Raw genomic sequence first — 72,089 nt, forward strand, 5'->3', positions numbered from 1 at the left:
AAAGGGGGCTGGCTTAGCTTTTGAACTGATCCAGATAGCCAGCCCCCTTTATACATGTTGCCGCCATAAGGAGGGGAAGGAAACTCTCATCCCACAATGAGCTTTTGGTGAGTTTTTGATGTTGTAGATTTTCTGCACCCTTTAAGTAAAATAGGTTACTTCCATTTTTTTCAAAAATATGCAGCGTAAAAAACTCACCAAAAACTCATCGTGGAAACGTAGCCTTAAATTATGCATCATGCATCAATCCTTAAGCATAGTTTCATCTGGAGTGTTGGTTCAAAGAGTAACTAAACTTTAATTTTTTAAATAATTTAGTCCAATATGTAAAGTTCTGAAACTTTGCAAATCACTTTATGAGGGGGATTTATCTTCATTCCAATAAAAAATGCATGTAAATGGCTTCCAGACGCTCTGCCTTTTTGCATTTTTTCAGTTTATTTGATTGATATCAGAACGTACTTCTGTGGAGTACAGATGATTGCAGTGATGGGTCAACTCAGCACCTGCTTTTCCCCAGCCTATTTCTCTGCCTTCATCTGCATTGATATCAGAAAGACCTCATTTGGAGTACAGATGATGGCAGTGATGGGTCGCTCAGCACCTGCTTTTTCTCGCTTTCAGCTGCATTATTAATAGAACGTTCTACTTTGGAGTACAGATGATGGCAGTGATGGGTCAGCTCCTGTGTCTCACTAATTTTGGGGAGAAGCTGCTGCAGGAGATTAGTCTCATAAGCAGAACACTCAGGGGAGGAGACAGGAGCTGACCCATCACTGCCATCATCAGTACTCCAATTCAATAAAAATTGAAAGTTTAGTTACTCTAACTTCTCTAATGAAGCATTGTGGTTGGCACATGGCCATTGCTGACTATCTGAGCCTTTGCGTGCTACAGGCTGGACAACCATGGACTTCTGTACATGTCATCTCGATTCTTCGAATGGCCGATTGATTACTTGTCTCCATTGCAACATGGTAAACTGCAGCACTATGTACACTGCTCAAAAAAATAAAGGGAACACTCAAATAACACATCCTAAATCTGAATGAATGAAATATTCTCATTGAATACTTTGTTCTGTACAAAGCTGAATGTGCTGACAACAAAATCACAAAAAAATCATCAATGGAAATCAAATTTATTAACCAATGGAGGCCTGGATTTGGAGTCACCCCCAAAATTAAAGTGGAAAAACACTACAGGCTGATCCAACTTTGATGTAATGTCCTTAAAACAAGTCAAAATGAGGCTCAGTATTGTGTGTGGCCTCCACATGCCTGTATGACCTCCCTACAACGCCTGAGCATGCTCCTGATGAGGTTGTGGATGGTCTCCTGTGGGATCTCCTCCCAGACCTGGACTAAAGCATCCGCCAACTCCTGGACAGTCTGTGGTGCAACGTGACGTTGGTGGATGGAGCGAGACATGATGTCCCAGATGTGCTCAATCGGATTCAGGTCTGGGGAACGGGCGGGCCAGTCCATAGCTTCAATGCCTTCATCTTGCAGGAACTGCTGACACACTCCAGCCACATGAGGTCTGGCATTGTCCTGCATTAGGAGGAACCCAGGGCCAACCGCACCAGCATATGGTCTCACAAGGGGTCTGAGGATGTCATCTCGGTACCTAATGGCGGTCAGTCTACCTCTGGCAAGCACATGGAGGGCTGTGCGTCCCTCCAAAGAAATGCCACCCCACACCATTACTGACCCACTGCCAAACCGGTCATGCTGAAGGATGTTGCAGGCAGCAGATCGCTCTCCACGGCGTCTCCAGACTCTGTCAAGTCTGTCACATGTGCTCAGTGTGAACCTGCTTTCATCTGTGAAGAGCACAGGGCGCCAGTGGCGACTTTGCCAATCCTAGTGTTCTGTGGTAAATGTAAAGCGTCATGCATGGTGTTGGGCTGTGAGCACAACCCCCATCGGTGGACGTCGGGCCCTCATACCACCCTCATGGAGTCGGTTTCTAACCGTTTGTGCAGACACATGCACATTTGTGGCCTGCTGGAGGTCATTTTGCAGGGCTCTGGCAGTGCTCCTCCTGTTCCTCCTTGCAAAAAAGGTGGAGGTAGCAGTCCTGCTGCTGGGTTGTTGCCCTCCTACGGCCCCCTCTTCGTCTCCTGGTGTACTGGCTTGTCTCCTGGTAGCGCCTCCAGCCTCTGGACACTACGCTGACAGACACAGCAAACCTTCTTGCCACAGCTCACATTGATGTGCCATCCTGGATGAGCTGCACTACCTGAGCAACTTCTGTGGGCTGTAGAGTCCGTCTCATGCTACCACGAGTGTGAAAGCACAACCAACATTCAAAAGTGACCAAAACATCAGCCAGAAAGCATTGGTACTGAGATGTGGTCTGTGGTCCCCACCTGCAGAACCACTCCTTTATTGAGGGAGTCTTGATAATTGACAATAATTTCCATCTATTGTCTATTCCATTTGCACAACAGCATGTGAAATTGATTGTCAATCAGTGTTGCTTCCTAAGTGGACAGTTTGATTTCACAGAAGTTTGATTTACTCGGAGTTATATTCTGTTGTTTAAGTGTTCCCTTTATTTTTTTGAGCAGTGTATATATACAGTATATCTGAAGTGCACCGGGCACGGTAAGTAACGCCTAGTGATATATGATGACTGTGTCTTTTTTTTCCAGTAAGGGCGACGAGAACAATAACCGGTGCCTGTAAGAAGTGTGTTTACAGACATGATGACTGGGAGGATTGCACAGACGTATGATGATGAGGAGCGGATTAGACAGACCTCCTGGCTCCGGTAGAATTGATTTTCCATATTCTTTAGAATAATGGTTCACGCGCCAATATGGCTCACTTAAAAAGACTTTTCCCACCGCAATGTGTTATTATGACCTATCACTTAATATAGATGGATCGTATGATAATGAATGTGGGGGGTCTGACTGATGGGGCCTGTAAGTCCTGGGGCCCTGTGCGAGCTCAGTTTGATGGCCTCCTGACTACTACGTACCATAAGTGTTATTTTCTGGGCTGATAAAATTCAGTGTAATGTCTGTTTTCATCAGTGATGAGTGCCGAGGCCATTGGCATTGAATGGGTACACTATACGCATGGAGACAAAGCTTCTCTATGTACCCAACGGCTGCGTAAAAAAGACCAATCCATGGGCCAGGTTGTTGATGCACCTTGCACATACTTCACGTTCTTGCCTTTATTTCCGGTCTACGCCAGTTTAACCAATTTTTAGAATTCTGGATGGATATCCCATTATATTCACAGTTCCTTATTTCTTCATTTTTTTTTTAATGTCACGGGTTGTTCATTTTTCACATGTCTCTGTTACAAGGATTCTTCATCTTTTAGTGACTTATGAAATGTCCCTTCTGGCCATTAGGTTCCTTATCGTTAATCCCCGCAACCTCTTATTTCCTCTTCACTGCGGACGTAGACCTTGACCTTGACTGAGGCTCTTGGTGGACACCCCGGGGGGTTACAGCCTGGGTTGAAGCTGTTAAGCACTCACCTGGTGAGGTGGATTCTCCAAGCCGTGGGTCTGGGTGAGCAGCACGGACCAAAGTCGACAGTGCAGCAAAGCGGGTCATGATGAACGACACATGGCTCAGCGTGGACTAGGACAACAGAAAACTGCCACTCTCACTGCACAATGGATCACACAGCAGAGGGCTGCAGATATGGAGAGGAAAGGGAGATGAGAGCGCACACTGACACTGCAGGCGACTAGACCATACTGTGTCAGTGTGTGTGTGCATTCATCTCCCCTCCTGTCAGCACTGTGCCCTCTAATCTCCATGTCATGTCTGCGACCGCTCACTGCACACAGGATAGCACAGCTGCCACTATGGAGAGGAAAGGGAGATGAAGGCGCACACTGACACTGCAGGCGACTAGACCATACTGTGTCAGTGTGCACTCTCGTCTTCTCTCCTGTCAGTATTGTGCTCTCTAATCTCCATGTCCTGTCTTCAGTGGCCGCTCACTGCACACAGGATAGCACAGCTGCCACTATGGAGAGGAGAGGGAGATGAAGGTGCACACTGACACTGCAGGAGCCTAAATCATACTGTGTCAGTGTGTGTGTGCATTCATCTCCCATCCTGTCAGCACTGTGCCCTCTAATCCCCATGTCCTGTCTTCAGCGGCCGCTCACTGCACACAGGATAGCACAGCTGCCACTATGGAGAGAGGGAGATGAAGGCGCACACTGACACTGCAGGCGACTAGACCATACTGTGTCAGTGTGCGCTCTCGTCTTCTCTCCTGTCAGTATTGTGCTCTCTAATCCCCATGTCCTGTCTTCAGCGGCCGTTCACTGCACACAGGATTAAACAGCTGCCACTATGGAGAGGAGAGGGAAATGAAGGCGCACACTAACTCTGCAGGCGACTAGACCATACTGTGTCAGTGTGCCCTCTCGTCTTCTCTCCTGTCAGTATTGTGCTCTCTAATCCCCATGTCCTGTCTTCAGCGGCTGCTAACTGCACACAGGATAGCACAGCTGCCACTATGGAGAGGAGAGGGAGATGAAGGCGCACACTGACACTGCAGGCGACTAGACCATACTGTGTCAGTGTGCACTCTCGTCTTCTCTCCTGTCAGTATTGTGCTCTCTAATCCCCATGTCCTGTCTTCAGCGGCCGCTCACTGCACACAGGATTAAACAGCTGCCACTATGGAGAGGAGAGGGAAATGAAGGTGCACACTAACACTGCAGGCGACTAGAAGATACTGTGTCAGTGTGTGTGTGCACTCTCATCTCTTCTCCTGTCAGTATTGACTTCCCGCTGCTGTGCGATCCTGTGTGCAGTGAGCGGCCGCTGCAGACAGGATGGACGTGGGGATCAGCGGTCGCCCACATACACTAACATTATGTGAGCTCTTGGCTCCTGAAATGTCACTTTGTGCAGGGCTGAGGATTCAATATAGATAGTGCTCCTTGGGGTGCGGTCGATCGTAAGGGGTGGTGCGGAGGAAGGTAATTGAGGGAGTGAGATGGTGCAAAGACAAAGACCCCTCATTTACATATTTTGCAAAACCAGTTTTATTACAAAAGTAAAATCTGTACCACAAGTATGTCCCATGATTTGAGAATCATACACACATTATTGTATTATCATTGTGTTGTTGTATTGTGCTGTTTTGTTGCTATGCAAGAAGGTTTGCCCTCTTTAGAAGTTTGTCCTTCCACACTCCCTGTCTGATTTAGCTCTGATGTCAGTAACTCCTCCCATCTTCCTAGTTCACCATCAGCTATCTTAGAAGATCAGGTGTTTAAAGCCCAGTTTCTGAAAAGTCTTTTACCTGCAGTATGTGTGCATGTCTTCAAGATCTTCTGGAATTTTCATACGTGCCTCCTACAGTCGAGTTCAAGCTATCTGAGGACATCACTCCGTGTGAGTAACGGTTGAAGGAGGCAGCCTAGAAACGGTGTCTCAACGCCCTACACTTGCAGCTTAGTTATGGAGTCAGAATACTCCTTTCAATACACAATCACATAGGCTCTGCCAAAATCCATCTTAAAAGGCCAAGGGGAATCAAGTTACTTGAGAAAGCCATCATGGATTACTGCTAAGGAAGGCGGCCATAATAAAAGGTAGGCAAGCCCTGCTAAGCTTCGGTGAAGCAAAGTCACCAGCTCTTGACCTTTGCTGTAGCCCTCAGCTCCAGAGACTTTGGGAAAGGGGTGGTGGGATCTTCCATCCTTTTGCATCCTTGTGCACTTTTAGTACTTGGGTGTAGAAATCCATTATACTTAGTACAATGAATCCCAGAACCATATTTTTTTGTAAAACAGTCCATGCTTTCTAAAGGATCAGAAAAAGGAGTTATAGCTCAAAAGTTACCACCTATGACTCAGCTCAACTGGGCATTGCCATTATGCCAATGAGACTTCAAATAACAATGGCCGATATGTGCATAAATAAGAAAAACACCCAAAACACAATTTGTATTCTTCATACATGTCATCTAGTGAGAACAGCTTACAAGAGCAAAGTTCAGCAAACAAAATAAGTCAATAGACCTAGAACGAAGCCACGTCAGCAAGTAGGAATATATCCAAGGTTACCAAAGTTTGCAGCTTTGATTCTGCCTAATGTTCCAAGACTATTTTGTAAATATACATTAAAGACGTTATGTATAGATAATAGATGAACCTGTTTAGGCAAGGCTGTACCTCAAACCGGCCGTGTCTGGGTAAGTGTATGTTATAAAAGGTTTTTGACCAGCACAGCAGCTATAAGTACAATTAATCTGAACTGGCCTGGATAGTTACATGGGATCCAGAAAAAAAATAGAAGGAATTAAACGGCAGTCATGACCACCTTTATTTGTAGCAATCGGATTTGCCAGGGATGAGGAATTATTAGGCTCACTAAGTGGTGAGGCGGATCCTCAAGGAGCAAGGTCAGGATGGACATACGGACCATGGGCGACAGTGCAGCAGACAGTTGAGGCACACAGGAAACAGGTATTGGAAGCTTCAGGCAGACAGGAGACGTCCTGGAAGCTGCAGATGGACAAGTAGCACAGGTTCTGGAAACCGCAGGCGGATGCATAGAGGTCCGGTAAGACAGGGAACAGGTAGCAGAGGTATTGGAAGCTGCAGGCGGACGAGAGACGTCCTGGAAGTTACAGGCAGACAGACATGTAGCCGAGGTCGTAAAATACTGGGAACAGGCAGCTTAGGTAATGGAAGCCACAGCCTGACCGGAGAGATCCTGAAAAATTGGGAACAGATAGAGCTACGTGAAGCCGCAGGTGGACTTGAGATGTCTTGGAAACTACAGGCGGACACGTATCAGGGGTCCTGGAAGACCGGGAACAGGTAGCAGACAGAGCCCTGGAGTAACTAGAAAGTCTGAATACCAAGACAAAGGCGTGTCTTGGTGAGCCTTTTATAGGCCCAGGCAAATGATTACATGGGATCACACTGGGTCATCTACAAAGCCCGACATGGAGCACAACAGCATTCAGCGGATTGGGGTGAGTGGCATGAAGTCTGGATGTGAGAGTTTTGACGCTGCATGCAAATTAGACTGGAATGCACTGGGCGTATCAACACACCCACAATGCACTTTCAGGCTAATTTGCATGTGGCTTCAAAACTTGACATCTTAGTGCTGACTAGTAAATATATTTGCAGGACTACATTCAGCGAACACCTAGATCCCGCCCTGGGAACCGCCTCCTACTCACCGGCATCCATTTTGATTTGCAGGCCCCCCCTACAAATGTCATCATTGCTGAATCTTTTGGTAAAAATCAACTCTCCCGAAATGTATATTTGCAGTTCTTTGAAATGTAAAGCAAGCTACACTTTTATATTTTCTATCTGCTGCTGCTTTCGTGAGCAGTAAGCATTTTAATTCATAAACAAATGAGGCTCTGGGTGTGGCAGAGCACTTAAAGAAAATCGTGCTGGGTGGGGAAACAACCTTGGGAAGCAGAGGCTCCTTATCTTCATCGACAGCTCACGGTCTGTGTCACGTCAGGCAAGAAAATAACTCAGTGAGGCATCAATGAAGCTAATAAAGAAGACTGTTTCCCCAACCAGCACCAAACTCGGGAAGTGCTCTCTGTCTCACCTAGTGCACTTAACATTTTCATTCATATGCAAATGAGGCTTTTTTTTTTTTTTAAAGCCCACTGTCACATCAAATTTCTTGGCTGGTCCCTAACCTAGTAAGTGTAGCACAGTACTGTCACTACTGTGCCAGCAAGGGGAGCACCCCATACAGTGGTGGCCAAAAGTATTGGCACTCCTGCATTCTGTCAGATAATACTCAGTTTCTTCCTGAAAATGATTGCAATCACAAATTTTTTGGTATTATTCTCTTCATTTAATTTGCTTGCAAGGAAAAAACACAAAAGAGAATGAAGCAAAAATCAAATCATTGATCATTTCACACAAAACTCCAAAAATGGGCCAGACAAAAGTATTGGCACCCTCAGCCCAATACTTGGTTGCACAACCTTTAGCCAAAATAACTGCGAACAACCGCTTCCGGTAACCATCAATGAGTTTCTTACAATGCTCTGCTGGAATTGTAGACCATTCTACTTTGGCAAACTGCTCCAAGTCCCTGATATTTGAAGGGTGCCTTCTCCAAACTGCCATTTTGAGATCTCTCCACAGGTGTTCTATGGGATTCAGGTCTGGACTCATTGCTGGCCACCTTAGAAGTCTCCAGTGCTTATTCTCAAACCATTTTATAGTGCTTTTGGAAGTGTGTTTTGGGTCATTGTCCTGCTGGAAGACCCATGACCTCTGAGGGAGACCCAGCTTTCTCACTCTGGGCCCTACATTATGCTGCAAAATTTGTTGGTAGTCTTCAGACTTCATATTGCCATGCACACGGTCAAGCAGTCCAGTGCCCGAGGCAGCAAAGCAACCCCAAAACATCAGGGAACCTCCGCCATGTTTGACTCTAGGGACCGTGTTCTTTTCTTTGAATGCCTCTTTTTTTTCCTGCACACTCTATGTTGATGCTTTTTGCCAAAAAGCTCTACTTTTGTCTCATCTGACCAGAGAACATTCTTCCAAAACGTTTTAGGCTTTCTCAGGTAAGTTTTGGCAAACTCCAGCCTGGCTTTTTTATTTCTCGGGGTAAGAAGTGGGGTCTTCCTGGGTATCCTACCATACAGTCCCTTTTCATTCGGACGCCGACGGATATTACGGGTTGACACTGTTGTGCCCTCGGACTGCAGGGCAGCTTGAACTTGTTTGGATGTTAGTCGAGGTTCTTTATCCACCATCCGCACAATCTTGCGTTGAAATCTCTCGTCAATTTTTCTTTTCCGTCCACATCTAGGGAGGTTAGCCACAGTGCCATGGGCTTTAAACTTCTTGATGACACTGCACATGGAAGACACAGGAACATTCAGGTCTTTGGAGATGGACTTGTAGCCTTGAGATTGCTCATGCTTCCTCACAATTTGGTTTCTGAAGTCCTCAGACAGTTCTTTGGTCTTCTTTCTTTTCTCCATGCTCAATGTGGTACACACAAGGACACAGGACAGAGGTTGAGTCAACTTTAATCCATGTTAACTGGCTGCAAGTGTGATTTAGTTATTGCCAACACCTGTTAGGTGCCACAGGTAAGTTACAGGTGCTGTTAATTACACAAATTAGAGAAGCATCACATGATTTTTCAAACAGTGCCAATACTTTTGTCCACCCCCTTTTTTAGGTTTGGTGTGGAATTGTTTCCAATTTGGCTTTAGGACAATTCGTTTTGTGTTTTTTCATTGAAGTCAAATTAAATGAAGAGAATAATACCAAAGAATTTGTGATTGCAATCATTTTCAGGAAGAAACTGAGTATTATCGGACAGAATTGCAGGGGTGCCAATACTTTTGGCCACCACTGTATACCCATCTGAATTCTTTTGCACTTTGATGAGAATGTTAACCAAGAACCTCCGGTTCGGTTTTGAAACTTTGCTTAGCTGCAGTTGATCAATGTATAATATTTGTGGGATCCATGCCTTTATTCTACAGTTAATGGATATTATACATATTATTACCAACTGCTCCAGATTTCCCCACCTTCGCTGAAAGAGGTCAAGATTTGTGTAAAACTTTCCCAAAAGTGGTCAATATTCTAAAAACAAAGAAAAAGAAAATAATGAGGAGTTCTTTACTATTATAATCTGGAATGGTATTACTTAAAGGAATTTTTTTTTGAAGATTTGATTCTAATCTCATTAGAAACGAGGTGTATATTCCTTTTTGGACCTTAGGTTTTGAATCAATAGATTATGATTCCATTGTTATTCATTTATGTTTTCATTCAGTGCGAAGGATTATCTGTGTATAAAATACTTTGTATAATTATTTTTTTCTATGTTTAACTTCATTCTATATTAGGGATTGCTCAGACGTTATTTCTGTGATTGCCAGAATTTCTTCACTTGAATACATAAAATAAAGCTGCTTCAGTAAAATGCAGTCTTATCCTCGTATTTGACATCCGTGCAACATGGTCCTATCAAGGACCGCAATGCATGAAGTCAGGTTGGGGAGTCTCGCGGCCAGTCCATGCATTGCAGTCTGTGCTGCATGGATGTCTGCATGAGCCTTTAGACTCCATAGTCTTTTAAAGGGCTCACTCACTTGCGATTAAAATCAGACGAATGCAATCAGATAAAAAATATATATATCGGATTGCATTCGTAGCAATTTAATCCTATGATTGTGTACTCAGTGGCTTTTTTTTCCCCATCTTCGATCGGACTAAAAAAAACCCAAAAAAACAGCATGCTGGATTTGCATCACACGCACCCATATAAGTCTATGGGTGCATGTGAAACATCGCACTGCACTTGGATATCACCCAAGTGCAGTGCGATTCCCGCTGACGCCAGTGTGGCACCCCAGGGGTCCGGTTTTCCACAGTAATGTAATGTTATGTCTGAGAGCAGGTGGGAGGTCCTTTGGTCAGGGATCCTGTGCATGCCACACCTCCTGCCCAGTCTTGGGAGGGGAAGAACTTCCCCTGTATAAACCCGGGGCTGAGGCAGGGTGAGTCAGACAAGTGGAGTAGAGACAAGAAGCAGCATAGGAAACAGCAGAGTCACAAGGAGTCAGGGGCTGGCAGCTGCAGAGCTCGCCCTGACTAAGAAGACTTCTTTCCGGACCCGGAGTCCGAGGCTGTGGGGACTAACTCCTACCCAGCAGCAGAATCCGTCAGGCAGGGGATTTCAGGTCCTCTGGCCCAGAAGCCCGAAGGCACGGTCACACGCGTGGGACCAGCACCGCCATCGTGGAGCGGAAGCCATTAGAAGGCCCCGAGTCACCGGCCATACGGGTGAGCACCACACGGTACACTCAGGGACGTGGGCTACTTACATCAGCTTCTAGCAAGGTAGCCAGAAGAGTACAGTCAGTTTGGGAGGCCTACAACTGCGCCTGGCCAGGGGAGATCCCATCTGCTCAAGGACTGACCAGGCCCCGTTCGCTAGCAAGTACTCCGGGAGGGTCTATCGTTGTTACCAGTAAAGACCCTGAACTACACCGTACCGTCTCTGAGTGGTTCCTGCTACCCCCATCATCCACGTCGGCTGCCCTGAGGCCATACCCCTCCCGTTGGGGGTTATACTATCACGCTGCATAATCCTACCATCGGCCTCAGCGGTCTGCCCCGCAGCAGCAGCTCCCTGGCTGCACTCAACGGGTGGCGTAGTCATCAACTATTTACTACTAATAGACTGCCGTCCAGTTTGACTCCCTGGGCACGGACCGGGTCACCGCCACGAGACTACAACCCTCCACGGATCCGGCTCCGGGTAAGTTCCCGCGTGCGCACCGCAGTGCGACACAGGCCCAGGGGCGCGTCACCAGCATAAGAGGAGATGGCGGAATTACTTTCTCCGTCCCCTCCACAGCGATACCGCGATCCTCTCTGTACAATCATACCCTGCTATAGATCAATGATATGTAAAGAACAGATTTGGCAACTCTCTTGGAGCGCCAGAGACAGAGGCTCCCGGAGCGCCAGAGACAGAGGCTCCCGGAGCGCCAGAGACAGAGGCTCCCGGAGCGCCAGAGACAGAGGCTCCCGGAGCGCCAGAGACAGAGGCTCCCGGAGCGCCAGAGACAGAGGCTCCCGGGTGAAATAAAGGGAAGACCTCCTAGACTCACGAAAAAGAGGTCAGGTCAGAGCTCCCAGTGCTGCAAAAGGCTCCTAAAACTCAAATAAAGTAGCACTTGAAGAAAGTTTCTCCTGCATGCCGCTCGGAAGCTGGAAACCTAACAGGACATTCAGCAGGTGGGAATCTGGACAAGAAGGGTCCGCAGGGAGTTACGTCACATAAAAGGTGAAAGTTAAAAGTTCCACCAGCGTTGTACAAACATTCACTTCCCGGACGACAGTTTCTCAAAGTTGACAATTATGGTAAAGAAAACACATACACGGTTAGGTAGTTTTTGATTTTTTTTTTTTTATATAAAGTAAACACTTTTTTTTTTCTTTTACCTTTTTACTTAAATACAAAATTACAAAAAAAAGTTTAAGTGCGGATTTTTCTTAAGAAAAAGTAACATATCCCCTGAAGTAAAATATACTTGTAACCGTCAGCTCTATCCAGGTCCTTAAAATAGGAAATAAGCGTTTATAATTAAATTAAAATAGGTTTGTTATTTTATAAAAAAAAAAAACAAAGAAAAAAAAAAACAAGCAAAACAAAAAAGTTCCAATTCTGGAGATTCTGATCTTAATTTACATGTAAAGTCAGCAAATGTCATCCAGTGTTGGTTACAGAAAACACCATCGACCAGAGAAACCATTTTCTGCCCAGTAACATACAAAAGGTCTTTGCGAGCACCGTCCGTTCTTTGCTTGTCTTAGCAGATTCTTGTGAATCGATGCGTGCTCGTTGGTTTCTGTCTTAATGCACTTAGTGGGTCCCTCGGTGTACAGTTAGCTGGAAGCTGCTCTGTGCTATGCGGCACGCTGCCTTCATCCTCATCTCCCCGAATGCTCTGCAGCGCGGATATTATTGTCCTCGGTCACCTTTGCGTTTGGCAATCACAAGCTATGCTGAAGGTCTCACGCCAAAAAATTAGATTACACCGGAATATTATCGAATTAGCAAAAAGGTAACCAGTTCTGGTGGCAGTATATGTAGAAAAAAAATAGGGGGGGGGTCTATCTATAAAGTTAGTTCATGTGTTACGTGCGTGACTTCCTGAGGTTCGAGGAGGTGGGCTGGAATGTATCAAGGCTGTGCTTAAGTCTTCGCTTAAGGCCATTTCTTTGGAATCGAGGAGGTGAAATTCCGCACAGAAGAGAAGAAGGTGCAGGTACAGGGTGTTAAGATGAGGATGCAGTTCGAGATTCACCACCGTTCTGAAATGACAGGTGTAGATGTGGCCCAAGAGGTGGAAGAGGAGCCGGAAGGTCTTCTGGATCGCTGGTCTGAAGGTCTTCGGAAAATCTTTGCCTGAAGAAAAAATAAGAAATGGACCATTTAATTAAAATCAAGCAAATACAAATATATATCCAATCCAACGAGATCAGAGGTGTTATGGGTGCTGCATGTTCCCTCGCAAAAGGGGCATATTGACTTTGGCTTCCAGAAACTATTTTTGAACCTGATTGGGATCAGCTGATGACATACATAGTTGGCGCATATCGATTCGTGGGATCTGGTCCATTGACCATGTTAATCTGTGGCTGTTGGATGGAAACCCTGAGAACCACCTCTTTCTTGAAGGCATCCTCAACTCTTCTTTGATCAGCCAGACTGATGTGACGTCATATGTGCCTGATGCCGAAACGATGATGTTGCGCCAATCGAAGAGCCAGTTCTCAAGGTTCCCATCCAGCAATCACAGATTCCAGATGTGGCCGATGGTCCTGGTTACGTGAATTAATTGGCACCAACTCCATGGCCAGCAGCTTCAAAACTTGGCAGCCCAAACCTTGCATCAAACAGGGTGGGATTTATTCAAATGCCATCAAAACGTGACCATTTTGTCACCTTTCCAAAGACGGCATCAAAATGAGCCAATTTTTTTTTTTTTTTTAAGACGGTTACTAGACAATTGTAATGGGGAGAAAGAGTGAGTCGCCATGTTGGATATCTACATGGCCAATTCTTTGTTCTCTGGCAGCACTTATCACCCAGAAGAGTATACAGCTTGTATCCATATCCTTATTGGAATAAACCGCACATTCTCAACCAATCTGGGTACATGTTTATGGGAAGATGGTCATCAGCTGAAAGCTCATTTGGCCAATATGTTCAGATGGCCAAAAATGTGGCCACATTTTAACGCCAGTATCTCTGTTACAGATCACATAATATTCAAGCAAACTGGACTCGGATCACAAAAGCTCCGACACATGTAGTCAATCACTATCCAGAGTGGAGAAAGAATTGCGGAATGGTCAAATTTCGCAATTCCTGAAGGTGAAAATATCCCAAAAAAATGAAAAAAAATTGCCATACTGCGATTACCAAAAATCGTACTGAAGAAAGTTGTTTTTTTTCTAATCTTAACTGCCACTGTTCAAAGCTTCGGACTTACTACGTGGAAAAACCATAGAAGATATTTTACGGGTCCAGTTCATTATTGGATTTGCACCTTTTTTTGTCTAGTTTTCGCCTTATTCTTTTAATTTGCACCTTCTTTAAAAGTCCATTTTATATGTGGTTACTTTTTTTTTTTTTCTCCCATGTCCATCATTATGGGTGGTCTCCGAATGTTTTCGGTTGAATCGTCAATTACGACTTTTTAAAACAAATTTGTGAAATTTTTGCGCGAAAGAACTTCCAGCTCCCCCTCCCTCCCCCTCCCAGAATGACTTTATTCATGTCTGCATTTTTTGCGCAAATTTTAGCACAGCACCCAATTTTTTGTGCTAAAAGTTGAAAAATGGGTTAAAAAGACAAAAATAAGTTTTTTTTTTTGTTTGTTTGTTTTTGGCAAAAAGCCACTTGGCCCTTTTTGAAAAATTTGGAGCAAAACACTTCAAGTTAAAAAAAAAAAAAAAAGCAAAATGATGAACTGGGGTTTATATTTTCATTTTATAAATAAGGTAAAAAAGCATTTTTGGCTCTGGAGGTCTCGAAATATCCATGGAGTTGTGTAATGCTATGTTCCTCCTGTGGTGGCGCTGCTGGGAAACTCTTCAGCTGCTAGGTTCCCCATCGATTTTTGGAGGTCCAATTAGAGGGACACCTTATGATAAACTTAATTTTTTGGGAAACGGTCAAAAAATAGGATTGTCAGAAGTCAACAACCCCTTTAACGTAAAACCGGCTTATCTTCTATGACATTCTAGGCATATTATATTCAGGATGACTGCCAGTAAATGAATCAGGGGAACTCATTATAGTCACTAGAAAAAATATGCCCGAGGCTGCAGTTATGTAATATTACCCCTATAATCAGTTCTTCAAGGATGCACTCTTTATTTGACATGACATTAAGCAGAATCGTCTTGTGCTTGCAGCAGAGCTAAAGAAACCCTGAAGCGGAAGACGCATTACTCACTGTGCTTAGTAGGAACCAAGTCTTCATCTGTCAGGATTTTCTGAATGATGCTGGCAGCATAGTCTGCATATTGCGGGCCGGAGCATTTTCTCTTTCGCCCCTTCTCATCCGTCCACTGGATCTGCCTGGAGACACAAACATGGAAAAAACATAAAAACTCTTGGCCAAGACAGCAAAATGTAACATTGATCATTCCAGCTAAATATTTTGGCTGTTTAAAGGGATTTTACCCATCTTTGAAGAAGGATATGGTTGGATAGAGCTCGTAAAAACAAGCACTTTTGCAATTTACTGCTTATTAAAATTTTCAGCCGTTCTTGAGATATTAACACTTTTGTTTACTTGGAGACCGACCACCACTGCTAGACAGCCAGACATCTGCAGTGCTTACACGCCCTTTTCTACTGAGCTTGTAAGCGGCTTTTGAAGTGGATTTGGATCGCCAGACCGTGCTGTTTAACTCCTAAATTCGCTGCGCTGTGTTGATTCACTCCTTTAATGCAGGCAGATTTAATGCCGTGCTTACAAGATAGACAGCGGCGGTCGGTTTCCTAGGCAATGTGCTAAAAAGTGTTAATATCTCAAGAACGGCTGAAAATTTTAGTAAGCAGTAAATTGCAAATGTGCTTGTTTTTACATGCACTATCCGACCATATCCATCTTCAAATATGAGAAAAAACCCTTTAAATAAGGTCACTTGCTATAAATATGTATTTTTTTTTTTTTTTCACCTGATGCAAATCCCGCGTAGTCTCTTTTTTTTCATGTGCTTCTCCATTTCTGGAGATATGACCTCCACACTTCACTTTATGTAAAGCCAATCTTTTTAGCCCAGGGGGTGTGATTTTCTAGAAGACACCCACAAAAAAGTAGGTTCAGGACCCTGCCTACTTGGCTAAAGAGACTAGATTTATATACAGGGAAGAGAAGGCCATATCTCAGGAATGGAGAGGCCCAGGAATAAAAGAAAGATCGTGCCAGATTCAGGAGAACAGCAGCATTTACACCAGGGGTGGGGGGGGGGGGGGGGGGGGTGAAATTGAATAATAAGTGAAGATTTTTTTTTGGTTGTCATATTAGAACGTGTATTCTATAAAACAGGCATTTAAAGTGTAACTGCACTTTCTTAAAACTTTTCACAATTTAGAGACATAGAGGAGGAGGTCCAAGTGCTGAGACTACTGAACGATGAAAGAAAGGGGCAGAAGTGTTCACCGAAGGGCTGCTCAGCTCCAAGACCCAAAACTATGAAGCGAACAGCCCGAAAAATAAATAAATAAGAGTCCATTTAAATAAGAGATAAGGGACCACCGTTCTGAAGAGTGGTCACCAGACCATTCCAGTAGGCATCACCTATCCTGTGGATGGGGAATAACTTATTAAAACTGGAATAGCCCTTTAATTAAACAGTGGGATTTTGGTAGAGAGTTGTCCAAGAGAAAATTTACGCTCCTGTTGCACAAAGCATGCAAGAACTTAAAGGTCCAAATCGGAGGCTAGCAGTGCCAATGACCCCACATTCTGGCGCCACCAGAAGGAAAATTTAAGAATTACATTGCAGCATTTGAACTCAATGTGCTCTTTGTGTAGTCCTGGGTCCTCCAATGAGTGCGGTACTCTTTGTGAATGCTTTTTTTTTTCAACTAATTAATTGCTGGAAATCTCAAATAAGTGACTTTTGAGGATAAGATTTTGGAAGCCAGACAATCCCTTTAAATTCTCCCCTCCCCCCCAGTGCTATGTAGCTTTTTAAAGCTTTTCGGATCCACGTGAGTTTCGAACGTGGCTTGGAGATTTTTTGTTGGGGTGTAAATGTTTAGTGTTTTGTGAGTATACAGTCGTCCTAGCCAATGTATGAAAACCATAAACACAATCTGGAATTTCACGTTCTTTCATCACAACCGTGAAGATTCCTGCGAAAACAAATCCTCATACGGCCCAAGTAGCACGTTCGCCCTGGCAGGTGATCAATCGTCTATTTTTGTAACTTATTAATTTTTCTCTATGATGGATTTGAAGCAGATAGATCACACCCTCCAAATCTGATCAGAATTGCAAGTCTGCCATAAAGTGCAACTGAATTTCTTAAAAATTTAAGCACAATTCTTGCAATTATGCAAATGGATTATATAACCCCATAAGACAGGGGTGGACATACCATTGGTGCAACCTGAGAAGCCGCGCAGGGGCCAAAGAGGTAAGGGGGCCACTTCTACCTCCAGAGCAGGTGGAATTGTGCATTATTATAAATGATTGAGCTGCAGAGGGCCCATATTGTTCTTGCACAAGGCCCACTTCTGAGTGTCCACTAGAGCCAATCCCTTTCGAATTGAAGCCACCATGGCAATCAGCTGACCTTTCTGGGTCTGACAAAAAGCAGATTTTGCAAGGTAAAACGTAGGACTTCATGATGGCCATCCAGAGAAGCCCAAACCGCCACTTGGTACCCCTTCTATAATGTCCAACCATAGACCATATGGATGACTTCTTGTTGGCAGTGTGCGATAAGGACTCAACTGCGATCAGTGCCTCCAGCTTATATGCTTATCTAATGGGAGCCTAAAAATCTTTAAGATGATCCATCAGTTGTTCTTCCCTTTCCCATTGCTTTATACAGCAGCTGTAAGAACAACGAATCAGGCATGTTCAAAATCCAACGTGCCTAATGCCCTGTCACCACCGATGTTAAACTACTGCTGACCGGCTACAGGCACTGAAACGATCATTGTATGCATAAAGAAGGTCATCATTATTGCCAAGAACAATTTTTTAAGTCAGGTAAAAATATAATCTGAGCTTTTTTCCCATCCGTTTCGATGGCCTAATAGTTAGGAACGAGCTTTCCTAAGAACACTCGTTCCCCATTTATCGTCCCGTCTAAAAGTCCTTCCCCCAACATCTGACGAGAGGCAGGACACCTCCAACCACACTAGTCTAAGCTAGAAGAAATTGTAAGGTTCGGCCTACGTACATCTATGTAATCGTCGTTTGTAAAGAGTAGCCTAGAAATCTGATTTTAGGGTCTTCATCGCCTCTCCTCAGATTCTGCAGCACCTGCACGTCATAACTCCAATTAACAGTGGCTTCTGCTATTCTACCCTGAAGTCATGGAAAAAGACGCCACAAGGATAGCGTTTTCCGCTTCCTCAGCTGCAGAACGATTTTTTACAAGCCGCGTGACAGATTGAATTTCTTTGACTTTAAATGAGCATTTTTGCCTTCCACCCTTGTGGTCAACTACAGGCGTCAGCGCCTGACATTTTTAGAAACGATAATCTTACATCCAAACTGGTAAGTAGATGAATATTTATAGAAAATGGACGTACAAGCAGCAGTTTCCTGCTCTGACTTTCTTCAACTAAGACAGAGGTTAGCGTTTTCCGGGGTCAAAAAATTATCCTCTCTTCAAAGTGACCTAGGATAAGGCATGAAGAAAACGGTGCTGAACGGGATATGGAAAATCCTTCCAAAATGGGATTTTAATAGTGCGTATTTGTTTCAGATATATTCCATTTTTTTGTAAACTGGCACCCATGTTAGATTGTGGTCAATAAAATGGGTCTAAAAATTATCTTGCATCTCCTTGTTATTGGACATGTATAAGCATCATTTATTACATTGATGATGGGAAAGATTTATAAACTCCAGTGTTCATCCTAAAATAACACAAGGCCTAAAGCCAAGAGGCCCCATATGGAGATAAAAATGTGACCGGTTCTTTTTAAGGCTCGTTCAGACAAGCGTTTTCTCACACGGAAAAAAAACTGACCCATTATAGCCAGTGCATATGGCCGATTTTCCATATGGATAGGCTTCTGCGATATGGACCAACACAAAGAGCCAGTAACCTCCACAATATGTGGTTGTGACTGGCCTGATTTTCCACCTGGTTGTAAGAAGTAAACTCATTATATGATGTTGGGACTGGAAGCCAGACATTGTGTTCCCGTTCCGGTCAAGTTAATTGTCACTGGTAGACCACCTGTATTGAACAGAAAGTATAATTGTCGAATTAATTGTGCTCATTTAGCTGCGGTTGTCATATCAGGCACAGATAAAAGCTGAAGCGAGAAGCTGGTGCGTGCCGGAGACCACTTCAATTCCTGGCGGAGAGGGAAGCAGGTGCATGGGGAGTTAATTATATGTCCCTCAGGCCCATGTCAGCTGCTTTTGTGTATAAACGTTACATGGCAACTTCATATCAACAAGGCGGTGTTTGCATGCCTCGTACACAGACAAGTGTAACATTGGATCTCCCAAATGCAAACCCCTTGGGGAAACTAGTGTGAGATTTTCTGCTAAAATTGCTGCAATGGGCTACGAGTAGTGTTGAGCGATACCTTCCGATATCAGGAAATATCGTATCGGACTGGATCGGGCCGATACCCAAAAAGTATCGGATATCGCCGATTCCGATACCGGAAACCAATGCAAGTCAATGGAACACAAATATCGGAATGAAAATAAACCCTTTCTTTCCTTGTAGGTTAATTCTACATGAAGTAAAACAACTAAGAATAATGTAGAATGACATGAAAAGCCGGCAATTCATCAGCGGCATTCACCGGTACCCGACAATTTACAACAAAAAGAATAGAGCTTCACACATAGATTAGATAGATAGAAACATGTCAGTCACATATATATGAAGTACTGTGACAGTGTTGCTTACTGTACTTGTCATTTAGTGTAAAGGATTTATTTAAAAAAATAATAGTGTTTTCATGCACCGTCTCTTTAAGAAAGCCAGCCGGCAATTCAGCATCTGTACCCGACAATTTAGAATAGAAAGAATAGAGAATCACACATAGATTAGATAGATAGAAACATGTCAGTCACATATATATAAAGTACAGTGACAGTGTTGCTTACTGTACTTGTCATTTAGTGTTAAAATAAAGGATTTATTTAAAAAAAAATTGGCGTGGGGTTCCCCTTAATTTTAGGCTCTAGCGGAGGTTAAGCAGACAGCTGGGGCAAATGTTTGAAGCCTGGGAAGGGGGTAATACCCACGGAGCTTCCCAGGCTACTAATATCAGCCCCCAGCTGAATACCTAGCCTTTACTAGCTATTAAAATGGGGGAACCCCCCCAAAAAAATGACGTGGGGTCCCCCCTAATTTAATAGCTAGCAAAGGCTAGGCAGACAGCTGGGGGCTGATATTAATAGCCCAGGAAGGGAGCCATGAATATTGGCCCCCTCCCAGGCTAGAAACACCAGCCGTCAGCCGCCCCAGAAATGGCGCATCCGTCAGCCGCCCCAGAAATGGCGCATCCATAGGATGCGCCAATTCTGGCACTTAGCCTCGCTCTTCCACGCTGCCCTGGTGCGGTGGCAGGAGGTAATAGGGTTGGGGTTGATGTCAGCTTATAATGCCAGCTGACATCAAGCCCAGGTTAGTAATGGAGAGGCGTCTATAAGACACCCCCATTACTAACCCCATAGTCAAAGTTAAAAGAAAACACAAACACCCAGAATAAAGTCCTTTAATTGAAATAAAGACACAATTCTTTATTGTTCTAAATTAAACCATACTTACCATCACGCCCATTCCAGCTGAAGCCAATGATCTCCTGCAATAAAAGTAAAATAATAAAGCAACCTCATCCTTACCTTTCCATGGTTCCCACGACAGCTTCAGCTCTGCTACATCGAGATGACAGGCTGGACCGCAGCAGAACGCTGCCATCCAGCCTGTCATCCCGCAGACACTGAGAAGCGCAGGCATACTTCCGCTCCTCAGTGTCTGGCTGTGACGGCATCCAGATGAGCCGAGGTCATGTCCAATGAACTCAGCTCACCTCATGCACGTCACTGACAGCGTGGGAAAATTCTCCTGCACTCAGCGCTTCAGCGTGGGAGAATTCTCCCACGCTGTCAGTGACATACATGAGGTGAGGTCATGTCCAATGAACTCAGCTCACCTCATGCACGTCACTGACAGCGTGGGAAAATTCTCACGCTGAAGTGCTGAGTGCAGGAGAATTTTCCCACGCTGTCAGTGACGTGCATGAGGTGAGCTGAGTTCATTGGACATGACCTCGGCTCATCTGGATGCCGTCACAGCCAGACACTGAGGAGCGGAAGTATGCCTGCGCTTCTCAGTGTCTGCGGGATGACAGGATGGATGGCAGCGTTCTGCTGCGGTCCAGCCTGTCATCTCGATGTAGCAGAGCTGAAGCTGTCGTGGGAGCCATGGAAAGGTAAGGATGATGTTGCTTTATTATTTTACTTTTATTGCAGGAGATCGTTGGCTTCAGCTGGAATGGGCGTGATGGTAAGTATGGTTTAATTTAGAACAATAAAGAATTGTGTGTTTATTTCAATTAAAGGACTTTTTTTCTGGGTGTTGTGCTTTTTTAAATACTTTACTAGAAATTCATGGTGGTCATGTCTAATATTGGCGTGACCCCATGAATTTCGGGCTTAGGGCCAGCTGATAATGCCAAGCTGGCCTTAACCCCTTTATTACCCAGTGAGCCACCGCACCAGGGCCCTGGATGAGTTGGGTACAGCGCCAGAAGATGGCGCTTCTATGAACGCGCCATTTTCTGGGGCGGCTGCGGACTGCAATTTGCAGCGGGGGTGGCCCAGAAAGCTTGGGTCTCCCTGCGCTGCGGATTCCAGCCCCCAGTTGCCTAGTTGTATCTGGCTGGGCACAATAATAGGGCGAAGCCCCACGCATTTTTTTTTTTAATTATTTCATGAAATTCATGGAATAATTAAGAAAAAAAGGGCTTCCCTATATTGTTGTGTCCGGCCAGGTACAAATAGGCAGCTGGTGGTTGGGGGCAGCCTGTTCCTGCCTGCTGTACCTGGCTGGACACAAATATAGGGCGAAGCCCCACGTCAATTTTTTTTTAAATAAATCCTTTATTTTAACACTAAATGACATTTGAGGAGTTAATAAAGATGCAGTCCCTAAATTATTATTTATTTTTTAATTAATTTTTCCCAAAACTTTTGACGTGGGCTTCGCCATATTTTTGTATGCCAGCCAGGTACAGCATCCAGCTTCTATGAACGCGCCATTTTCCGGGGCGGCTGCGGACTGCAATTTTCAGCGGGGGGGGCAGAAAGCTTGGGCCTCCCTGCGCTGCAGATTCCATCCCCCAGCTGCCTAGTTGTACCTGGCTGGACACAAAAATAGGGAGAAGCTTCACGTATTTTTTTTTTTTTAATTATTTCATGAAATTCATGAAATAATTAAGAAAAAAAGGGCTTCCCTATATTGTTGTGTCCAACCAGGTACAAATAGGCAGCTGGTGGTTGGGGGCAGCCCGTTCCTGCCTGCTGTACCTGGCTGGACACAAATATAGTGCGAAGCCCCACATCAATTTTTTTTAAATCATTTCAGGAAATTCATGAAATAATTAAAAAAAATTGATGTGGGGCTTCGCACTATATTTGTGTCCAGTCAGGTACAGCAGGCAGGAACGGGCTGCCCCCAACCACCAGCTGCCTATTTGTACCTAGCCGGACACAACAATATAGGGAAGCCCTTTTTTTCTTAATTATTCCATGAATTTCATGAATTTAAAAAAAAAAAACGTGGAGCTTCGCCCTATTTTTGTGTCCAGCCAGGTACAACTAGGCAGCTTGGGGATGGAATCTGCAGCGCAGGGAGGCCCAAGCTTTCTGGGCCCCACCCGCTGCAAATTGCAGTCCGCAGCCGCCCCGGAAAATGGCGCGTTCATAGAAGCGCCATCTTCTGGCGCTGTACCCAACTCATCCAGGGCCCTGGTGCGGTGGCTCACTGGGTAATAAAGGGGTTAAGGCCAGCTTGGCATTATCAGCTGGCCCTAAGCCCGAAATTCATGGGGTCACGCCAATATTAGACATGACCACCATGAATTTCTAGTAAAGTATTTAAAAAAAACACAAACACCCAGAAAAAAGTCCTTTAATTGAAATAAACACACAATTCTTTATTGTTCTAAATTAAACCATACTTACCATCACGCCCATTCCAGCTGAAGCCAACGATCTCCTGCAATAAAAGAAAAATAATAAAGCAACCTCATCCTTACCTTTCCATGGCTCCCACGACGGCTCCAGCTCTGCTACATCGAGATGACAGGCTGGACCGCAGCAGAACGCTGCCATCCAGCCTGTCATCCCGCAGACACTGAGAAGCGCAGGCATACTTCCACTCCTCAGTGTCTGGCTGTGACGGCATCCAGATGAGCCGACAATGAACTCGGCTCACCTCATGTACGTCACTGACAGCGTGGGAGAATTCTCCTGCACTCAGCGCTTCAGCGTGAGAATTTTCCCACGCTGTCAGTGACGTGCATGAGGTGAGGTCATGTCCAATGAACTCGGCGCACCTCATGCACGTCACTGACAGCGTGGGAAAATTCTCACGCTGAAGCGCTGAGTGCAGGAGAATTTTCCCACGCTGTCAGTGACGTGCATGAGGTGAGCTGAGTTCATTGGACATGACCTCGGCTCATCTGGATGCCGTCACAGCGAGACACTGAGGAGCGCAAGCATGCCTGCGCTTCTCAGTGTCTGCGGGATGACAGGCTGGATGGCAGCGTTCTGCTGCGGTCCAGCCTGTCATCTCGATGTAGCAGAGCTGAAGCTGTCCTGGGAACCATGGAAAGGTAAGGATGAGGTTGGTTTATTATTTTTCTTTTATTGCAGGAGATCGTTGGCTTCAGCTGGAATGGGTGTGATGGTAAGTATGGTTTAATTTAGAACAATAAAGAATTGTGTCTTTATTTCAATTAAAGGACTTTTTTCTGGGTGTTTGTGTTTTTTTTAAATACTTTACTAGAAATTCATGGTGGTCATGTCTAATATTGGCGTGACCCCATGAATTTCGGGCTTAGGGCCAGCTGATAATGCCAAGCTGGCCTTAACCCCTTTATTACCCAGTGAGCCACCGCACCAGGGCCCTGGATGAGTTGGGTACAGCGCCAGAAGATGGCGCTTCTATGAACGCGCCATTTTCCGGGGCGGCTGCGGACTGCAATTTGCAGCGGGTGGGGCCCAGAAAGCTTGGGCCTCCCTGCGCTGCGGATTCCAGCCCCCAGCTGCCTTGTTGTACCTGGCTGGACACAAAAATAGGGCGAAGCCCCACGTATTTTTTTTTTTAATTATTTCATGAAATTCATGGAATAATTAAGAAAAAAAGGGCTTCCCTATATTGTTGTGTCCGGCTAGGTACAAATAGGCAGCTGGTGGTTGGGGGCAGCCCGTTCCTGCCTGCTGTACCTGACTGGACACAAATATAGGGCGAAGCCCCACATCAATTTTTTTTAATTATTTCATGAATTTCCTGAAATAATTAAAAAAAAAATTGACATGGGGCTTTGCACTATATTTGGGTCCAGCCAGGTACAGCAGGCAGGAACGGGCTGCCCCCAACCACCAGCTGCCTATTTGTACCTAGCCGGACACAACAATATAGGGAAGCCCTTTTTTTCTTAATTATTCCATGAATTTCATGAAATAATTTAAAAAAAAAAAACGTGGAGCTTCTCCCTATTTTTGTGTCCAGCCAGGTACAACTAGGCAGCTGGGGGATGGAATCTGCAGCGCAGGGAGGCCCAAGCTTTCTGCCCCCCGCTGAAAATTGCAGTCCGCAGCCGCCCCGGAAAATGGCGCGTTCATAGAAGCTGGATGCTGTACCTGGCTGGCATACAAAAATATGGCGAAGCCCACGTCAAAAGTTTTGGGAAAAATTAATTAAAAAATAAATAATAATTTAGGGACTGCATCTTTATTAACTCCTCAAATGTCATTTAGTGTTAAAATAATGGATTTATTTAAAAAAAAAAATAGCGTTGGATCCCCCATAATTTTAGTCTCTAGCGGAAGTTAAGCAGACGGCTGGGGCAAATGTTTGAAGCCTGGGAAGGGGGTAAAACCCACGGAGCTTCCCAGGCTACTAATATCAGCCCCCAGCTGAATACCTAGCCTTTACTAGCTATTAAAATGGGGGACCCCCCCAAAAAAAATGACGTGGGGTCCCCCCTATTTTAATAGCTAGCAAAGGCTAGGCAGACAGCTGGGGGCTGATATTAATAGCCCAGGAAGGGTGCCATGAATATTGGCCCCCTCCCAGGCTAGAAACACCAGTCGTCAGCCGCCCCAGAAATGGCGCATCCATAGGATGCGCCAATTCTGGCACTTAGCCTCGCTCTTCCACGCTGCCCTGGTGCGGTGGCAGGGGGTAATAGTGGTGGGGTTCATGTCAGCGCCAGCTGCCATGAAGCCCAGGTTAGTAATGATGGGCGTCTATAAGACACCCCCATTCCTAACCTACAAAGTGTTAAAAAGAAAAAACACACTACACCCAGAAAAAAATAATTTATTTGAAATAAAAACACACAATTTTATTTAATTCTTAGTTTACTAAAAATAATAGTTACCTGTCCACGTTCCTGCGCTGATCTCCCATGCACAGCTGTCACATCTGGAGATGTGAGAGCTGTGCATGGCTGCTGTAAGCTCACGCTGCCGGGAACACGTCCGCTCCCGGCAGCGGGAGCCCCTGACTGAGGTCACCGGAGTGCATTCAGTCAGCGCAGCTCCGGAGACCTCGTTTACGGCAGTGCTGTACCGTGGGAATTTCTCACGATACAGCAGGGCCGTAAAGCAGCTAACCGGAGCACCGCTGCCTGAACTCTGGTGAACCCTTACGGCCCCGTCATTCTAGCGGCGGCAGCGGTTCAGAGCGGTCACATTCTATGTGGCTGCTCTGAACTGGAGATCTTCGTGGGACACTCGTGGACTGCTACGGAGGGGTAAGGATAAGGTTGTGGTTTATTATTTTATATTTTATTACAGGAGATCGATGGCTTCGGGGAATTAGGTGTCTTGGTGAGTATAGGTGTAGTTTTTTATTTTTTACTTTATTTTAGGTGGCGATCGGCGGGGACAGGTAATGTATGAACTAATTTCTTTTAGGTAACCACTGGCCACCAATGACATGTATTTAACATTTATTGGGGACACAGTAGGGCAATTTAAATAGCAGGATCAGGCTGATGGGAACTACTGCTCCCATCGAGCTGATCCTGCTGGCAGGAGTGGACGGGGGACAGACATAGGCCGATGGGAGTAGTAGTGTCACATCGGCCTATGTCTGCCTGCACGCACACACCCGCACACACACCGCACAGACACCGCGCACACCCGCACAAACATCGCACACACACGCAGACATCGCACAGACACCGCGCACACCCGCACACATCGCACAGACACCGCGCACACCCGCACAAACATCGCGCACACACTAATCATGACGGGTCTGGGAGGTGAGGCTGACCTGTGCGGCCATGGGAAAGTTCATGTGAGTTCATGCAGTTAAGCATGAACTCACATGAACCCTCTGAGGGCACCGCGGCTAATTCAAATGAACAGCTGATCGGCATCACCTGATACCTCAGCTGTTCATTTGAAATAACCGGCGGGAAAGCGCAGCACAGAACGGGAAAGCCGGCGGTGAAGTCTTTTCATTGCCGGCTTCCCCGCCCGGGTCCTTCGCTCCCCGCTCCTTGGAGCTGCGCTCCCCGCCCGGTCCTAACTTACTATCGGGATGGGAGGTGGCGAGGGGAGCGGAGGATCGGGGTGGGAGGCTGCGGGGAAGCAGTATGGGGCTGTGTGATTGTTTAAAAGCCGGCGGCTTTATACCGCCCGCCGGCTTTTAAACAATCAGGAGAATTCTCCCCCGCTGGGATGGCATTCTGATGACAGGCTGGATCGCGCTGCCATCCAGCTTGTCATCCTTCACAGACACTGCAGAGCGCAGGCATTATGGGAACTTCCGATTCCGGTATCCGATATTGTAAAAGTATCGGAATTAAGTATCGGAATTCCGATACTGTAATATCGGGTATCGGCCGATATTCGCGGTATCGGAATGCTCAACACTAGCTACGAGGTCATCTAAGCTGGTCCTACGCAAGATCGTGCGGAGGCCAAGTCCCAACCACTTCCGATCATCCTAGTTTGACACTTTTGTTTCCTTTTCTTTTTTAGTATCCACATTAAAATCCTGGAAAACTTTTCCTATTCATTTCTATGGAAAACCCACATTACTTTTGATACAAGGATTATTTTAGCTTTTTTTTTGTCCCCTAGAGCGGTATTGTAAGCCACCTGAACTTCAATTGATTTCTTCTTGACAGCGTCTCAAATTTTTTACATACACGTTCACATGGATTTTTTTTTTTTTTTTTTTTTTTTAGAAAAAGGTGGTGTTCAGAAATTACATTTTTCAGGTAGAAATAAAAAATAAATAAAAATAATAATATTGACTGACCACCAACTTTTTTTTTTTTTTTTTACGGACACACTGGGAAACCATGATGAAATAATGATTGTAAGGGATCTGTGTCTAGTGGGTGTAATTCTGATTATGAAGCCATCAGCTGCATTCACTGAACTGTAAAAGGATGAGAATTGCAGTCGAGCAAATATATATATTTTTTTTAAATGGACAGAGGGGGGAAAAAAAAAATAAAGTGACTGTCCAAAAATATCTGGACGGTTGGCATGGTTGGTGCTCAAGTGCTGTCCTTCCAGATCAGAAGTGCACAAAACCACTGGCGCCATACTATAACATTGTAATAGGGAAAAATGGAGTGAAAAAACAATGCAAATTCCAAAAATCTGCGTAGGCAGCGACCTATGCACGTAGCCTTCTCTTGGAGAATGGAAAGTTAGATCTAGCCCTTTTCTTGTAAATGCCCGCGTCATTCCACCTTTACCTTTCATTTCGCAGCTTCTGAGCTATGTTTTGCTTCTGAATTCCATTAGCGGGCCTGTCCTCGTTACAAAACTTCCTGTTACGAACACTGACAACTCGCCAAGCCCAATGTTTGATCAGTCAAAAAAAAAAAAAAATCTGGGTCATTAAACCTACCGCCATCTGATCACCTTGTGGACGATTGCGAGCTCTTCTGGCAGGACCCTATTCCTTATGTGTTTTTGCACCTACATTATGCGCTGGTGCACTTTAAACATGCAAAAAGTTTTGACAGACAAGAGTTTATCGTCATCACGAGGGCGAGGAGGCCAACTTACCGACGTGTATAAGAATGCAGCATAGCAGGACACTCAACCCTCCTGAGAACCAGGAGCTCACAGACTTTGTATATTGGTTCATTTATAGGTGGGGATCTTACTCGCTTTACTGTTTCCATCCAGTGTCTTCCAGACATTCAGAAGTGGAATAAATGTAGCAGAAAAAAAAAAAGAAGAGTTTCTCAACTGCATCAGTCTGTGAAAATCGTACTGCACTCTGATGTCATCTGAGTGCAGTCCAATGTTTTTCACAGAGCCATAGACTTGCAATGTTGATTTTGATCTAACACTCGGATCAAAATCAGACAAGTCTCTGCGTTTTCCTTGGACCACTCACTCCGAGGAAAATAAAAATAAATGGACACGAGCACAGCCGCATACAATATCATGGCTACAAGTGCTATCCGTGAAAATCAGGCATACATTTCTCCTATATAAATCGGTCGTATGCACGAGCCCTTAAAGGGAATCTATCAGCAGGTTTTTGTTTTGTTCCGAGAGCAGCATAATGTAGGGGCGGAGACTCTGATTTCAGTGATGTGTCACTGGACTTGTTTGCACTCGAGTCCTAGTCTTCGTTGTGATAAAATCAGTTCTCTGCTGCAGATCCAGCAGTGCTCAGAATGCTGAGCTCTGTATAACCACGCCCCCTCCACTGATTGGTAGCTTTCTGTGTACATTGATAGAAATCTGCCAACCAGTGGAGGGGGCGTGGTTGGACTAGGAGGCATTAAACAACTAGTCCTGTAGTGATAATCTCCTGCTGATAAAACACTGATAGTTTCAATACAATGGCACACAGCCTAATGAGTGACACATCCCTGGAATCAGGGTCTCTGCCGATACATGATTCTGCTCTCAAATTAAATGGAAAAAAACTTGCTGACAGATTCCCTTTAAGCAGAATTTAAGTACCAGTGTTAACAGAGGGACAAGGTTTCCATTAGCATTACTTATGCCTTGATGGCAGCAAATGATCAAAGATCAGGGCTACACTGTCAAAAACAAAGGGCATAATGGGCAAAGAGGCAGAGAGCTCCCTAAGAGGCTGGCGAACTCACACGCCTGACAGAGGAACAGTCAGCACCGAAGGGCTAGATTGGACTCCAATCAAGTGCATCGTCTGCTTGGAGTTTGTAGGTTCGCTCTGTACTTTTGCATAATAAATAAACCGATGGTGCTAGATACACCCACTTCCGTTCTGAAAAAGTCCATCAGCGACAAGTTTGGAAAGCAGTTTTTGTGGCTGTGAGCGCTTTGCTACATGGACATTTCAGCGCTCGCTTATAGTTCGTCAGGTCTTATTATTTGCAAATGTGATTTACTGGGGTTCAAGGAGATATAAATTCACCGTAAATGCGAATGCGTCGACGGTTTCATGACTTGCCATTTCGCTATAATGTTTATATTGGTCCAATAAACAGTAGAACTGTCCAGAGAAAATCCAGTTAAATTTAGCACAGACATTTTATGATGTTTTCACTCCCCCCATCAAACCGGGCTCCATGCCAAGCAGAGAAGGAATTTTCATCCTTGAAAAGGTGCAGCCGGATTCCTCGTGTGCAGAAGAGGCTGTGCAGGCCTATACTTGTACATGTTTGGGATCAGAATGCTTTATGCCTTCTGCAGAATTTTGCTCTTTTAGGTGGAGGAGGGAGTTCTTATGAAACAATAGGGGACATTACTAGAGAATTTTACTAGGTTTCCTGCGTCTCTTTCATGGCATTTATGTAGAAGAACATTGGTATGGCTCTCAACACTTCAGGACAAAAACGGTCATGATTGAAGACCCAAAAAGTCAAATTGTGGCAAGACCGTGTGGCTAAAAATATAGAGGGATAGCAAAACTAGACCATTCAAGTGCCCAAAAACTCAAGACAAGCCTGGATTGAGCTGGAAGATCTGTAGAACCTAGAGATCTTCTTGAGGAATCCTCGGATCAGGTCTACAATTTACCATGCGCCTTAGACAGTAGTCGGTACACATTTCACACAAATTAGATGGTCAGCCAAAGTCTACTCTATTATGTATGGCCAACTTAAAGGGAATCTGTTGGCACAAAATGACTCAAACTATCTGCAAGCGCTTGGTGCACCATAGCGTGGCCAAACTGTTCAGTTCACCTTGCCACCTACTGTTTTTTCCATCCATCTCCATCCTCAAATGGCTACTGAAAAGCCAAGGCTGTCCATCAAAGAAAAGGAGGGCAGAGATAGATGGAAAACAAGTAGGTGGGAAGGTGCACTCAACTGTTTGGAGACGACAATGGTGCACCGAGCACCTGTACTCTGATTGAACCGTCGTTGTGCCAAGAGACTACCCCTAAGCTTTATCTTGTTAAGGTGGCAAGTAATAAAAGACTTGCAGTTAATTTAAAAAGGAACACACTGGGCCAAAGAATAGACTTATGACTAGTGCGTGGTATATGGAGGCGGAGTATGACAAGAATTTTTTATTTTTTTGGAGCCTCTCAGACTCTTCACTATATATCAGCACAGAGAAAAGCGAGGGTAGTTTCCGGCACAACCGGCTGGATAAAAAATGTAAGTTTATTGAAACAAGTTAACTTTTAACTTGTTTCAATAAACTTACATTTTTTATCCAGTCGGTTGTGCCGGAAACTACCCTCGCTTTTCTCTCTGTCAGCAGCAATCACCAGCAGGTACGGCACCCACTGGTTTCTAACGACAGCAACGGATTCATCTACGTTACCAGTGTGAACAGCTCTAACCCTGTCCCCTACCTCCTATATATTAGCACACTGTATACCCTGGACAGTTCCTTTAAGGCTAGAATGCAAAAAGTATCTTTTCCAACCCAACTGAATAGAAGTTTGATAATATCATCCAAAAATAGAAAATAAAAACATGGTTGCTTTCTTGCAATAGCCATGCCAGCCTATCCTCTGGAAGAAATTGGCCATGTCTTTTTTAAATCTTGTACAACTCCAAGTTGGCTATAGATGTGAAAATAAAAATGCCCAATGTCACACTGGTAATTGTTATAAGCTAGAACAGAGTGTATAGACCCCATTTCCCCATCAATACTCCCCTTGTAATCACAACGGCTTTTATTTTGGAGCAACACATGAAGTGTTTATGCAACCTTGGCCACAAGTTAATAATTTACCGATCAGGAGGCCAATAGTGTGCCAGCGAGCAAGGAAAAGGCTACTGGAAAAATACTCACATACTGGGGGGGGGGGGGAGTGGGGGATATTGTGTGATTGCAATGGACCGCATGTCAGCCATCATTGTTTTAGACCGTTAATTTATCTACTGCCGGTCAAGGATGTTTCCATGGGCTCTCAATACTGCATGAAGATTTCCCAACTCTTGCACCGGGGAGGTCTATCGTAAATCTAACATGTCTGACTCTTCACTGCACTAATCTATTGCCAAGTCTTGTAATAAACTGGCGATGCAACAGTCACCGGGTCTGAGTACGTTGCCATGTGCATAGACCCTATATATCAGCGCCAAATTTTGTATCCTTATAATGCACCCATAAGTCTCATAAGATTACATATTGTATTTTTATAAAAGTTTGTCAAGTCGTTTGTCTTATTATACATTCAAAAAAGGGATTCTCTTTATAGAAAGCTAATAAACATGGAGTACTCACGTTGACCAAGCCTTCATTGTTGGACAAGACGATACGGTGCAGAATTCTGATATAGACCCATACATGAGGCTGACATGATTGTAGAAGGCAGAGGCTGAGGAATAAGCAAACGTCAGAATAAATAAACCAGCACGATATAAATTATGAGTTCCTATCATCATGTTTTACCTTTGTAATTTTTGGCTAATAGGTCTCATTTTTGTCACACCTGTCGTTATAATTTAGAGACCTAACATGGATCAGATTTCCCAAACTGGATAGCTCATCCTACGGGGGAGAGGTCACCATTTGGGACCCCATAGTCATTCCTTTTTTTGGCAGACTTAGAGCTCTGTCTTTACACAGACTTCCATTTATTTAAATAATTCTTACAGTACCTAGAGTCTAATTCAGATTTCTGGGATATATGGTCCGAGTACGGACTGTGATTTATAGATTGACTGCAGGTGTCCAAACTCAAACTCAACAGCCTCATTGGCATAATATGAGGAGACTTGCACTCCGTCCCAAAGTCAGGGTCTGTACTCTGACCGTGATAGATGGACTCTTGAATTTGGCCTTGGGGTTTTAGCAATCAGAAATTGTGGTTTTAGTTGGGGACAAACGTCCATTACCAATGAGATACCAAAGATTCTAGATCATGTGCAGCTTTCAGCAACAAAAAAAAAAGTTGCATTTAGTCTCCCAATTTCTGGTAGAAAAGGCACCCCCAAGTACATCCAAGGAGTTAATGTTGTGCTCCATGCAGGCGCCATCTATATATAACAGGAAAGTCTCATATGTACCATAACTCTTTATTATGTCTAACCTCTGAGACATACAAGTAGCAATGAAAACAGAGCCAATGCTCCCAGCAGAGAAAGAAAAAACTCCAAGGAGCTGGGAGAAGAGAGTTTGTGGTCAAGGATCTGGATGAGAAATTGGAAATCAAACTCCATAATCCTACTTCAAACTTCAGCATCAAATGAGAAACAGATGGGAATTAGCAGCCCTCATCCATGAAACAACTTTGATGCGGAGAAGTCCTGACAAGAGTGGCTGAATTCTTCATGGGGTGAAGTTCAATGCAGTTTCTTTTTTTTTTTAAAAAAAAAGTTGCCAATTTGGTCAATGTCATCTCAGATTGTGCTCCCTTCTCCCTGGCAGAAGGCTTAGGCATCCATCTGTGAATATTTAGCCCATGTTCACAACCTGCACCTTAATAAATCTAACCAGACCCATACAGAGTTCTTGCCTGATCTTTCTGGTGGGTCTACTTTACTTGCCTTCTCGTGATCCTCCTATACTGAAGCCCATATCTACGCAAAAAATTATAACATTAGAAGCAGAATTAATGATTTATTCCGAAGTGGGGACATCCATGTAATCTTAGACTAGGAAAAGATTTCCACTAATGCAGAAGGGCGATGAATGCCATAAACCAAGTGTTGACTCATTGAGGTCTCAGAAGAGTAAATTAAACTGTTCCAGCCTCAAATTCAATTCATATGGTAAAAACGGTGCTGCTTTGAGAAGCCACATATCCTATTCATTTGGAAATGTGAGCTGATCCAACCACAATGTTCATCTAGTCTTTATTGTTGGCTGCTCAGATCTGTGGTCTTCATGATGTATGAAGCACAGTCCTGAACCAGAAGACGCTAGAAAGTGGGACACGAATTATAGATGTTTTGCAGATGCCAAAGGGTTGTGTCTACTGGAAAACAAACTTTGGGAGCCAACTAACCACTGTAGACTGCAACTAGGCTATTGGGGCATTGTTTTTTTTGTTCCATTAACGTCTGCCATTGTCTACCAAGTAAATAAAGTCAACAGTATTGTGTCCATCTTGATTTATAGGGGTGTTCTGACAACAGATAGTCCTGGGATCCCTCATCTTGAAAGAGAAGAGCGGTCTTTTGACCACCATTAAGTGATCCAAAGTGGCCAGTCTCAGCTTAAGGAAGGAGAAGAGACAGTAGACCAAGCAGTTTATGGGCATTATGGAAAATGAATGCACATAAGGCTGGATTCAAACATCTGTGTGTAGACGTTTGATCACGGACCGGCCTAGGTCTCCTGACCCAAACTAGATATGAGACTTTTAAGTTTGGTTTAGAAGACCCATGGCTTGTCTGATGTATGAATCCAACCTAAAGCCCCCCATACACATTAGAATAATGGTGGTCAAACTAACCAATATTGACAGGTTCAGCCAATAGTCTAATCTGTATGGGGTCGCCGGACAATTGATTGCTGAGGGAGTTAAGGATATGGCAAGTCTGATTTAGAACTGCTGATCCGCTTGTTCTCCTGGAGATAAGCTGCCACCAGACATGTCTGGCAGCCGCGCTCTAGTAGGGAACATAAGACCTCAGCCGAACGAGTGCTCCTGTGTATGGGAGAACCGGCCGGCCCAACTAGCGTTCGTCCAACAGCCATGTAAATGCGCAATTCCCATAAATGAGTAAAAATAGAAGCATTTATTCCTTCCTGCTTCTCTGCCATATCTACCCACACTGAATTTTGACATGGTGGTCACTAGGCATCAAACAATTTATACTTAAGCTGGCCATACATATACAATTGTTCTTTCAGCCCTCATCCATCTTTCCCGACTTCACCATACACATGAACATTCAGATTCAGCTCAAGGAGCGCAGAGAAAGCTGCTGCCAAATGACTCTGGCGGTGGCTTGTCTCCTAAAGAACCAAAAGGGTCAGGGGTTGAAATATAAACTGCCCCAGTCTGACCCTTATATTCCCCGATATCATCGATTATGAGGGGGGAGTCTAGAGGCCTCATGTATTACACTGTCAAACGATTCTTTAGCCTAATGTGTATGGCAGCCTTTACCCTGGTGTCCTGTACAGCTAGCAGAGACTAGATTTTGGAAAAGATGACCCTCTACCAGAGGTGCTGGCCAGCTGATTATTTCCCCATGTACAGTACATGTATGGGGGATGGCGGGAGGTCACCCTAAGAATTAACCAAGTTGGCGGTTCAGCTTTATCTTGTAACAACGTTCAGAAAGCTGGCAATTATAGTTCTACAACAGAACATGGCCGCTGTTACAACATCGCTCAGTAATGGAGCTAGTATGAAACAATTATGTAAAGTGTAGTAGTCATCCACATACCACAATGAGGAAAACACACACATGCTTCACCCCGCACGATAAACAATGCGTTCTCATCAGCCGAGCCAAAACACAATGTAAGGTATATGCAGGACAGGTATGGAAGACATGTTGTCACAATTTGGTGTCATGTAAGCTTCAAAACATGGCCAAAGGTATGAATAGTAAGACAAGTATGTAACAAAAGATTGTGGTCATGGATGTTATTATCGTTTTTATTAGATTATCATTGTGGCCAACACAGCTTAGAAACAAGAAGAATCCTGCGAGTAAGGCTTCTGATATGCTACTAGGCCTCATTTATAAAACCTGTTGTCAATAGCAACCAATCAGAGCGCAACTTTCATCTAGCCAGAGCAGTTTGAGAAATGCAAGCTGAACACTGATTGGTTACTATGAGTAGTGTGTCTTTTAGACAGTTATTTTATTAACTCTGCCATTTTGCATTTCTATTTTTCGTTATTTTTTTCAGTCACTATATATTAATATAATTTACATTAGGGACTATATAAAATAGTCGCATATATGCAATCAACAGTAATAACTCTATACAGACCGAGCCATACTTTACCGTGGATTTGAAGATTATGATGTTAAAATCAAGACATTTTAGTACTGAATGAATAGTGAGACTATTACTATAATGAGGTCAGAAAAAAAACCAAAATGCCCCCATAGACATTAGATGGTCTTCCTATCCCGCCGAAATTGGTGGATGTCTATGGGGTGTTAAAACCACTAACACATTATTATGACAAACTTGGCTCTGCTACATCAGAACTTTTTTTGAATGATCCAGGCAGATTAGTGGGACAACTTACCATTACTGGCCAGCCATTCGTCGACATTGAGTCCTTTGGGTAAAGCCACGAGCATTAAGATATCAGCATCTAGTATTCGGGCCCCGGTATACCGTGGCTCCAGGTAGAGCTTCTCGCTTTCTGCTGCCGCCTTCTTTTTTATTTTATTGCTGCTGAAAAGAAGGAAAGAAAGATTTGTGGGAAGTTGCACAAAATCATCAACTCATCATCATAAAGAAAGACATGAAGACTTTAAGACTCCAACATACCCATTAGACCAACGTTGGTTGGACCCACCAATATTGACAGATTTGGCCAACAGTCCAGGGCAAGCGCCCGCCTGTATGGAAGCCTCAGGGTAGATAGCTGCCGGCTGGATCCATCGTTCGTCCGACAGCTATATAAAGTGTATGAGGGGGCTTCGGTTGGGCATGCTTAGGTTATCAACAAAGAAACCGACAGCAGGGGTTTATCTACTTAAGAACAAAGAATCAGTCATGTTGCTATCCAATATGGTCAACCCTTCATTAACCAACATCATCTGTCATGGGGGGTCACTCGGCCACCATACATATAAGATAGGTGGCTAGTCCTGGCAAGACCTCAGTTTACAGGCACCTTTAACATTAAGCATCAAGATGGCCAACGACCCCCATTTCACACTTCTAGCTGTTCTTGTCCATAACAGGTGCGGAGCCACAATACTAGGCGATATCCGCAGACGTGAAACAGTTCCATTTCTATCCGCAGTTAATTATTTTTAAGCAGGTCTAATTACCCCACTAATATCACACAAACCCAATATAGCCTCCTTTGTAGGGCTCTTAAAAATTCAGCCATTTGGTACTTCGGTCTATGGAGAGAGCCAAGTGACAAACTAGTCCGGTGTATGGCCATATTGGTTCTGGCTCCACTTTGAAAAATCTTGAAGACTTTTTTTTTGGAAAGTGGGGTAAGGGATAATGCTCTTCGGTAAAACTAGGCTACGATACATATTAAATTAATCAATGCAATATCTGACCGCACGCCTTCGACACGTTCCAGAAGGAAATCACCTGTCTTTTGCCTGGTGTGATCACCGACTCCGCTTCATTTTTATGATAATGACGGCCCGGAAATGATGAGTTACAGCTATAGCCAGAACAAGAAAGTCAGGCAGCATTTTGGGAGTGTAGCTATTCCAAGCCTCACCCTAATTTACCATCGCGCTTCAAGCTATACAGCCTAACTTGCACCTCTCTCCCTCTAATTAGTCAGAAAACTCTCATAAGGACTGGGTGGACCTTCCAGGAAAATCTCCTAATAAATTAACATTAATGAGATGTTTGTTGTGATTAAAGAGGGTCCAAAACGTTTAAAGAGCGTTTCCCCTTGAAAATGAAAAGCATCACACCACTTTGCCTCCTGTCAAATACACTCCGCTCACTTTATAATCAATGGACGATCATGTGGCCACTGGTAAAAGCCAAGATAAGTGGCACAGTGGCCATTACTACTTTATTCTAGTGATGTTTCCCAATGTCCATTAGTCTAATGTCGGCGGAACCCACCAACATCGACAAGTACAGCAGAAAGTCTTATGTGTATGGGACCTCCAACAGATCATTGTCGACAAAGATAAGGATCTGGCATGTTAGATTTCGGACTGCTGATCCTTTTATTCTCTAGAGATAAGCCACCGGCAGAGATGTCTGGCAGCGGCTCCCTCAGAGCTCTCCGCCAAGCGAGCACTTTTGTGCATGGGAAAGTTGGGCAAGATAGCCGCCAGCTGAACAACCATCTAAAGGGTACGTAGAGATGGTCTTTAGACTATGGCAAAACCAATGTGAACTTTATAAAAGGATCCTTGGCAAAAATTCATGAGAATTGGCTCTACTGTAGGTGGTTTTACCGCGAAAAACAGTCGGTGACTAAACCGCAAAAAAGAATCTTCTGAAAAATGCAGCAGTTTGCAGTAAAATTGCGACCAAATAACTGCTAGAATAAATGTATCCATCTATCCCAAATCCTCCATACATCATTTTGAATAGAGTGCAAGGAAAGGTATATAGAAGCCGCTCATCTCCCCTAAAAACAAAAAGGAACGGGTGCCGAAATTCCAACTGGCGGATCCACCATCCATCAGGGGACAGTGGGACATCACATGGTTGTCCAGTCCCAAAAAACGCTCACTTAAGGTGTATAGGGGGCCTTCAGTGTATGAGTAACTTTAAGGGAGGGTAACAAAGATGGAACAGGATGTTCACCAGTATGACCTCTTGATTATTTTCCAGATAAGCGTAAAAAGATCAGCCTGACCGTCACTTATCCTTTTTCGCATTCAACTGAGCGGAACTGGAATGTTAATGGACGGGATGGGGGTCCGAGCTGCAAATCCGAACAAATCTAATGTCTATAGCCAGCCTTACACCCAACAATGTTTATACAAGAATTATGTAAACCCCTTCTGCGACACCGGTCTGCTACAGCATTCCCAGTGTCTGCAATGTCCTGAGGACACATCAACAAATAAACCCATCCTGCTTATATAAGGGCTGGTGATCATATCTGCAGCCAGCAGTCATCCAGGTATGAAGCCATGACACATGACGGAGCTATTGCAATCTATGTTAGCATCACAACATTGTTTTCAGTGCTGAAATTTTACATTATCATAAAATCATTTCTGAAATTCCTTTAAGAAAAAAAAAACAAAAATAGTGCTCAAATGTGTTTTAGCAAGCAGCAAGAAAAGGATTTTCAACTCGAAATCAAGAACCCCATAATTTCAACAGGAACTTGGTTATTGCACCTTGTTATGCCACGAGAGACCTGCAGCCGCTATTGGGCTGCTGCAATCTGGCTTCTTCCGATTGTTCAAAGGAAGAAAGAGTGCAGCAGCCCAATATTGGCTGCAGGTCTCATGTGGCATAACAAGGTCATGTGTGCCCTGGGAGATGGGTATATTTTTTCATTTTACAAGGTGGACTACTTCATTTAAAAAGAAGTTGACTGGGAAGTGGATAACCCCTTTAAAGGGCTATAAATATACTGGATCTCATCTCCCACAGTGGGTTAAAACTGTTTTTGGTGCACATACTAGTATAATACATCAGAGAACTGTCTTGAGAGGAGAGCGGGAGCAGAGGGCGAGACGCAGACAGGAGGAGGAGAGCGGGAGCAGAGGGCGAGACGCAGACAGGAGGAGGAGAGCGGGAGCAGAGGGCGAGACGCAGACAGGAGGAGGAGAGCGGGAGCAGAGGGCGAGACGCAGACAGGAGGAGGAGAGCGGGAGCAGAGGGCGAGACGCAGACAGGAGGAGGAGAGCGGGAGCAGAGGGCGAGACGCAGACAGGAGGAGGAGAGCGGGAGCAGAGGGCGAGACGCAGACAGGAGGAGGAGAGCGGGAGCAGAGGGCGAGACGCAGACAGGAGGAGGAGAGCGGGAGCAGAGGGCGAGACGCAGACAGGAGGAGGAGAGCGGGAGCAGAGCGCGAGACGCAGACAGGAGGAGGAGAGCGGGAGCAGAGCGCGAGACGCAGACAGGAGGAGGAGAGCGGGAGCAGAGCGCGAGACGCAGACAGGAGGAGGAGAGCGGGAGCAGAGCGCGAGACGCAGACAGGAGGAGGAGAGCGGGAGCAGAGCGCGAGACGCAGACAGGAGGAGGAGAGCGGGAGCAGAGCGCGAGACGCAGACAGGAGGAGGAGAGCGGGAGCAGAGCGCGAGACGCAGACAGGAGGAGGAGAGCGGGAGCAGAGCAAGACAGACCAGCCCCTTCTTCATGTAGGAGTTTCTGCTGCTAGAATCTGATTGCTGTTTACAACAGGCAGTAGACAGCCTCGAGAAAGACACCTAGTAGCTAGAGATTTGGAGTGGGTTTTTTTTTCAGAAGAATACATTTTCAGTAAGTAAAGTTCTTTGCAATTTTGTTAGCCATCTTATTGGCCATCAGGTGAATCTACGTTAAAGGGATTTTCTAGCGCCTCTTACTTCCACATCAGAGGGTGAGAGGCGATGATGATGTGTCGATAGGTGCTAGCCAGGATTCATGCATAGCCAACAAGTATCAGCAAATATTGTGCATGCATCATGGCAGGCACCCATTATTACAAGGTCATCAGTATTACCTTCCAATGCAAATGTGGCACCCCAGGGGTCTGGTTTTCCACAGTAATGTAATGTTATGTCTGAGAGCAGGTGGGAGGTCCTTTGGTCAGGGATCCTGTGCATGCCACACCTCCTGCCCAGTCTTGGGAGGGGAAGAACTTCCCCTGTATAAACCCGGGGCTGAGGCAGGGGGAGTCAGACAAGGAGAGTGGAGACAAGAAGCAGCATAGGAAACAGCAGAGTTACAAGGAGTCAGGGGCTGGCAGCTGCAGAGCTCGCCCTGACTAAGAAGATTCTTTACCGGACCCGGAGTCCGAGGCTGTGGGGACTAACTCCTACCCAGCAGCAGAATCCGTCAGGCAGGGGATTTCAGGTCCTCTGGCCCAGAAGCCCGAAGGCACGGTCACACGCGTGGGACCAGCACCGCCATCGTGGAGCGGAAGCCATTAGAAGGCCCCGAGTCACCGGCCATACGGGTGAGCACCACACGGTACACTCAGGGACGTGGGCTACTTACATCAGCTTCTAGCAAGGTAGCCAGAAGAGTACAGTCAGTTTGGGAGGCCTACAACTACGCCTGGCCAGGGGAGATCCCATCTGCTCAAAGACTGACCAGGCCCCGTTTGCTAGCAAGTACTCCGGGAGGGTCTGTCGTTGTTACCAGTAAAGACCCTGAACTACACCGTACCGTCTCTGAGTGGTTCCTGCTACCCCCATCATCCACGTCGGCTGCCCTGAGGCCATACCCCTCCCGTTGGGGGTTATACTATCACGCTGCACAATCCTACCACCGGCCTCAGCGGTCTGCCCTGCAGCAGCAGCTTCCTGGCTGCACTCAACGGGTGGCGTAGTCATCAACTATTTACTACTAATAGACTGCCGTCTAGTTTGACTCCCTGGGCACGGACCGGGTCACCGCCACGAGACTACAACCCTCCACTGATCCGGCTCCGGGTAGGCTCCCGCGTGCGCAACGCAGCGCGACACAGGCCCAGGGGCGCGTCACAAATAATTAGCAGTGACAGAAAACCCTTGTAATATAGGAAGTATTTTAAGGGAGCCATTGTCTGCCTAATTGAGGACCTACTGGAATTTTGCTGGAGAAAGCTGCGGCTGGCCGTACACAGTATTATATGGTGCTTAGTCATAAGATTGTACGATTACGTGCAATAATAGCGAGGTTTTTTTGTTGTTTTTTTACAGAAGGAGACATACTTTGCAATGGCTTTGGGAAACAGAGGATCCTCAGTTTATCTGCGTGTTCTAATAAGGCAAACCATAGCAAAAGTGTTTGTTAATTTTACAAAGTGGAAAAGGGAGATCATAGACGCATCATCAAATCCAACATTTGCCCAAAAAAATCCATTTTTGTAATCCCTTTATCATACATAGCCTGTTTGTTAGGTTTGAAGAAATAGAAGTGTTGACGTCATTGGAAAAATATCATAGAAAAATACTTACTGCTTCCCCAATAGTTTTCCGACTGCTTGAAATACCATTGTGCTGGTAAGTTTCAGTGTAGACAGAGGAGCAGCTGCTTCCCACCTTCAGTCTCAAGACCTGAGGATGAATAGGAAAGACTGTCAGAAGGTTAAATATATCTGTTCTAAATGTGCACAGGAAACAAAAGAGCAGTGTAATGCAAATGACTTGCCTGAAATCGCACTCCCCACTTACAGGGCTGCAATTAATGTGCAGATCAACCAGAAAACAATAGTGTAGCTCATTAATGTCACAAACAACCAGGTGACTGCGAGGGATCCGTAATACCATGATTTGTTTAAAAAAAAAAAAAATTAATATATATATATATATATATATATATATATATATATATATATATATATATATATATATATATATATATATATATATTAAATAAATATATCTTTTTCCCCATGAGAAAATGTAAAAAAATAGAAAATAAAATTATATTTTTTTCACATTTTGTTGGAAAAAAATATATTTAATATATATTTTATTCCTCAAGAGAAAATGTAATAAATGATATTATTAAATTGTATTTTTTTTTACAATCTCTTGAAAAAAAATTATATAAATATTTTTTCCAAGAGAAATTGCAAAAAATAAAATAAATAAATAGAATAATAATATTAATTAAATAGCAAACTCTACATATCCTTAAACCAAAAATACATTTTGCAGTGGTTTTGGAAAAGTCTGACGGAGAAGGGGGGGGGGGGGGGCAAAATGCATTGAAAGTATTTCATTGCCAAAAAACAAAAGTGACTTCATTACGGATCATACTGGGCACTGGAAAATTAATACAAACATCCTTCGGGTATCTGATTAAGCTGGCGCCGATTACTAGTGAGTTATTCATGGCAATAAGAAAAAAAGTAGATCAAAAAATAACACCGATTACAAATATAAGGAAACATTGAGATATAGCAGCAGGTTACCAGGGTGCAATATCCAGATGACACATTGTAAGCAGGGTGCCAAATAAGAAGTCTTACCCACTTCTCATGTAAATATATAATGGAGGATAAAACTTACACATAACCATTAAGGCCGGTTTCACATGTGTAAAACGCACAGCCCGAGTATGGACTGTGATGCACAGACCGGCTGTGGGTCTCCCGACACCTTTCTCAATTGCCAAATATATGTCTGAGGCTGTGGATTTTGGGTCAGGAGACCAGTGGTCAGTCTAGACTCCTGACACCTAAAGTCAGCTTTAGAACAGGCCATCAATACTGCGCTCTCCCCTGCCCTGAAGGAACATGGCGCCCCCCTTTAAATATTTAGTAATGGCTGTGTGGAATATTACATCTCTATCGCCATTCACTTGACTGCCGAATATATTGAGTTATGCTTCATGAATGATGAAGGGACATTGTGCTCATTGGAGAGTGTGTGTGTGTGTGTGTGTGTGTGTGTGTGTGTGTGTGTGTGTGTGTGTCAGGTTCCCATAGATCTTAAAGGGTTATCTCCACCCCACCAGATAGGGGATACCTTGCTGATCACTGCATATGCGTGACGGCTCTCTGCAGGGCTCTCTGGTCACATAGACAATGAATGGAGCTGTGGTTGCGCATGTGCACCTCAGCACCCTTCAGGACAGAGATGCGGAGCCCAGTTTTCAGGAATCGCTCTTGTCCAACCCACAGTGATCAGCAAGTTATCCCCTATTAGTCTATAAAGGGTTATCACCCAAAAAAGCAAAAAAAAAAAAAAATCAAGTTATGGAGAGACAATATTATAGTCCAAAAAAAGAACCGAACAGATCAATAATCCCACTTTAGCTTCCACGCCCATTGCATTATATTATAATCCAGCCCTAATAAGGCAAAAAACGTATTACCATCGCTCGGACGAAAAAAAAAGAAAAAAGTCCTTTTCCGAACAAATATTATATAAATAGAGAAGTAGTGAAGAGACTCATCCTAGACTGCAAAAACATTCCCAGCACGAGTTCTCATCTGGACTGCCGACAGCTCCTGCGGCCCCATAATGTATTCTATAGTCATCATCACTGTACAAATACATGAATTATACATATTTTCCACCATATCACAGCCGCCTGTCAGCTCTGCAAGGCTGTACGTTTCCTGGTGTGCGGCTACGGCGTCTATATTTAGCTGAACATTGACATGCAAAACATTCCTGCTGTACAAAGATATTTGCTGCATTTATATAAAAAGAATGTAAAAAAGAAACTCCCTTTCATTATTGACAATCGGCAATATCAGAAAGGTTTCTTTCCTTGAGAGATGGGTGCGGTGCGGAACACAAGACGGCACATTAAAATTCCTTTAGGGGACTGGATAGGTGGCAAACTATTCTCCGGATAAGGCCATGTTCACATGTTCAGTATTTAGTCAGTATTTTACATCAGTATTTGTAAGCCAAAATCAGGAAAGGAGCAATCAGAGAAAAGTATAATAGAAACACGTCACCACTTCTGTATTTTTCACCCACTCCTGGTTTTGACTTACAAATACTGATAGTGCGAACATGGCCTTACTGGAATCCTCACTGCTCTGCTTAGCTGGAATTTTTTATTTTTTAATGTGTCCGCATATATGCCATTAGAAAGGGCTTCAGTGTCCGCAATTCCACATTAAGGGGGTAAAAAGAAGATGTGAAAAGGGAGTAGAGGGGCATGGTCTGTAAAAAGGGGGCTTGTTTGGGGGAATAAATTATTAGCAGCAAGTTTTATGAGCTGATAAAACCTCAGGAGGGATGTGCAGCATCTGAAACAACGGATACTGGAAGCCTGTGCTAGCATTTCTTCTGCGGTGTTGCTATCAGTGTGTCAAGAGTGGGAGAAGAGGGTTGCATTGACAATCCAACACAATGGGCAGCACTTTGAACACATTTTATAAGTGGTCATAAACTTGTAAAAAACTCATGGAAGAATAAAGTTACGTTAAAACCAAGCACACCATTGTTTTTCTTATTGAGAATTTCATAAGTTTGATGTGTCACATGACCCTCTTCCCATTGAAAAAAAATAAAGTTGGATCCAAAATGTCTGGATTGGTCACCACCCATCTGGAAAAGTTTCCCCCTCCCATATACTAATGTGCCACAAACAGGAAGTTGATATCACCAACCATTCCCATTTAATTTAGGTGTATCCATATAAATGGCCTACCCTGTAGAGAACACAAGAGCAATCGGCGGTGCGGTGAGAGCTCTGGTGTATGGAAGAGACAGCATGAGACAGCTGCCGGCTAAGCCATCAAATGAGTAGAGAGAAAAGGATAGGGCAGCAAAAAAGAAAAGCAGGACTCGAGGATCAGACTACACTTATTTTATTTTGTAGTCTGTAACCATGGAGACACATAGCACTGCATAGGAACTGTAAATTAAAAAAAATAAATACATTTTTTTTAATTAAGATTATTGGCCAAGTGGTTTCGTTATGTGTTATAGATATAATAAAATGAGTTGCAAAGGTGGGTTTATTCTGGGTCAGACCCTACGTATGCAGTCCATATGGGGCAACGTTGCCAAAAGTAAATTGTGGACTTACAGTGTTGAAGATAGACATCTGGCATATAGTTAGACAAACTACAGCAAATACCCTACGAGCATCCTGGAACCTGCGGCTTGTGTCCTGGTAAGGACGACTGTACTCCGCAGAGTGGGTGGACTCCGGCTTAGCTAGGTTTCTTACTTGCCTCGTCAAACCAAATAACTGTGTTACATTCTAGCTCTGAATAAAACATGACAAATTCAAAATCTGAATGATTAAAGCCACAGACTGATTTCACAAGAGGTTCTGCAGCAGCAGAACTTTCTGCTACTCTGGCCAGACCATTTTCTCCTTCATCTCATCCCCTTTTTCCTTTTAAGCCATAAGCTGGCAGTCACCAACTACACATTACCATCCCACAGAATCAAGACGAGGAGACGTTCCAAGATCCGTGTAATGGAAAATGAGGATATAAGGTTTCCTGTTCTTTTCTTACCGACTGCTTAAAAATAGTCCTGCAGCAGAATGGAGGAGTGTGCATTTACACCCGAGTCAATTATTAATAAAGACCAATTGAAGACATGATTGCACAAGTGAAGAATCGGCAGAACATAGAGGGAGGAATTAGATCAATAGACCGTAAAAAGGGTGATTAATGGTCATCAAAAAAAAACAAAAACATTTAAATCCAACTTGGTCAAGAAAAAAGGAAAAACAAAAAAAATAAGTTAACTCTGGTGGTGCTTTGGCCAATGAGGTTATCAATGTGCCAGGACCCATATGTATCTGCTTGTCATGGAAAATAAAGATTAACTAAAACTTATCAGTCAATTCTTACTTTCTATTGATCATAAAGGAAATCTTGATTACTGGTTTAGTAACCTTCCAAGGACAGTCTCCCTCCCACACGGCATCCGGTTTACACCTCTCATCTATTACATTTAACTTCAGCAAAGCTCATGAGAAGCACGATACATTATTACCAATTACACCTTGATACATGAATATGCGATTGTTATTCCTCAGATATAAATCATTTACTTTTACTATTCTGTGTGTGAGGAACCTTTTAAGAAAAGGAAACAGACCATTTATATTTGGTTAGGTCTACAAGGGGGCACTTAGGTAGCACCTTGCATACACTTCATGGTAGGTGAGGGCACCATTACCTATACCTCTTGGTAGAGTCCCCAAACCTTCTGAACTAGAAGGTAAAAAGTATAGTTACATTTCTTCTTGTGACCATTGCATCTGTTTGAAAGTGTTCATGGTGGAGAAGTCCTGGTGTAATATGTCAATATTTGACCAAGTAAGGGTCAGGTACCAGAAACTGAACTTCCACCGGTCCACCGATCCCTATTTAGGAGGACTATGGAGTACCAGCCCCGACGAAATGTTAGATTGAAAGAAACCCCATTGAAGGCTTATTTGGAATCATAGAGGGGGTCTGAATCAATAAACTATCCAAAAGCCAGCAATATGTTCATACGCGAGGCAGATGGGCTACTGAGCCTGGACTAACAATGACGGCACCATAGCTTAATCGGTGCGCTCCCCGAGACCCATCACATATTCATTGTTTATAGAGCAGCCATATTTAGCTCAGAGAGGATTCCCAACATGCAAGAAAAGTTTAATTTCTTTATTGCCCCCAATGGGACCACCATTGGAGGCCATTGAAAGGTCAAGATATGACTCAGATTCATATAGGCAGTACGAGATGAAGACGCTTGAGTACCATTGTCACACAACTAGTAGCAGTTTTCCATGATGAGCTGTAATGATGATGTCCATATCGGGGCTCAACTTCCTTTTCTATTTGAACGGAAGTGAGAGACACGCAACAATCACATTGATGCTCATTACCATGAAGACCATTCAAGGAGATATTTCCCATCAACTTGTAGAGTAGTCCTAGTTTTTGTAACTTTTTGGAATTTCTAAACAATAGGTCAGATATCAAGAAGCTAGACCCACCAATTTCGCCATCTTCCCCAACTCTGGAATGATCGGCTCTTTGAGAGACTCGTTGAGGAGCAGATTTGAGATTTTTATTAAAGTCCAGATTTACATAAACCCCAGGATACTTTAAGAAACTAAATGACCCAGAAGATTCTACATCCTGAAGCTCCTACAGCCAAGGGTTATGTTTCTTGGCATTTTTTGTTCTCTCTTGGCTGCCAACCACAGGTTTAGACTTCAGGCATCTTCATGTCACAAAAGGTGGAAAAAAAAACCAGTCAGAACACAAATGTAAAGTATCCAGTCTCCTGGAGATGAAGGTCTGTGATACCTTATCTCAGTAGGCTCAGTAGACCGGTGTAGGGTAGCTAAAGGAACATTGTTTCCCAGATCTGATGTCCATCCTACAATTTCAAGTTCAGAAATAATCTTTAAAAGTGAAAGTACACAAGAGTGGAGAAAAATATATGTCACTAAGGAAAAGGAGGAAGGAGAAGAGTTCAACGGAAAGTAGGAAAAAAACTGGAAGAATCCAAGAAACAAAAGGGGCTTCCTTTGGGCAGCTGATCTGTATAATCGACAGGCAGGAGATACCAAATATCTGTAAAGCGCTTTATGTTAAGACGTCCATCCATAGGATATTTGGAATTATCGTCATCCCTAAAAATCAGCTTGGCTATAGAGTTGCTGTTTAAATACAGCAGTGGATAAGTGTCGGTCAGAGACATTGGACACTAACCAACGTTAATCCTGGAGATCAATGGTGCCCTATCTGACCCGATGGAAAATAGGTTTATTCCAGTAATTTCACCAGAAACAGCGTGGTTATTGGGCACACCAATAGTGCAGGGTGTGGATGCATGCTGGGAGTTGTAGTTTTGCCAAAAATTGGAGACTACAGCTGTTCAATAAGGCCAAAGAAAAACAGCACCAACCATATGGGCCTGATGTCATGGGACATTCATGTGATAGATGGATGTCCCATGACAAGGCTCCAAAGTGAACCAACTAAATCCACCGTCTAAGGAACTGCCAGAGAAAACGGAGCACTGTACTGCCAAATTCACACAACCATACTCAGATCATAATGGACAGACTGGCCGTAGCTCTCCTGACCCGAATTCGGCAGCCCCATATATACCCATGAGGCTGTTGTGCTCACCGGTCCATACATCATGATCTGATCTGTATTCAGACCAGTGTAATGGAGTGAGCAACTGCCAAACAACTCTGCTGTCTGATTTCCATTGAAAAAATAAAAAAAGGGATCAGGCATGTTAAAGCACAACATGCCCCACCCTACTTTTTGCAAAAATCTGCCTGAGAGAGAGCGAAGGCAAAATAAGAAACATTAAAAAGGTTGGCTAGTCTCAGAAGTTGTCAGGTTTGGCCGACATTTATCTAATGTGTATGGCCACTGATCGGCAATAAATGGGGCAATGTATTGTATTTATGGACACACCTGATGAGAAGTACAGATATACCTCTATCCAGTGGCGCAACTTGAAGCTCATGGGCCTCATGCAAAAGCTTCAATGGGGCCCCAATTATTGAAAGTATTTAATAGTATTGGTCTTTTCTGGGCCCGGGTGCGATTGCAACCCCTGCACATTGTGTGGTTACGACCCTGCCGCGATCCTTTAAAGCAAACTTTATGATAGTATCTAACCAACATGATGATGTAAGTCCCGGACTATACAGGCCATTTCCGACCTAGCTACAATTATAGTATATTGATAATGTACAAGGCTGGTGTGTTCCACCCTGTACATTGCCTAGTTCCAGCTGAAGGGGATGTTAGGTGTCGGACCCCCACTAATCTCTTGGATAGGTTATCAGATGATCCTGGACATCCCCTTTAAATAGTAGCACTATGGTAATAATACATAGGCTACAAAAATGAAAAGTTTTGAGAGCAATTTCCTTATACACTTTGATTATGGAGGTAAGAGGGAAATTATATTACCTGTGATCAAGCTATTTACCATTTTATGACTTTACCTGCTAGTGAAACCACTGATAACGTATGCTCCATTCCAATGTAGTTTGGTTCCTGCTGGAATCTAACAACGAGGAAGTGTACACAATGCAATTCCATTATTTAGTCTACGTCACACCAAACAAGAGGCTCATTCAAGGCTACAAAAATTGGCAATACACCTTTAAAAGCCGACAGCCAAACAAGAATTTAGTTTCCTCATGACCAACTACATATCTGCACAATCAATTTGTGCTGAGTACCACGCAAATCTAATAGCACCTTCTCTTCAGGGTATGTGCCCTTTCTGCATGTTCTTGGCAGTAAAAATGCTTGCGGATTTTACATGCGGATTTGACTTGCGTTTTTCAAATGCATTGGGACCTTAAATCTCATGCTATAACGCACAAATAATGGACATGCTGCAGATTTTTCCGCAAGGAAAATCTGCTGTTGAAAATTCCAGAGCATGGGCACAGAACATGCAGATTTTCATTGGGGATCACGGGGCAAAGGATTACCAAGCGTTTACACTGCAGAAATTCTGCAGCAAAAATGCATAGTGGGCACACAGCCTTAGGGCTCCGTCACACTAAGCGATGCAGCAGCGATCCCGACAACGATACGACCTGTCAGGGATCGTTGCTGCATCGCTAATACATCGCTGGTGAGCTGTCAAACAGGCAGGCTCACCAACGATCAGGGGAGCAGCGATATCGTGGAAAGAATCGTTCCACGATGTCCTGCTCCCGTTACCAGCCTGCTGCAAGCAGGAGCAGGCTGGTAACTATGGTAAACATCGGGTTACTAAGTGCGCGTGTGCCCCTAGTAACCCGCTGTTTACCATGGATACCACTCTGCTACGGTGCGCGGGAGCCTCCGTGCACCGTAGCAGAGTGGTATCCATGGCAAACAGCGGGTTACTAAGTGCGCGCGTGCCCCTAGTAACCCGATGTTTACCATAGTTACCAGCCAGATCGTTGGTCCCGCTGGTCACACACAGCGATGTGTGCTGGCCAGCGGGAGGCCAACGACCAAAAAATGGTCCAGGACACTTTGCAACGATCAGCGACCTCACAGCAGGGGCCTGATCGTTGCAAAGTGTCACACACAGCGACATCGCTGGTGAGGTCGCTGGTGAGTCACTAAAACCGTGACTCAGCAGCGATATCCTAGCGATATCGCTATGTGAGACGGGGGCTTTAGAGTACAAAGGATCAGGCATGTTGGCTTTTAACATGCCCCATCCTTTTGCCAAACATCATATATTCATTAAATGGCCACATTAGATGGTGACGTCACCTGTGTTTTAACTGAACCGAACCTTATGCGACATAAGAACGCCACCAAAGCTTGGTGCAATAACCATATCGTAGACGACAAAGTAACCATCGTGCAGTTTTGCAAGGCCGGCCTAATGCTAAATTCTGACAACGGTCAACTTTTGGCAGCAATGATGCAGATCTAGAAATCCTAGACTGATGCTGGGATAAAATGGGGAAACATGGATTCTAGGCAATACGATGGATTATGAAACGAGCACCTTATTTCATTAAACTACATTACTGTAGAAAGAAAACCGCAACCCTATAGGATCACTGACTAAATAGAGTACAGTCTATATCCTTTATTATTGCAGTCCATATGGCGGATAGACTAGAGGCCAAATATTTTAACCGAGAATATAAAAGTTGACGACGATATAAAATTATATCCTTATAAACAATTATTAATACCACCATACTCCATGCTACGATTGCAGCCCACCGAACGTGACATATATTATTATGGCTTTTAAAAAGGATCCTGCATTATAAACAGATTTACATTCCCCATTCCAAATACTTTATTGGCATCATATTGTACGCACATGGCCCGAAATCCGTAGACCAGCCACATGATATAAATATGGTTTTCACAGTAAGGGGGTATTTTTTTTTTAATCAAAGGTGTAATTGCAGGAGACTCCCAGCATGTGAGCAAGGTGGCAGATGTCCTCCGCATGCTGGAGGGCTGGATGGAATGTCAATCAGGAAGCAGGGCCTCCTGTTACAACCTGCCTCAAAGCCACCAGGTGAGACGGGGCCAGCTGATGGGCAAAAAAATCTAAGCAGCCGACCACGTACACAAATTCACCGTCGCTTTGCAAATACGTTCATCCAAAAATCCTGCTTGTAAGATTCATATCTGTTTGTTTATTGTTTATTTAGAATGTTGCAACATTTGAAACTTTTTTTAAAAATAAAACAGTTGCAACATTCTAAATCATGAACAGTTACAATCTGTACAAACTATATCCTCAACTATCAATACTACAGGCTATACCTACTTAGACCCATCAATACAGGTAATATACTTTTACCCAAAACTAATATAGACTTATCTTGTATAACATGCTGTAGGAGTTATAGAAAATGCACTTTTGTTTTGTAACACAAAGCTACAGATTTGGTTTGCGCTATAAAACCAAGAGTATCATTCATCTAGATAAAATGTATCATGGAAGGGCCCATAAGTCTTGGATACAGTGTAGGGATTGATACAAGTAACTACTCACCCTTGTTCTCCTGCAGTTCCTGGTGAGTCCAGGTGCCCAGAGCTCCTGCTGAGGAAGTAGTCCTTCTATGTCCTGTCCCAGCTGGTAATGCACTGCCTCAGTCAACAACTTCTAAAGCTTTTTGAAAACACAGTGGCAGACAAAAGAGGGAGAACCTGCCTAACCAGAGGCTGTTCCAGCCCAGTCTCCACATGCTCTCCTCCCCCTTCCCATGCACATAGCCCAGCCCCAACCTGCCTGCTCATTCTGGGCTTATTCTCTGCAGCCAGCCTATTGCAGCTCCACAGGGCGGTGCTATTCTATGGCAACCAGAGAAGCATTATGTCACCTTCCAGCGACTGCTGGGCTTGTGGAGACGTCCGTATAACTTGCATACGTGCTATCCGTCGTTTTGACAGATAGGACTCATATCCGTGTTATTCTATGGGGCTGTGCACATGTCTGATTTTTTTCCTCAGAGTGAGAAAAATTCGTAGGATGCACAATTTGCCTCTGAGAATCGGATAGCTCTCACCCATTCAACTCCGTTGGTCCGTGCAAAAAAAATCGGACCACGTCCGACATTATAGAGAAGGTGGAGAAACTTTTTTTTTCTCTCCACCTGCAAGAAAATTGGATCAAACTTTGATCGGACGGATTTTCTCAGATGAAGAGAAAAGTCGTCTGCACTTAATCTAATAGATGTAATCAATAGGAATGCACAATATAGGATATAGCAGTTTATCGAGGATGCACATTTCTGCAGTGCTCCTATCAGGGGTGGACATATCATAGCTAAGGGGTCTCACTTCTGCCTTCAAAGCAGGTGGAATTATGATTCTTGCACCGGGGCTATGGTCCCTATTAGGCTATGTTCACACTAGGCATTTTTTCAGCTTTTTTAATGCAAATTTTCAGCTGTGTTTCACAGTACCAGCAAAGTCTATGAGATTTCAGAAATCTCATGCACACAGCTTGGTTTTTTTGTCCTCAGTATTTTGTGCTTTGCATGTTTTTTTTTCACAATAGAAGCATGCCACTTCTTTCAGTGATTTTTTTTCAGCATTTTTCACCCATTGAAAGTAACGGGTGGGGAAAAAAACACTGAAAAAACCACCTGGCAAAACCTAATGAAATAGAAACAAATTTATTTTTTTTTGCACTAAACCTTATCAGCATGTACAAGAGACAAATGTAGCATGACAAAAACGCAGGAAAAAAAACAAGCAAAACCTGCTTTTTTCTGCAGAAAAAAAATGCTGAAAAAACGTCTAGTGTGAACATAGCCTTATTTTTTTTTTTTTTTAAGACGGCTTTATCCACAAATTTGAAGTAATAAATATTTCTTTTCAGAAAGAACAAGTGTAAATCATTGGGATATACCACTTCTTTACACTTCGAGACCCCCAGCAATAAAAATAAAATGGCATCTCTGCATCCCCTTCTAATTTCTTAGAGCAGAGCCTTCCCCCCTGACCAACCCGCCATGCGGGAAATTGCAGCCGTCCCAAAGTGCTACCGAACTGTTACATAACGGGAATTGTTTTCTGCCTCATATATTTGTTTCCTCCATGCTCTGCAGCTTCTTGATACTCTGCAGATACTACTAGGCTATGTTCACACGTTGCGTTTTGGCAACGTTTTTGTCTGCAGGCTTTTTATTGTGCTTTTGGTGCAGATTTTATGTGTCATTGTACACATGGTTAATAAAATACTTTTTTATTCACCAAAAACATGTGGTTGCATTTTTTGCAGCGTTTTTGACTTTCTCATTGTTTGCTATGGGTGCAAAAATGCTGGAAAAAATCTGAAAGGATTGACATGCTGAAACTCAGTCATGAAAAAAAAAAAAGCTTTGTGTGCATGAGATTTCTGAAGTCGTAGCTTTTGTTGGTACTGTAAAATGCAGCTTTTAATTTGCATAAAAAAAGCTGGAAGAAAAAAAACCTCCCTGCAAAAACGCAACGTGTGAACATATCCCAAGGAAAGCCATTACTAGTGCAGTTTTCTGCAAAACACATGGAGACGTGACCATTTTTTTCTGGCAGCACAGATGAAAAGGGCCAATATAAGTCCATAGGTCCGTGAAAAACATGTGCAGCGCATGAATGGCATTCTTCCACTGTCCGTGTTTAATACTGCAAAGTATAGGAGAAGCTTTGTCATTTCTTTCTTTATCCATCCGTGAAAAACACTGATTACACTGATGGTAAAAACAGGCGCACAGATGACACAAATGATGGTAAAAACGGACACACGGATGACACACTGATGGTAAAAACAGTCACACAGATGACAAAGTGATGGTAAAACGAGTACACGGATGACACATTGGTGGTAAAAACGGACACACGGATGACACATTGGTGGTAAAAACGGACACACGGATGACACACTGGTGGTAAAAACGGACACACGGATGACACACTGGTGGTAAAAACGGACACACGGATGACACACTGGTGGTAAAAACAGACACACGGATGACACACTGATGGTAAAAACAGTTACACCGATGACAAAGTGATGGTAAAACGAGTACACGGATGACACACTGGTGGTAAAAACGGACACACGGATGACACACTGGTGGTAAAAACGGGCACACGGATGACACATTGGTGGTAAAAACGGACACACGGATGACACACTGGTGGTAAAAACAGACACACGGATGACACACTGGTGGTAAAAACGGACACACGGATGACACACTGATGGTAAAAACAGTTACACCGATGACAAAGTGATGGTAAAACGAGTACACGGATGACACACTGGTGGTAAAAACGGACACACGGATGACACACTGGTGGTAAAAACGGACACACGGATGACACATTGGTGATAAAAACGGACACACGGATGACACACTGGTGGTAAAAACAGACACACGGATGACACACTGGTGGTAAAAACGGACACACTAATGACACACTGGTGGTAAAAACGGACCAATGGATGACCCACTGATGGTAAAAATGGACACACACATGACACACTGATGGTAAAACGGACACACGGATGACACACTGATGGTAAAATCGGGCACACGGATGGTTTTGTGTTGCATAAACTGACCTGTGGTGAGTGTTTGAAATCCAAAACATGTTAAATTCTCTTGGCACGCTCAGTTTTTTTATACAGATTTTCCCCATAGACTTTCATTACACGTGGAAAATTCACAGGTAAAAAACACCTACGTGTTTTTAGTGCATTTCCTCTGTGGAAATCTACAAAAAATAACATTTAATCCGCACTTGATTGTATCGATAAAGTTTTGTCAAAGCTAAATACCAGAAAGTATCAGAAACAAAGCAGCTTAATTTAAAACATGAAATACCAAAAAAGAGACAAAAAAATCGCAGCATCAAAAGCTCCCTAAAAACTGAATGATAAAAAAACGCAAGTAACCGAATTTACTTAATAGGTGCAGAAATATTGAACCATCAAAAATTCATTGTGGGAACATAGCCTAAGGTCACTTTCACACGTTCAGTATTTGGTCAGAATTTTACACCAGTATTTATAAGCCAAAACCAGGAGTGGGTGATAAATGCACAAGTGGATATGAGTTTCTATTATATTTTTCCTCTGATTGTTTCACTCCTGGTTTTGGCTTACAAATACTGATGTAAAATAATGAACAAATACTGAATGTGTGAACATGGTCTTAAAAAACGCAACAAGAAAAGAAAAACTCCTAAAGAACAAAAAAAATTGCCCAAAAAAAGCGTTTCCTTAACGGATTTGACCAGGCTCGGGGCTCAAGTCTGCAGTCATTCTATGTGACTGAAGACTTGTGAATCCTTGCAGAGCACACACTGCAGGCTGTAAGGATGCTTCTGTGCCGGGGAGTGGGTGGTCATGTGACTGCAAGTATGCAATTTGCATACTTCTGGCCACATTCCGACTAGACTTGTCCGGCCTCTTGCAATACACTTTCATTGAGCGAGGCTGTGCAAGTCTAGTTGGCATGTGACCACATGTAAGTAAATTGTATACTTGCAGTCTCAGGCCTGCCCGCTCCCGACGCAGGCACTGGAGAATCCTTACAGCACCCAGAGTGAATGCAGACTTGAGCACCAAGCCTGGACAACCCCTTTAAGTGCTAAGTATTTTTTAAAAGTTTCAAAAAACTGTGTGAACATATCCTAAAGGATCAGAGCGCCAATGTCTTTGTTTGCCTGCATTGCTACCTAGAAGGCATCTGGGGTCTGAATATATATATATATTTTTTTTTACAAACAGAAACCGGATAAGCGTCTGTCAGTCCCATCTGGTACTGCTTATCTCTAAAGAACAAAAGATCAGGCATGCTAACAATATTGATAGCTTTGGAATTGGCTGATAATTATTTAATGTGCATGATATGACTATGTTAGTTCGAAGTGGATTGCCCACCAATTTTATAGCTCCGGGGTTTACAAGCCTGGATCCTGCCCTTTACATGATGTATCCATTGTGATCTCTCTTAGTAATGCAGGCAGATCATTTTACAGAAAACGTCATGATTACGGTATTTTATCATGTACAGTACGTGTTATGCAGAATGTGCACGGTAGCTGTACACACTGTACGTAGGCACACACAGTCCTCGCTCTGTGCTCTTGCATTCAGACAGACTGACGCACAGTTATATTGTCATACCTGTTCACATGCCAAGATGTAAACACTGCGGAGACACAGCGTGACCCGGCGGGATCATTCCAAAATGTGCAGTCACCGCAGTCCCTGCAGTTATGTCAGGTCACTGAGATTTTCCTTGTCTCTGCACTAAAGGAATGATACAAAATATACACTAACTGTACACAATAATCAAACATTGTATCCAGGAAAGAATGAACTAAATTCGAGAGAAACCAGAAACTCTGCTGCACAATTAGATGTTCACAATCAGTTGGGAGCTACCAGATTTCATTTCATGCTTCGATGATGTGTACGAGATTTACTAATCCCAGCCGTGATAATATTTGATGCCGGCGTTGAAATTTGGTGATTCCTTCAAATAGCAATAAAATTGTAAACATAGCCACATTATAGTTTAGAAGTGGGCATCAATGTCTAAGTGGTCGCACTATGCAAGGATCTCGCTACCTGCTCACTGATGATTTACAAATATATGTAAACGGAAACTGATAGTCCAGCTGCGGATTGGAAACATCAATAGTTAAAATCCATGATTTATTGGTAGGGGTACAGCGGGCAATAACCAACGCGTTTCGGTTATTGCAAATTTATTCCAAGTTATTGCAGATTCGTGGCAACGATCCTAGGCCTAAAGCCAACTAAAAATATTGACACTTTCAAAACGTGTTAGTTATTGGAAATTGAATGTAAGTTATTGCATAATTATAGCAATGTTTTTTAGCACTACCAGGCTTAAAGAACTTTGCCATGTTCGAAACACGTTAGTTATTGCAAATTTATTCCAAGTTATTGCAAATTGGTGGCAATGTTCCTAGCCCTTCTAGAACTAAGAACGTTACCATGTTTTGAAACGCGTTGGTAATTGCAAATTAAGTGTAAGTTATTACATATTTATGGCAACTTTTTTAGCACTACCAGGACTAAAGAACTTTGCCATGTACAAAACACGTTGGTTATTGCAAATTTAATGCAAATTAATGGCAACGTTCTTAGCCCTACTGGGATTAAGAACGTTGCCACGTTCGAAACGCATATAAGCCGTGCCCGCCAGCCTGTCTATCAGCCGTGCCTGCCTGCCGGTCTATCAGTCGTGCCCGCCAGCCTGTCTACATGCCGTGCCCGCCGGCTTGCCTACCTGCATCACCTGTCAGTTTACCTGCCGTACCCGCCGGCTTGCCTACCTGGATCACCTGTCAGGCTACCTGCCGTGCTCATCCGCTGTACCGGTCAGTTCCTGTCATCTGACCCGTGGGAGTCGCCTACTCTCACACAAGGTTGGTCCCAGAGTGGCACCTGGTTCACCTTCCCGGTCCCTCCTTGGTTCACGGAGTCGACTAAGCCGCCGTGTGGCCAGAGTCGGTCCGGGTTGGCACTTAGTTACACCCCTCTAGTCCCTCCTTGCATCACAGCACAGAGGTTCCACCACCCGGATCCGTAACAGTTTGCACAGGCCATGGAACCCAGTGGCTCCCAGGCTCCTTCGCTCTCAGACCTGTACCAAGAGGTCTCTCGCCAGAGATCCCAACAGGATTCTATCCTATCTTATCTGCGGACAGTCAACTCCTGTCTGGACGCCCTGTCCATCCCGACTGTGCCTGCCTCTAACTGAGCGGCACCCGCTTTGGCGGCACCTCAACCCAGTGACTCTGTGGCACCCGGCTTTGGACCCCGGCTTTCTGCGCCTCCACATTTTGGTGGTGATCCTGTCCTATGTCGGGACTTCATAAATCAGTGCATGCTGCACTTTGAACTCCTGGCACACCAGTTCACCTCCAACCGGGCCAAGGTGACATTCATCATGTCTCACCTCACCGGAGACGCGTTGCGTGGCTTAATCCTCTGTGGGAGAGAAGGGATCCTCTGGTGTCCAATCTCCAGGCCTAGTGACTCTGTGGCACCCGGCTTTGGACCCCGGCTTTCTGCGCCTCCACATTTTGGTGGTGATCCTGTCCTATGTCGGGACTTCATAAATCAGTGCATGCTGCACTTTGAACTCCTGGCACACCAGTTCACCTCCAACCGGGCCAAGGTGACATTCATCATGTCTCACCTCACCGGAGACGCGTTGCGTGGCTTAATCCTCTGTGGGAGAGAAGGGATCCTCTGGTGTCCAATCTCCAGGCCTTCCTCGCGGCTTTCCGGAAGGTGTTCGATGAGCCTGGATGAAAATCTTCTACTGCCTCCTCACTTCTCCGACTCCGCCAAGGGAGTCTCTCTGTGGGACAGTATGCCGTGCGTTTCCGAAGACTCGCATCTGAACTTGCCTGGAACAGTGAGGCCCTGGTGTCCACCTTTTGGGAGGGCCTTTCTGGACGGATCAAGGATGAGCTAGCCGGTCGTGACATACCTCCCTCCCTGGACTACCTGGTGTCATTAGCTACCCGGATTGACATCTGTTTTCTGGAATGCGCTAAGGAGACGACCCGTGTGAGGAAACGTCTGCGCCTCGCTCCAATCCTCCAAAGTCTAGTCTCGCAACCAGCACTACCCCGGGTGTCTTCTCCAGAGCCTATGCAAATTGACCAAGTTAAGATGGTCAAGTCTCGCCGGGAGACCCGCCACGCCGAAGGGAGTTGCTTCTACTGTGGCAATATAGAGCATCAGATCCGCTCCTGCCCGCTGAGACCGGGAAACTCCAGTGTCTAGGACCGCTCGGAGAGGTCGTCCTAGGCAAGAGTTCTTCCTCTTCACCCTTGACTCTGTCCGTTTCTGTTACCAGTGGTGAGACCCGCTTCTTCAAGACTGCCCATCTGGATTCCGGAGCCGATGGGAATCTCATTCAACAGGCCGTTGTGGAGCGTTTTCAGATTCCTACCGTACGTCTGGCAGATCCTTTTGCGGTTTCCTCTGTGGTTGGAAAGCTTCTCCCTGAAACCATCTTGTTGGTCACTGAGTTGGTAACTCTTCAGGTAGGAATGCTGCACTCAGAGAAGATCTCCTTTTAAGTACTGTCCGGTCTCTCTCATCCCCTCTTGCTTGGTCTACCTTGGTTACAGAGACATGAGCCCGTCCTGAATTGGAGCTCGGGTGAGGTGCTCCGTTGGGGTCAGGAATGCCATAAGACCTGTCTAGTTCCGGTTCGTCCTGCTTGACCCCGGTCTACTCCGGCTAACCTACCTGGCCTGCCAGCACCGTATTGGTCGTATGCGGACGTCTTTGATAAAAAGGAGGCAGAGACACTACCACCTCATAGGCCGTATGATTGCCCCATCGACCTAATACCTGGTGCTTCACCTCCTCACCGGCGAATCTACCCCTTGTCGCTGGCCGAGACCCGTGCCATGTCTGAATACATTGAAGAAAATCTTGCTAGTTGATTTATCCAGAAATCCACCTCTCCGGCTGGAGCAGGATTCTTCTTCGTCAAAAAGAAAGACCGCTCTCTTCGTCCTTGTATTGACTATAGGGGCCTAAACCAGATTACCATCAAAAATAAGTACCCCCTGCGTCTCATCTCGGAGCTGTTTGACTGCCTAAAAGGCGCAAAGATCTTCACTAAGCTCAATCTTCGTGGGGCGTACAATCTGGTCCGGATTCGCCAGGGAGACAAGTGGAAGACTTCATTCAACACTCGGGATGGTCACTATGAATACCGCGTGATGCCCTTCGGTCTCTGTAATGCTCCAGCTGTCTTTCAGGAGTTAGTAAACAACATCTTCCGAGATCTCCTGTATTCCTGCGTGGTGGTGTACCTGGACGATATCTTGGTGTTCTCCCCTGATCTGCCCTCTCACCGGAGGGATGTTTGTCAGGTCCTGCTGAGACTCCGGAAGAATTGCCTGTATGCTAAGTACGAGAAATACCTCTTTGAGCAGACCTCCCTACCATTTCTGGGGTATATCATCTATGAGACCGGACTGCGGATAGATCCCGAGAAGGTGTCTGCCGTCTTAAAGTGGCCCCGACCTGAGGTTTCTGGGATTCGCTAACTATTACCACCTCTTCATTCCTCATTTCTCCTCCCGGACAGCTCCCATCTCTGCTCTCACCCATAAGGGAGCAAATCCCAGGGAGTGGATTTCCGAGGTGGAGAATGCCTTTGTCTCTCTTAAACATGCCTTCTCCTCCGCTCCAGTGCTACACCGTCCGGATTGCAATAAACAGTTCTTCCTGGAGGTTGATGCCTCTTCCTCCGTGGCCGGAGCAGTGCTCACCCAGAAATCCTCATCCGGACGGATGGTGACCTGCGGTTTCTTCTCCAAACTCTTCTCTCCGTCCGAGCACAACTACTCCATAGGAGATCGAGAACTGCTGGCCATCAAATTAGCGCTGGAGGAGTGGCGCTACTTGCTTGAGGGGGCCCTGCACTCGGTGGTCATCTACACCGACCATAAAAACCTCTACACATCATTGACCCCTCCAGAATAATGACTGTTGCTCTGTTCGACCTGTCTCATCTACCTCCTGGTAAGACCTTTGTAGCGGCTCAGGATCGGAAGAGGGTCTTACTCTGGGGTCATTCGTCCAAACTGGCTGGCCATGCCGGCCAGAGGAAGACGCTTCTGCTCATTGCCCGGCATTATTGGTGGCCCACCCTGCGCAAGGATGTTGCGGATTTTGTCTCGGCTTGTTCCTCTTGTGCCTGTAACAAGATACCTAGATACAGCTGGTCGTCTTCCTCTCCCCGTGCCTTCCGCTCCGTGGCAACATATTGCAATGGATTTCATCACGGATCTTCCTGTATCGGCCGGTTGTACTGTCATTTGGGTGGTCGCCGACCGCTTCTCCAAGATGGCTCACTTCATCCCTCTGCCTGGTCTTCTGTCTGCACCTGTGCTGGCCAAGGACTTGATCCATCACATTTTCCGTCTCCACGGTTTACCCCTCCACATTGTCTCGGATCGAGGAGTTCAGTTCACTTCTCGCTTCTGGAGAGCCACGTGCAAGTTGCTGGATGTCTCCTTGGATTTTTCTTCGGCCTATCATCCTCATTCCAATGGTCAAGTGAAACGTATCAATCAGATCCTTACCAGTTTTCTTCGGCACTTTGTCAACACTCACCATGACGATTGGGTAGAGCTCCTGCCCTGGGCCGAGTTTTCCTATAACAACCATGTGAGTGAGTCTTCTGCTAAGTCTCCGTTTTTTGTGGTTTACGGTCAACACCCCAGGATTCCGTTTCCCGTCTCCTCTTCAGTGGACAATCCTGCCGCGGCGTCTCTTGTCAGTGAATTTTCTGCGATTTGGGAAGACACTAGATCTGCGCTCCTTCCGTCCTCCGAGCGGATGAAGAAGCATGCTGATAAGAGACGTCTGGATCCGCCTCAATTCCGTCCGGGAGACAATGTCTGGCTTTCCTCCAAATATGTCTGTCTTAAGATACCATCATACAAGTTGGGTCCGCAGTTCATCGGTCCGTTCGAGATTCTGAACCAAATAAATCCAGTGGCGTAAGAGCTGAAATTCCCTGCCTCCTTACGGATCCCCAACTCCTTTCATGTGTCTCTCCTCAAGCCGGTTGTCCTTAATTCTTTCTCTGACGATCCAGGTACCACTCCAGCTCCAGTCTCCGCTGAGGATGTCTTTGAGGTAGAAAACATTATGGCCATCAAGAGGGTAAGAGGAAAGACTTTCTTTCTTGTGGATTGGAAGGGGTTTGGTCCTGAGGAGAGGTCTTGGGATCCCAGGGAGAACATTCATGCTCCTTGTCTTCTAGAAAAATTTCTTGCGGGCCTAAAGAAGAGGGGGGCGTAAAGGGGGGTACTGTAGCATCGGCGTCTCTGCCTCCTGCCGGGAAGAGACGCCGTTCCCCCTCACTGCCGCGGTCCCGGTCCGGCGTCCTCCAGTTCCTCTGCTGCTGCCCGGGGTGCGCGCACCGCGCACAGCTTCCTGGCCACTGTGCTTAAGGCGCGCGCTCCCTCCCTCTTAAAGGGGCCGCGCGCACCGTCCTAAAGAGTCCCCGGCCAATGGCCGGAGGACCACTCCTATTTAAAGCACCTCCTCCAAAATGGAGGTGCTTGTGCAAGGTTGTTGTTTGTGTGCTAACACTCTCCTCAGGCCTCAGGTTCCAGTGCCCATCAGCCTGTCTGTCAGCCGTGCCCACCTGCCTGTCTATCAGCTGTGCCCGCCAACCTATCTACCTGCCGTGCCCGCCGGCTTGCCTACCTGCATCACCTGTCAGTTTACCTGCCGTACCCGCCTGCTTGCCTACCCGGATCACCTGTCAGGCCACCTGCCGTGCCCGCCTGCTTGCCTACCCGGATCACCTGTCTGGCGCTACCTGCCGTGCCTGCCTGCTTGCCTACCCGGATCACCTGTCAGGCTACCTGCTGTGCCCGCCTGCTTGCCTACCCAGATCACCTGTCTGGCGCTACCTGCCGTGCCTGCCTGCTTGCCTACCCGGATCACCTGTCAGGCTACCTGCTGTGCCTGCCTGCTTGCCTACCCGGATCACCTGTCAGGTTACCTGCCGTGCTCATCCGCTGTACCTGTCAGCTTCAGCCACCTGACCCGTGGGAGTCGCCTGCTTTCACACAAGGTCGGTCCCAGAGTGGCACCTGGTTCACCTTCCTGGTCCCTCCTTGGTTCACAGAGTCGACTAAGCCGCCGTGTTGCCAGGGTAGGTCCGGGTAGCCACTTAGTTACGCCCCTCTGGTCCCTCCTTGCATCACAGCACAGAGGTTCCACCACCCGGATCCGTAACAGCTTCGTTATTGCAAATTTGATGCAAATTAATGGCAACGTTCTTAGCCTCGCCAGGACTAAGAACGTTGCCACATTCGAAACGCGTTGGTTATTGCAAATTACTTGCAAGTTATTGCATATTTATGGCAAAATTCTTAGCCCTACCAGGACTAGGAACATTGCCATGTTCGAAACGCGTTGGTTATTGCAAATTACTTGCAAGTTATTGCATATTTATGACAAAATTCTTAGCCCTACCAGGACTAAGAAATTTGTCATGTTCGAAACGCGTTAGTTATTGTCCACTGTATCACCATGTTTTAACTACTAACAATAAATCATGGATTTTAACTACTGATGTATGCAATAGTCCCAAAGCTGAGCTATCTGTTACCGTCTATGTTTCCAACCAGTGTTGTGATTCTGTGCTTCTGAATCATCCACATCATAGGACTGGTGAGCTGGTCCCCTGAAATTTTTATACTTACTGATCCCCCAGCCACTCCTCTGTTCTCCTTCCAGTGGTGAGTAGCACTTGACCACTGCAGCAAAGTACTGGTCTGAAACGTTGGCCAGCGGGCAGCAATATGGAAGAGAGGCTAAAATGCCAAAAAGACTATTGAGATATTACAGCCACGTACTTGAGTGAATCCATTTGAGACGTCACCAAAGATATTACCTGACCTGACTGAAACCTAGTTGTGGTGTTCCAGCAGATTATTTGACATAAGCAGCTGTCAAGTCATTCAAGCTTACCGATAGGGCGCACAGTTGTGATGTCACTTCAGTTTACCAATGAAGAGCACAGTTCTGATGTCACTTCAAATTACCAATAGGGAGCACAGTTCTGATGTCACTTCAAATTACCAATAGGGAGCACAGTTCTGATGTCACTTCAAATTACCAATAGGGAGCACAGTTGTGATGTCACTTCAGATTACCAATAGGGAGCACAGTTGTGATGTCACTTCAGATTACCAATAAGGAGCACAATTGTGATGTCACTTCAGTTTACCAATAAGGAGCACAATTGTGATGTCACTTCAGATTACCAATAGGGAGCACAGCTCTGATGTCACTTCAGTTTACCAATAAGGAGCACAGTTCTGATGTCACTTCAGATTAGCAATAAGGAGCACAATTGTGATGTCACTTCAGGTTAGTAATAAGGAACACAGTTCTGATGTCACTTCAGGTTAGTAATAAGGAGCACAGTTCTGATGTCACTTCAGGTTAGTAATAAGGAACACAGTTCTGATGTCACTTCAGATTAGCAATAAGGAGCACAATTGTGATGTCACTTCAGTTTACCAATAAGGAACACAGTTCTGATGTCACTTCAGGTTAGTAATAAGGAGCACAGTTCTGATGTCACTTGCGTGGCAGTGCAGTGCACCTACTTGTTTTCCCATCTATCTCTGCTCTCCTCTGTCTCCTGTAAAGTTAGAGGTGTCAATCAAGGAAGAGGAGGCAGGGATAGATAGGAAAACAAGGAGGTGCTCTTTATATCCTTCATTACGCCAGTAAGGTGAGCACAACAGCATGGTTGGATGTGACATTATGCTCACCTCCAAGAAAGGTGATCTAGAAAAACATGCATGGATTTCAGAAACAGCGCCACACCTGTCCGCTGGTTGTGGGGAGTATTGCAGCTCAGCACCAGTCACTTTTAATGGAGATGAGCTGCAGTACCAGATACAGTCCATGGACTTGGATGCTGCATTTGTCACTGTAGAGGGTCTGAACCACGCTCACCTGCCTTTCCATTAATGCAGGATGGATCAGCGCTGACGACCATAGCGCTTTGTCCATCCTATGGCAGAAAACAGAGCTGCCCCATGCCGTTTTGAATTTGAAGAAGGGAGACCAGAGACAGAGACAGTCAGCAGAAGAAAACACGTCCGGTCACTTTAGCGTGACCGGACGTGTTTTCTTATTTTTCTTATTCTCTGCTTTTCTTATATTATCGACTTATCTCAGGCTGCACAGTATTAATAACATCTTAACCCTAAATATTACCACCGAGATCTATTTTGACCCCAGGCAAACTGAACAAAACAATGGAAGCTCAGCAGCTTCCCATTCTCTGGGGAAGAAGAGCTGTCAATCATTTTTTTTTCTTGGAGGAGAAAATCAAAATGATTCCTTCATTCCCAAATATCTTCTTTGAGTAATTCCCTTTTGTAAGGTCAGATCCTTTTAATTACAGAATACTAACACGTCATCAAAAAATGACCTATTGTTTAAATAATGTTTGTTAAATATATTTATTAAACAATTCTTTGTGATTTTTTTTATTATTATTTTTTTTTTAAATTCAAGACGTCTTGCAGTTTTCTTTCTGGCCACTGAACCTAATATATATAGAGAGGACTTCTCATTATCACCACAGACAGGATTACAATGATGGGTATCAATCACCTAAATGTAGATAACACAGGATCCACCATTCACACACAATATGTGATATCCCATTTCACCTCCTCCCCCCTCCCTGTACAGTGACATCTGCACAGGTCATAGAGCATGCCTACAAAATTCTCCCATAGAAATAAATAAAAATGTCCAGTCTTTTCATTTCCATGTTCCATGTGCCTGTTATTAAAAGGAATCTTTCAGCAGGTTTTTCTATGTAATGTGACATCAGCATGATATTGGGACAGAGACGCTTATTCCAGCGATGTATCACTTGTTTATTGGTTGCAGCAGTTGTGATAGAATCACAGTTTTCTCAGCTGCTGAGCTCGGAATGCTGAGCTGTGTATAACCCCACCCACATCATTGATTGGCTGCTTTCTGTATATTGATAGAAATCTGCCAATCAGTGGTGAGGGGTCTAGCAGGCGTAATACACCTAGTTCTGTAGTGACAATCTCCTGCTGATAAAACACTGATTTTATCTAAACGACAAGCAGCCCACTAAGTGACACATCGCTGGAATCAGGATCTCTGCACCTACATCTCTCAGATTATATAGCAAAACTCTGCTGATTCCCTTTAACAGAAGCTCAGAGGAGATGGCTGCCCCATAATCCTATACAGAAAATAGAATGTAAAAAATCAACAATTAGGCAATCGAGTAGACACAATATGTATCATTACAATATCTCAGCAAGAACAAAGATAAATGGGCTAAACATTTCGGTAGAGAAATTGGAGCATTGCCCTTTTTTCCCATGCTATAATCTGGCTTTCAAAACATAAGCAACAAACATGCACCTTCAGGTTAAAAATATCAGCCTTGTCTAACGTCCTGCATTGGGACACAGACAAGTCAACCCCCTGCGGTCTGATTTTAGCACATGGTGTAATGACAATATCCTGGTGAGTGGTGCGTCTGCTATTTACTGTAATGGCTTCAGGTAGATGGGACACTTCTGTCAAGTGGCCCCCAAACACCCCGGATTCATCATGATTGTGTTCACACTTAATCCTATTTATTTTTCCTTCTGACATTATGTTGCGTAGCAGCCTCCAGTCTCTCCCAGATATTATAACGAGGTTCACACTTTGCGTATCTGGATTTTCTGCACTGAAATCTGCATCTAAAATCTGTGCTGATTTTCTGCACTTATTCATGATTTTTTTTATGTTCCAGAAACGAGTGCGTTTTACACGACTTGAATGGGTGCGCGTCATCCGATTTGCGGCGGCACTATGCTAGTATGGGCATCCTGGAAACCTTCCTAAAATTTTCACAATTTTTTTTTTTTGTATCATACACATTATTGGATTAAAATAGCTGAAATTCCAAAAAGCTCAGAGGAGTAGAGAGAACTAATATCAGACAGGTGTTGTGTAGCAGCTGTTTTCAGGCAGGTAATAGGTTTTTGCCCGCAGCTGCACCCCAGACACCGCCACCCTCTCCTCCCCTCCCGCAGCATTCTTCTTATTTGCACAGCTTTCCAGTAATAACCAGCTCTGAAAGAGAAGAGCAGCTCCAGCCTTGAAGGCAACAATGTACAACCAGATCAGACTCCCAACAGCTGGCACAGGCTGGATCCGGCACCAACGCCGGCGACTTTGTATCACTCGTTAAAAGAAGTAAAGTTTGTGACTGTGGGTGAGAGGGTAAGACATATGCAGGGCCCGCGCCATTCGGAATCCACCTGATAATCTGGCGTGTGACTGCAATAATATGTGGACGAAGGAGAGAGAATCAATGTGTAGAACTAAAGCCTCATTCAGACATAGTTTTTCTTGTATGCAGAAAAATGCAAAAAGTGGACTGTTTGGATCCAATTTTTTAGCCATTTTTTTGTCTGTGCGTCCATTTTTGCCATCATCGGATGGAAAAAAAAAAGTCAAACTTTTCCGTCCCATTAAACAGTAAAAAATGGGCAGATTTTTCACAGACTCATTGACTCATCAAATACGCATCAGTCTGAAAAAAAACACATGAACGGCCCCATAGGCTATAATGAGTATATGTTCTATTTGTGAAAAACAAGAATGGAACACATGGGAAAAACGGACGTCTGAATGAAGCCTTAAGAAAGCATCGTTAGCTTCTTTTTTTGGATATGTTCACACTGCATCTTTTCTGGCAGTTTTGGAAAAAAAATCCACACCAAAAGAATGAACATACTCATTTCTACATAAAAAATGACTCGTTCGTGTGTTCAGGCTTTTCAGTTTCTTTTTAAGACTACGTTCCAACAATGAGTTTTTAGTGATTCTTTTAGGCTATGTTCACACGTTGCGTTTTTGCTGCTTTTTTTTCTGAAGGCAAAACCTGGCCTCTTGGCAGTAAAGAAGCTGCTTACAAAAAGCAGGTTTTTCTGAGTTTTTGCTGCGTGTTTTGTTGCGTATTTGCTGCATTTTTTGTTGCATATTTGCTGCGATTTTTTTTGCTACGTTTTTGTCTCTTGTGCTTGCTGATAAAGTTTAGTGCATTAAAAAAAACAAAAAAAAAACATGATTCATCTTCCTGAAGTTTTTGCACCAAAAACGCAATAAACCCCGATACATGTGATTTTTGCACTTACCCATTGCTTTCTATAGGAGCAAAAACATTCCAAAAATGCGGAAAGAAGTGACATGCTGCAGTTTGCAAAAAAAGCAGCATTTTTCCAAATCTCTCAGGAAGAAAAAACAATGTGTGTGCATGAGATTTCTGAAATGCCATAGCCTTTGCTGGTAGTGTAAAACACAGCTTTAAAGTTGCTTAAAAAACGCAGAAAAAATACAACGTGTGAACATAGCCTAATGACGCTGCGTATTTTTGAGAAAATGCAAGTAACTAGTTACTTAATGGGTGCAGAAAATCTGCAACATCAAAAGCTCATCGTGGGAGCGTAGCCTAAAGCTATGTTCACACGTTGCATTTTTGCTGCAATTTTTTTTGCTGCCTTTTTCATGCAAATCTTAAGCTGCAAAGCAAAGGCTATGTGATTTCAGAAATCTCATGCACACACATTGGCTTTTTTTTCTGACTGATTTCGAAAACTGCTGCTTTGTTTGCAAACTGCAGCATGTCACTTCTTTGTTTTTGGAGCGTTTTTGCACCCATAGAAAGCAATGAGTAAGTGCAAAAACGCTGGTATCAGGTTTTGCGTATTTGCAACAAAAATGCAGCAAATACGCAACAAAAATGCAGCAAATACGCAACAAAAATGCAGCAAATACGCAACAAAAATGCAACAAAAATGCAGCAAATACACAACAAAATGCAGCAAATACGCAACAAAAAATGCAGCGTTTTTTCAGCCATAGTGAGTGCAAAAATGCATGTATCGGATTTTGCTGCGTTTTTGGTGCAAAAACCTCAGAAGTTGTATCATGTTTTTTTTATGCACTAAACTTTATCAGCACGCACAAGAGACTTATGTACACTGACAAAAATACAGCAAATACACAGCAAAAAAACACAGCAAAAACTCAGCAAAACCTGCTTTTTGTAAGCAGCTTCTTTACTGCCAAGAGAGCAGAAAACGACCATAAAAAAGTATAAAAAAAAGACAAAAAGCCTAAATAAAAAATGACAAAGACGCTGCAAGTTTGCAAAGCGATCCATAGAGCATCTTCTGCTTTAAAAATATGATTTTTGACCAACTGAAAAAGACCGATAATCTGACTATTATCTGGTGCTATTGATGCTGGATTAAAGGAATTTATACGTATATAATTTGAAGAGGAAGAAAGCAGAAGAATTGTTTCACTGATGGATACATAAACTCCGGGATCCATCAGATTAGTTACCACCAAGTTGACGGCCATATGGCGTTGTGCGCACTAGGTGCTGGCGGATGCACAGATGTACAGGAATACCAGATGAACTGTCGTATTCATCCCCAGGATCAGTGACTACAATGCATCTTTTCATACAGACGAATTCATAAAATATGCACCATTAGAAGATACATAATACATGGCGCTCCGCAGAGTGATCGCTGCTGATTGATGACTATTGTCAGCTCCCAATGTAAATGTGCACTATATTCACGCAAGCAACAACATACCGCCATTAAAGAACCTCCAGAAGCCATCACTCGACTTTCAAGGGACAAAGTGATATGAAGGGGTCGTCCACCTTAGGGACTTTTTTTTTTAACTTAACTGTATGTATTGGGACTAAAATCATTTAGTTTCAATAAAATTTTGGCTTTTACAGGCTTTTTGTTTCCCGGCACATGAGGTCTATAGTCAAAAATCAGCCTAGATCAGCTCAGAAAAAGACCAAAAATAAGTTACAAACTCCCCATCAGACCATCATAGGGAGCTCACTGATGGATTCTCAGTTAACTCATACTGCAGTCTGAAATACGCAGTGCAACACAGAGAAGGGAAACAGTGCAAAATTTTTAGAGAAACCCAATTGCAAAAATGATTTTTAGCCCCAAATGAAAGCATTTAATTCAAAATATATATACTCATATTGGGATAACCCCACTGCATAACCCATTTTCAAAAAGTTGCATGAAAACCTTTGTGGGCTCTATTAAAGGCTTTTTATAGGATGTCAACTTGACATAAGCAGATCTCCATGGTCCCACACTCCGCAACAGACCGTCCCTATTTTCACAGGTCTGTCCCAAAAAACTAAACTAAAAAAAATTCTGCTTAATTGTATCAAATAGGTTCTCAGCGCCTACATGATAAAAACCTGATAGCAAAGTGTCCTCCAGCTGGGACCCCCATCAATCAGCTGTAATCTGATGGACTGTTCAGTTTTACTCTAGCACTCCCACAGGAGAAATGGAGCATTACACCTTTGGATGAATGGGTTGTCTATGTAATGCAGGACAGTACGGGTCCTCCAGAGAGAGAAGGAGAGATGCTTTTACTTCCGGCTCCCCACTCAAGCTTAGAGATTAAGATACTAAATGGGGGACCCCCAAATTTTGACTCAGAATACCCTAATAGAACATATATTTTCAAGGACTTTTCTAACCATTTGGAACGTAGCAGCATAAAGAATAGTAATTTCTGATATAACTATTCCGTTCAGCGTCAGATAGTAATCTAGACTCACCGCCATTGCTATATGAATTTGGTCTGGCACCGCTTATCTCTATTAAACACAAAGCAGTGGGTAAAATTTATGGATGGAAAAAGCTGTTTTGGTGCCCAAAAAATAAGTTTTAAAATTGTCCTCCAAATTTTGTCCCTGGTGTTCAGCACAGTGACGGACGGACAATTATTTATTTAATGGACCCTGTATTTCCCTTTGATCCCAATTATTAGTGCCCAAGACCGCTGCCTACATTGCCTACCCCTTTCTGTTTTTGCTCTGATCACCAACATTACCCAATTATCATTGCAGTTTTCCACATTAGGGATATTATTGTGTTAATCGCATTAGTAGCTTCTTAATAAAAGAGATAAATAAGAGAAGACGACCCAGGACGGAGCCGTTACATAATAACATGTGGATTTCATAGATTAATCATTCAGTTAATGAAGAGCATATATCAGAAATGCTGAGCTAGATGATAGGAGCATTTTTTTTTTCGCAGATAATTAATTTTATAGAGTCAATGTGCGGCGCAGAGATTTTATTTATTCATGTCATTAACCAGGACGCAGAATCGCTGACGGAGGCTTTCATGTAAGCGCTGCAGAGAAAGACGGGAACACAATGTGTGGGTTATGGAAGGAGTCATTTTATCTGCAAATGAGCAGAAGGAAGTCAGAAAACAAGGCAAAAATGCCAACGACCCAAAAACTTAGGGAAAAAAAAACCGGACTGAATTTCATCAGTGATTTGGATCAGAGTCTGACAGAGGATTTGACTATGTTTATTCTCGCTATTTTTATGCCAGAAACTCGTCAGTCTTACTGTGAACCTTTTCCATTGCAAAGGTTTCTTTTGCAATTTTTGTCATGCAATAAAGAAGATTCGGTTATTTTATTCTTTGGATGTTCCGCTGTTTTTTTCTCTCTATGCATCAGAGTTTGGTCCAAATTTCATCAGTTTTTCTTGGATAAGAGACAAAAAAAAAGGTTTCTTTACCTTCTCCTATCTAGCAGTCCGGATGGCACTCAAGTGCTGTTTAATTTTTTTCACCGACTCATAGACTTGCTTTGCCGGATCAATATTCGGACGCCTTTTTGAAGTCTTCTTGAACGTCTTTTGTTGCATTTTTTTTATGTATACCATAGTGGCAGCCTCCAAGCAGAAGCCGCCTTAGGGATGTACCTGCCACTTCTTTTAGCTGTTCATGGCTCAAAGCCAAGTGTCTAAAAAAAGTTACAAATGATGGAACATGTGCACAGCAAGTCGTTTTGACATTGCTGTGCACATGGTTAATTAGGTGCACAGCAAGTTGTTTTGACATTGCTGTGCATATGGTTAATTAGGTGCACAGCAAGTTGTTTTGCCATTGCTATACATATGGTTAATTAGGTGCACAACAAGTCGTTTTGCCATTTCTGTGCATATGGTTAATTAAGTGCACAGCAAGTCGTTTTGACATTGCTGTGCATATGGTTAATTAGGTGCACAGCAAGTCGTTTTGACATTGCTGTACATATGGTTAATTAAGTGCACAGCAAGTTGCTTTGACATTGCTGTACATATGGTTAATTAGGTGCACAGCAAGTTGTTTTGACATTGCTGTACATATGGTTAATTAGGTGCACAGCAAGTTGTTTTGACATTGCTGTGCATATGGTTAATTAGGTGCACAGCAAGTCGTTTTGACATTGCTGTGCATATCGTTAATTAGTTTTGGCATCTTTTTTTTCAACGCTTTCACAGGGGGTTCTAAGAGAAATCAGTCTGAAAAAGACATGGTGTGAACATAGCTTTAAAGAGGCTCAGCTAAAGGCAGCAGAGTAACCCCATTACCAGTTTTGCATTGCTTCCTTATAAACAGATAAACAGTGCAAACAGCTCCAAAAAGTCTTAAAACTGCTCTCCATGATTAACCATGACAGCAATGTGCCCAGATAATCAATATCAGGAGTGTCCCCTATAAGTAGTGGCTGTAGTGTCCCCTCGTTAGAAAGGTCCCCTTATAAACAGTGCCAGCCTGGTTGTTCCTATTTACTTCTATAGGAATTCCAGAAACATTGTAAAACCAGATTTCTGATCACTTGTGGCCGCCGCATAAATACTGATACTCCCATCTCTGCCATGGATGATGAAGATGAGAATACTCTTTTAACTTCTTAATGACTGGCGATTTTTCAATTTTCCCGCTTTCGTTTTTTTTCCTTTATTTTTCGCATTGTTTTTTGGATTTTTGTTATTACGACATTCATTCCTTGGCAA

General features: G+C 44.1%; 1 protein-coding gene across 4 annotated transcripts; it reads right to left on the reverse strand.

The window, feature by feature from the left end:
• Positions 1-12,148: 12,148 nt before the first annotated feature.
• Positions 12,149-51,335, reverse strand: LOC141172323 (MOB kinase activator 2-like). Of its 4 annotated transcripts, none has more exons than XM_073656406.1 (6): positions 51,119-51,335; positions 41,135-41,253; positions 35,611-35,759; positions 31,671-31,764; positions 15,003-15,127; positions 12,149-12,943 (listed from the first exon to the last, which is right to left on the reverse strand). In XM_073656406.1, exons 2-6 carry the CDS (start codon positions 41,170-41,172, stop codon positions 12,666-12,668), a joined length of 684 nt encoding a protein of 227 aa, XP_073512507.1. In that variant the 5' UTR covers positions 41,173-41,253; positions 51,119-51,335; the 3' UTR covers positions 12,149-12,665. The 4 variants fall into 4 exon arrangements, with proteins under 4 accessions (XP_073512507.1, XP_073512505.1, XP_073512506.1 ...); XM_073656404.1 differs by having other exon boundaries at positions 35,611-35,762; XM_073656405.1 differs by having other exon boundaries at positions 41,135-41,233; positions 51,119-51,331.
• Between the last annotated feature and the right edge of the window lie 20,754 nt (positions 51,336-72,089).

Source organism: Phyllobates terribilis, unplaced genomic scaffold (assembly GCF_046119375.1).
Source record: "Phyllobates terribilis strain yellow unplaced genomic scaffold, ASM4611937v1 Scaffold_12__6_contigs__length_324123572, whole genome shotgun sequence".
Lineage (NCBI taxonomy): Eukaryota > Metazoa > Chordata > Amphibia > Anura > Dendrobatidae > Phyllobates > Phyllobates terribilis.

Coding starts and splice junctions, on each gene's coding strand:
- LOC141172323 (XM_073656404.1), bottom strand. CDS start 41,172: ATGGTATTTCAAGCAGTCGGAAAACTATTGGGGAAGCA. Junction 31,765..35,610: donor CGAATGGCTGGCCAGTAATG/GTAAGTTGTCCC, acceptor CTTATTCCTCAG/CCTCTGCCTTCTACAATCAT. Junction 15,128..31,670: donor ACAATGAAGGCTTGGTCAAC/GTGAGTACTCCA, acceptor TTGTGTCTCCAG/GCAGATCCAGTGGACGGATG.